This window comes from Monodelphis domestica, chromosome 4 (assembly GCF_027887165.1).
Source record: "Monodelphis domestica isolate mMonDom1 chromosome 4, mMonDom1.pri, whole genome shotgun sequence".
NCBI classification, from domain to species: domain Eukaryota; kingdom Metazoa; phylum Chordata; class Mammalia; order Didelphimorphia; family Didelphidae; genus Monodelphis; species Monodelphis domestica.
The window spans coordinates 137758630-137830718 of NC_077230.1; positions in this window are offsets into that span (position 1 = coordinate 137758630).

The following is a 72089-nucleotide window of genomic DNA, read 5'->3' on the forward strand; positions in this document are numbered from 1 at the left end:
AATATTCTTGTACAAGTCTTTTTCCTTATTATCTCTTTGGGGTACAAACCCAGCAGTGCTATAGCTGGATCAAAGGGCAGACAATCTTTTATCGCCCTTTGGGCATAGTTCCAAATTGTCCTCCAGAATGGTTGGATCAGTTCATAACTCTACCAGCAATGAATTAATGTCCCCACTTTGCCACATCCCCTCCAGCATTCATTACTTTCCATAGCTGTCATGTTAGCCAATCTGCTAGGTGTGAGGTGATACCTCAGAGTTGTTTTGATTTGCATCTCTCTGATTATAAGAGATGTAGAGCACATTTTCATGTGCTTATTAATAGATTTGATTTCTTTGGCTGAGAACTGCCTGTTCATGTCCCTTGTCCATTTATCAATTGGAGAACGGCTTGATTTTTTGTACAGTTGATTTAGCTCTTTGTAAATTTGAGTAATTAACCCTTTGTCAGAGGTTTTTATGAAGATTGTTTCTCAATTTGTTGCTTCCCTTCTGATTTTAGATACATTGGTTTTGTTTGTACAAAACCTTTTTAATTTGATGTAGTCGAAATTATTTATTTTACATTTTGTGACTCTTTCTAAGTCTTGCTTTGTTTTAAAGTCTTTCCCTTCCCAAAGGTCTGACATGTATACTATTCTGTGTTCGCCTAATTTACTTATAGTTTCCTTCTTTATGTTCAAGTCATTCACCCATTCTGAATTTATCTTGGTGTAGGGTGTGAGGTGTTGATCCAAACCTAATTTCTCCCACACTGTCTTCCAATTTTCCCAGCAGTTTTTGTCAAATAGTGGGTTTTTGCCCCAGAAGCTGGGCTTGTTGGGTTTGTGATATACTGTCTTACTGGCGTCATTTACCCCAAGTCTATTCCACTGATCCTCCTTTCTGTCTCTTAGCCAGTACCAAATTGTTTTGATGACCTCTGTTTTATAATAGAGTTTGAGATCTGGGACAACAAGGCCACCTTCCTTTGAATTTTCTTTTCATTATTTCCCTGGATATCCTTGACCCTTTGTTCTTCCAAATGGACTTTGTTATGTTTTTTTTTCTCTCAGTAAAATTTTTTTTTGTAAGTTCAATGGGTATAGCACTAAATAGAAAAATAAGCTTGGGTAGGATGGTCATTTTTTATTATACTGGCTCATTCTACCCATGAGCAGTTAATATTTTTCCAATTGCTCAAGTCTAGTTTTTGTTGCATGGAGAGTGTTTTGTAGTGGTGTTCATATAGTTCCTGTGTTTGTCTCAGGAGATAGATTCCTAAGTATTTTATTTTGTCTAAGGTGATTTTGAGTGGGATTTCTCTTTCTAATTCTTGCCGCTGAGCTGTGTTGGAAATATATAGAAATGCTGATGACTTATGCGGGTTTATTTTGTAACCTGCAACTTTGCTAAAGTTGTTGATTATTTCCACTAGCTTTTTGGTTGATTCTCTAGAATTCTTTAAGTAGACCATCATATCATCCACAAAGAGTGATAGCTTGGTCTCCTCCTTGCCTATTTTTATGCATTCAATTTCTTTTTCTTCTATAATTGCTAGTGCTAGTGTTTCTAGTACAATGTTAAATAATAGAGGTGATAATAGGCATTATTGTTTCACTCCTGATCTTATTGGGAATGCATCTAGTTTATCCCCATTGCAGATGATGTTAGTTGATTGTCTTAGATATATACTGTTTATTATTTTTAGGAACAACCCTTCTATTCCTATGCTTTCTAGTGTTTTTTAATAGGAATGGGTATTGTATTTTATCAAAGGCTTTTTCTGCATCAATTGAAATAATCATGTGATTTTTGTCTTTTTGTTTGTTGATATTGTCAATTATGTGGATGGTTTTCCTAATATTGAACCAGCCCTGCATTCCTGGTATAAATCCTACTTGATCATAGTGAGTAATCCTCCTGATCACTTGCTGGAGTCTTTTTGCTAGTATCCTATTTAAATTTTTGCATCTATATTCATTAGGGAGATTGGTCTATAGTTTTCTTTCTCCGTTTTTTACCTGCCTGGCTTTGGGATCAGTACCATGTTTGTATCATAAAAGGAATTTGGTAGGACTCCCTCTTTGCTTATTATGTCAAATAGTTTGTATAATATTGGGATTAGCTGTTCTTTGAATGTCTGATATTATTCACTTGTGAATCCATCAGGCCCTGGGGAATTTTTTTTTAGGGAGTTCTTTGATGGCCTCTTGGATTTCTTTTTCCAATATGAGATTATTTAAGAAATTTATTTCTTCTTCTGTTAGTCTAGGCAATTTATATTTTTGTAAACATTCATCCATATCACCTAGGTTGGTATATTTATTGCCATATAGTTGGGCAAAGTAATTTTTAATGATTGCCTTAATTTCCTCTTCATTGGAGGTGAGGTCCCACTTTTCATCTTTGATGCTGTTAATTTGCCTTTCTTCTTTCCTTTTTTTAATTAGATTGACCAGTACTTTGTCTATTTTGTCTGTTTTTTCAAAGTATCAGCTTCTAGTCTTGTTTATTAGTTCAATAGTTCTATCACTTTCAATTTTATTAATTTCTCCCTCAATTTTTAGGATCTCTAGTTTGGTTTTCTTCTGGGGGTTTTTAATTTGTTTGCTTTCAAGTTTTTTGATTTGCATTTCCAATTCATTGATCTCTGTCCTCCCTAATTTGTTAATATATGCACTCAGGGATATGAATTTTCCTCTAAGTACTGGCTTGGCTGCATCCCATAAGGTTTGAAAGGATGTCTCGCCATTGTCATTTTCCTCAATGCAATTATTAATTGTTTCTATGATTTCTTCCCTAACTATCCAATTTTGGAGTATCATATTATTTAATTTCCAATTAATTTTTGATTTTGTTCTCCATGTACCTTTACTGATCATTATTTTTATTGCCTTATGATCTGAAAAGGTTGCATTTATTATTTCTGCTTTTCTGCACTTGTATGCCATATTTCTGTGACCTAGTGTATGATCTATCTTTGTGAATGTGCCATGTGGTGCTGAGAAGAAGTTGTATTCCTTTTTGTCCCAATTTATTTTTCTCCATATGCCTATTAACTCTAATTTTTCTAAGATTTCATTCACCTCTTTTACCTCTTTCTTATTTATTTTTTGGTTTGATTTATCTAAATTTGATAGTAGTTGGTTCAAGTTTCCCACTAATGTGGTTTTACTGTCTATTTCCTCCTATTTTCCTAGTTTTTCCATTAGAAATTTGGGTGCTATACCATTTGGTGCATGCATGTTGATTAGTGACAATTCCTCATTGTCTATACTTCCTTTTAACAGAATATATTTACCTTCCCTATCCCTTTTGATCTGGTCTATTTTTGCTTTGGCTTTGTCAGATATCATGATTGTAACTCCTGCCTTCTTTCCATCAGTTGAGGCCCAGAAGTTCTAATTCCATCCTTTAATTCTAACCTTGTGAGTATCAACCTGCCTCATATGTGTTTCTTGAAGAAGGTTTTGGATTCTAATCCATTCTGCTATTCATCTACGTTTTATGGGTGAGTTCATCCCATTCACGTTCAAAGGTGTGATTGTCACTTGTGGATTCCCTGGCATTTTGATATTCTCCCCTAATTCTGACCTTTCTTGTTTAGCTATAACCTTTTAAACCATTGATTTACTTTAGATTAGTCCCCCTAGTCCCCTCCCTCAATATGCTTCCCTTTATGGCCCCTCCCTTTTTATTCCCTTCCCCTCCCCCTCTCCTTCCCTCCCTTTTTATACTTTCTCCTCCCACCCCTTCTTAATTTCCCCTTCTGTCTTGCCCTGTTGGATAAGATAAAGTTCAAGATCCCAATGGATCTAGATTTTCTAAGCTCTCAGAGTTGATTTCACTGAGAGTAAGGTTTAAGTAATACCAACTAGCACTTTATTCCTCTCCTCCCTATAGGAAATTTCTTCCCCTCCCCTTCCCATGTGTATCTTTGTGTGAGAAAGATTATTCTATTTAGTTTTTTTCTATTTCTTGAAGTATATCTTATTACTATTGACAATTCCCCCCTCCCTTTTTATTTCTTTCCCCCATTTCTCCATATTGTCTTAATGCCCTAACCATTCCCTATGTGTGATTCTTCTAATTACTCTAATGATGCATACAATTTTTGAGAGTTACACATTACATTTTCCCCACATATTAATATATATAATTTGATATAAATGTATTCTTTATAGAAGAGAGTTTGAATAAAAGAAAAAGATGATATTTTTCTCCTTTTCCTTTCCTTCATATTCAACTTTTCATGTTTTCCTTGCTCTTTGTGTTTGGATCTCGAACTTTCCACAGAACTCTGGTCTTTTCATTACAAAAAATTGGAAATGTCCTATTGTGTTGAATGCCCATACTTTCCCCTGGAAGTATATAGTCAGTTTTGATGGATAGTTGATTCTTGGTTGAAGACCCAGCTCTCTTGCCTTTCTGAAAATCATGTTACTTGCCTTTTGGTTATTCAGAGTGGAAATTGCAAGGTCTTGTGTGACCCTGATTGGCATTCCTTTATATCTAAAATATCTTTTCATGACTTCTTGTAAGTTTTTTTTCTTTTGCTTGAAACTTTGGAATTTGGCAATTACATTCCTCAGAGTTGTCTTTTGGGGATTTAGTGTAGAGGGTGTTCTGTGAACTCTTTCCATGCCTGTATTGCCCCCTTGTTCTAGAATCTCTGGGCAATTTTCTTTGATGATAGCTTGCATTATGATGTCGAGATTACTATTTATTTCTGGATTTTCTGGCAGGCCAATTATTCTCAGATTATTTCTCCTTCCTCTATTTTCCAGGTCTGTCACTTTGTCAGTGAGCTATTTTATGTTATCTTCTAATTTCTTAGTCTTTTGGCTTTGCTTTATCGATTTTTGCTCTTTTGCAAGATTGCTGTCTTCAAGTTGCCTGATTCTGACCTTTAAAGCCTGGTTTTCCTTTTCAGTTTGGTCTATCCTGCTATTTGAGGCTTCAAGCTGTTTCTGTAGTTGCATTTTTTCATGCTTCAGATTGCTGAGTTCCTTTTGCATTGTTTCCCATTTTTCCTGCTAGAAGGCTCCCATCTTCTTGATAACTTCCAATTTAAATTCTTTAAGAGTTTGTGGACAATTTCATTTCTTTTGGAAAGTTTTGGAGCATTTTTTTTTGCGCTTCCTCTTCTGCTATTTCCTCTGTTTTTTGTGTTTTCCCTCCATAAAATGTACCCAAAGTCACCCCATTCTTCTTGCTTTTCTTGGTTTTGGGATGTTGGGGTTCTTGGGTACAGTTTGCCATCTCTGTTTTGCTTTTTTTTTTCTTCCTCCCCTTTCCAGTCAGAAATCTGAATGAGTAGTACTTGCTCTCAGTATAAGGGTCTAATGATCAAGGCTTTAGTCTCAGGCTAATTCTAGGTTCTCTGCAACTGCGCTACCTTCCTGGGGAGGCCCAGGGACTGTCTTCCCCTGCTTGCCTGTGTTTTGGGAGTTAGTGCTCTCAGGTGAAAGTCTTTGGTGATCTTAGCTAACTCCAAAGACCTGTAGGTGCCCCTTGCTCATGTCAGGGGATCCCTTCATGTACTTGGTGATTATAGTGCGCTAGTTCTGGGCACCCGAGATCTGTGTTCCCCTAGCCCACCTTCCAGGGTTTTGGGGTGTTAGTACTCTCAGGAGAAGGACCTTATCTCATTCAGGTCCCAAGACCTGGGACTGCCCGTTGTTCAGTCCTGGGGTGCCCCTCCCTCACTTGGTGAATCTGGCCAGTGCTAACTTTAACTCTGGCTCTGGCTGTTTGGTGGGGGAAGGGGGGTGGGTCAGCTTTTCGTTCCCTTATATTGTGGAGATGCTGGAATCCCACCTACCTTCAGAGCTTCACCTCCTTGTGGGGTCTTCCCGTTCTTATGGGATGTTTGTTTTTTATTTTGGGAGGGTCTTTTGATGTCGTCTGCATCATTGGGTTTGAGGAGAGGAAGCAAGCCGCATCTACTCTGCAGCCATGCTTACCTGGAAGACCCCCATTCTAGAAATCTTAATACAGTTCTCTATATTGAGTGAAAGTACAATGGACAAGATGACAGAGATATGGGTTCTAATCTCAGTCCTGACACTAAATACTTACATGTGCCCTTGGATAAATACTTTCATTTTCTAGATCTTGGTCCTTTTATGTAATAAAAAAACATTTTGGACTATATAAATCTGAAATTCCATCTTAACTTCAAGACGCAGCTTGGTAGTAGACGGAGAGTTGCTTTAGAGATAGGAATATTGGGATTCCATTTCAGCACTTGACACATGGGGTTCTAAGTGACCAGGAAGGACACTGACCCTCTTAATGTTTCATGTAACTTTCTATGGCTAAGAGAAAGCAAAACTATATTGTAAGAGAGTGTTTCTGTGTCCAAAGTCTTCTACAAGGAAACCATGATTTTAGTCCCTTTCTGACTTATAAAAAAAGGTAAGTAACATGTGAAAAAGGACAGGAAAAATGGCATTTTTAGGGAAAGAGTTTTGGGAATTACTTATAGTTATTTTAATTTCATTGACAATACAGCATTTCAGTTTTCATATAACACTCCATAGTTAATGGGCACTTTCTCATCTATTGTCCCATTTGATTTTTACAATAACCCCATATAAAGGCAGCCTAACTTAGTGGACAGAAAACGAGTCTTAAAAGCAACCTCAAAGACCTGGGTTCAAGTCCCATCTCTGGCACATGTTGGTGACCCAGGGCAAGTCACTTAACCACTCAGTGTTCTAGGCAATTCTTTAAGACAATAAGATGCGCTGAAGGTGTCAACTTTCATTGACAGAGGGAATTCCCTCATCTAGGAGCAAAGGATGTACTGGAGCCAACTAGTAATGGTTGGCAAGAGCTGAATATTTAAATGTTACTCTAAGCATTTATGCCTTTGAACCCACTATAAATCAGGGACTAATTTAATGTTTTGTTGATTATCTAAACCAGAAGTATTAAACATGGGGCAATGTGGCCCACAAGACACCCCAGGGTAGCCTGATCCAGGTGAAAATTTTGTTCCTATCTGATTTGAATGTGTTAATGTGCTAATAAAAAAGGAAACATATAAAAGTGTAGTCTTTTTAAGTTAATATCTAGCCAGCAGGGATCGTTATGGTTGTTTTAGTGGTCGCCGTACATATTTAAGTTTGACAGCACTGGTCTAGACTTTAAAAAGGACTAGAGAAAACTGTAATAATGCAGATTAAATTTAACATTGTGCCCTGGTACATTTTTTTTTCCTTGACATACAAATGTTAAACATTCACCAGTACTTTCCTGACTAGAAATTTCTTTTACCAATGAAATCATAGGTCCAGTCCTCATACTATTACAATTCTGAGTAATGTTAATAATTTCTAAATTGGGGGACAACTAGGTGGTTTTAGAGCCTGGCCCAAAGATGGAGGGTCCTGGATTCAAATCTGGTCTTAGAGACTTCCTAGTTGTATGACCCTGGACAAGTCACTTAACCCCATTGCCTAGATCTACTCCTTTTCTCTTCTTCCTTGGAACCAATAAACAATATTGATTTTAAGATAGAAGGTAAGGGTTTAAAAATAATATCAATCTCTGACTCTGCAACAAAATCTGGAGACTGGAATGACTTTTTTATTATTGTTACATTTAGCTTGGAGAAAAAGTTGTCAAGTTGATTTTTCAAATGCCTCTTAAAATATTTTGGTTGGCATGTGTTAAAGTTAAAATTATATATGTACTTACACATTCAAACACATATATGGGTAAAAGTGGGCAAGCATACTATGAAAAATGCCTCTTAAGAGCCATTCTGTTTATGCAGTTACCTACTCTGCAAAGAAAGAAAATGTTCACCATCAGGTGAGAAATGATCCAAAGTCCTCTTTTCCAAAAAATCCCTTCAGTCCAATAAATGAAAGTATTTGGCAGAGAAGGAATGACCCCGTTACTAGAGATATAAGGGAGGGGAAGAGGAATGGGAAATCTACTGTATGACATCAAGTCCAATAATAGGAATTTACATTCGATAGCTCTTGGAGGCAAGCAGCCTACCCTTTTGAACCTCTTTCCTTGGCTTCAATCCAGGCAGGTCAGTAATTTCAATACTCAGTTCTTCCAACTCACACCATTAACATTATCCTGGCATATAGGGCATCAATAAATTATTATTTAACTCTGCAAGGGGAATACATACTTGGTTCCATTTAAATTGCTGTGCTACTCCTGACAAACTCAGCTCTTGGCCTTTGTTGGTCTCTGAAACTACATTATATTAATTGTCTCACTTATCCCTACTTGGTATCATATTCACAAAGGAAAGTGTGTGGTTTCATGCAAATGAAGTCAAAGTTTGCATTCCACTTTTCCACTTGGCATCTCTGCCTCACTACTCTCTTTCCTGTCCTTAAATGTGACTCCTTTTCCAACCCTCACAAGACATACTTTAACATTTGTTGATGCTAACCTGATTAGTTATTCCTCATTTCCCTTCCCTTGCCTCAAAGGAGGGGCTCCAAATTCAAAAGAGCAAACAAAAATGTTAGTGGATCTCACTGGGAAGCTAAATAAATGATCAGATACTCAGACAATAAACTAAATAAGCACAAATTCTCACAGGTCCAAACCTGACTTGGCAAATCCTCCTTCCACCTCCCATTCTCACTGAATGCTTCCGAAACTGGAAATTGGGTTCATCCCATTTTAAAGTCTTCTCTGATGCCAGTTAAATTGAATGCAGATTGTCATTATGAGCCACACTTCTGAGTTAGACTAGGATGTGTCCATTCGCATTTATCTCTCGATTGCAACATGCTTTAGGGAACTTCCAACTCTTTAGACTTGGCGAATGTTCACACATTTGAAGTGATGCTGATGGACTTGTCATATCTGAGATGACTTCTGATGACTATTTGGATAAGTTAAAAAGGAAGCAAAGTTTTCAAAGCAATTGTCTTAGAAAACCGTGCAAAAAATCTTTACATGTTATACAATTTTACCCTTTTGGGATTGGGGGAAAAATAGCAATATATCTTAAAGCATCTGGGCCTCATTTGCTTCTAAAGGCTGATGAGAATGCAGATAAGAAAATAGGCTTGGTGAAAAATCAAGTTGCAATTGGAACAGTAAATGAATTCTGAGGAGGAATAATCCAAAAGAAAATAATCTATATAAATCCCCAATGGGGTTTCTTTAAGAAAAAAAATGTATTTACCTAAACTAATAGGGAACAATTTGTTCTAGCACCCCCAATCTTACCCCTCCCCCATTAGAACTAAAGCAATAATAAAATCTTTCTTTACCAGGAGAATGAGCTTTAATTTGACTCGCTATCTAAATGAGCAGACTTCTACTAAATGGAAAAGCTGCTCCTATCTAACATGGTAGCTGAAGAAACAAATTCATCTGTGAAGGAAATTTCTGAGGACTGATGAATGAAGACCAATTTATTATCTCTTGCATCACTCAAGCTGGCACTTCATCTTTTTCATGTAATTGACCACAATAACCCAGACTACTGGTCGCCTCCAGTGAACTACTTGAATTTTAAAAATAACATGTGCACATATATTTTACATAGAGCAAACAAAATTTCTCTGCAGTAGAAAATAATCAAAGAATAGTTGTAGGATGTACAATTCTAAATAAAAAAAAATCTTTTTAATTTGGCTTGGAAGGAGGAAAAAAAGTACAGCAAATGGAGTTTGTGTGCTTTGCAAGCAGTTTCTGAAAATGACAATGCTGAGCCTATTTAGCTCTCATAATTACCTGTCATCATGTTTCCAGGGCTGGGCTGGTGATGAGGGAAGAACTCATGGCCCTGCAGCCCTGACTGGGAGATAGGGATTTAGGAGATGCCTACGGCTCTCTTTCTGCACTTCACAGGGTAGGGAAGCTTGCCCAACTGACACTTTTCAGTGTCTGAATGAAGACGGAAAGTGGCCCCAAGCAATATCACCTCCCCTAGAGGGTCAAAAGAAAATGTCATGAGAACCTTGCAAACACTGCCAGAACCCAAAACTGCAGAGACACTCCTATTTTTAGGCAGACACATTTCTTTTGCAATCACTTAAGACTCCATATAAAACACTAGGATGACTTGATGGATTAAATTCCCAGTTTTACTCTGCTGAATTCCTGTAAGGATGAGTTTTATTTCAGACTATGGAATGGTGGGCCAGTCTACATTTCTCCTCTGATTGCTTTGCTAGTTTTGCTTGTAAGGAGGAGGCTACATGGGTCCCTTGGAATGTAGAATCTTAAACTTGAAAAAGATCTGACTGCTCCATTTGCTTTCTCCCCCCTTATGTTCAGGTTTGCTTCCACCAACTTTCATCTTCACATCAATAATATTAATGGGCAAGAAGGCAGTATCTGGGAAGTGCTTAGAACAGGGGAGAGGCTTTCAAAATATCGTTGAACTCACCTTCTATCTTTCTGCCAAGGACATAGGGATAAATACTGCAATTCAAAAAAAAAAAAAAAGCTTAAGATGAATGGGAGTGATAGAGGAACCTTTGGTAGTTGTGATTTGAGAGTTCCTGTCATTTGAATTTAAGGATTTGTTGTTCATTTCAGAGAAGTTGAAGGAGAATGGGATTCTGTGTAGTAATTAACTAGGAATCTGACTAGTGCACTGATTAATGAAAAAGTAGAATACTGAATCCTGTTCCTGTGTCCTTCAGTTAGCTGGAAGGCACATTGTGCTGCCAATTCATAATAAAGCTCAGAACTAAATGAAAGATCCATGGAGCAATGGACTAATCCCTCCTGAAAAACAAATGTAGGATTTGTCTTCCCTTTTGGGGTCCTTTTAGACTGCTTGAGAAGACTTAAAGAATTCATTAGAATACAGGCTCCCTTGAGGTCAAGGGCTATTTCACTTTTGTACCTGTTAGCACTTTAGTAACAAGGCCTTAATAAATACTTAGAGTTTCTGTTGAGGGAAGAAAAGAATGAAGTGATTTAAAAAAATCATTATAAATTTTTTTTCTTTTTAATTCAAACCTTGTTCATGTCTCACTTTAATGATTTAAATAATAATAGTTGGCATTGATATAGGACACCAATCTGTGTATTAGACACTATGCTAAAAGTTTTACGAAGCTTAACAAATTTTATTCCTACAACAATCCTGAGAGGTAGATGATCCTATTTTATTCCCATCTTAGAGTTAATTGAAGCAAACAGAGGTAGAATTGTGCAAAATCATACAGCTAATAAGGGTCTCAAAACGAATTTGAACTCAGATCTTCTTGACTCTATGCCCAGAACTCTAACCAGTTCACCACTTATGTATTTATTCCTAATTGTTTCTGTCATCTTCCTGGAGTTTATACTAAATTTTGGTCATAGAAAGACAAAAGTAACAATAACCCCTGCCATTATCCTATAGAAATACTATAACATGTATGTACATGTATGTAAATATAAACTAATTTAAGGGAAAATATTAAAAACTGGAGCGGGCAATAAGAAAATACAATATATAGAATATAACATAATGTATATAAAATTAATATTGGATAGTAACTTGTCTAAAACATTTACATGTCATCTTTTTCCCCTAAATCCTTAACTTTGGCCTTAGAATCAATACTCTATTTTTTTCTATGCATAAGAGCAGTAAGTACTAGGCAATTGTGTTTAAACAGGGTCATGCAACTAAAAAGTCTGAGGTCAGATTTGAAACAGAATCTTCTGTCACTAGACCTGGCTTTCACTTACTGCCCTCCCCTCCAGTATGTCATCTTAACTCTCAAAAAAACCCAGTGTAATCAGTACTAGAGGCAGTATTATCTTTATTTTATAGAATAGAAAGCTCAGGCCAAAAAAGGTGTACTCATAGTCACAGCAATGGTATATAGTAGAGGCCAGCTCTAAATCCAGTTCCAATGGCCCAGAATCCAGAGCTGTTGCCACTGTGACTATTATAAATCCCAGCCATGTTGTGCAGTAGATAAGAGTGCTGAGTGTGGAATCAGGAAGACTTGACGAAATATAGACTCAGATACGAACTGTTGTGACTCTAGGGAAGTGATTTAATCTTTGTTTACCTCAGTTTCTTTAACTATAAAATAAGGATAATAATAGCACTTACCTTCCAGGGTTGTTGTGAGGATTAAGTAAGTTAATGTTTGTGAAGTACTTAGAAGCATGCCTAGCACATAGCAGATTCTATATGAATGTTAACTGTCATCATTATATTATTTTACATCTGTTGTCCTCTTTTAATCCATGAGAAAAGTATTTTATATATAGGCTTGAATTTTATGCTGAGTTATTTTCATTTTCACAAGGAAGAGTACTAGGGTACTTTTATATGGATAAAGAAAATGCTGTAGATTTAGTGTATCTTGATATTGGTAAGGCATTTGAGAGAGAGTTTCATCATAACCTTTATAAAGAATAGAGATGGAGACTGATTGTACAGATAGATGACTTCAGAAAAAAGTTGTTTGACTAGACCCAAAGCATATTCATTATGTAAATTAATGTAAATCTGGAGTTGATCAATGCTGCAGTGCTCTGTCCTTGGCCTCAATCAACATTTGATCAATGACTTAGGGGAAGGCATAGATGACATATTTGCCAAATTAGCAGATATCAACAAGAAGAGAATGTATGGGAGATAGAATCAGGATCCAAAAGATCTTAGCTAGTTAGAACAGAGGAATAAAGCTAAGACAGAATTTGCAGGTGATAAATGTAATATCTTACCCTTGGTTAAATATTCTCAACTACACAAATATAAAATGAAGGAAAAATGACTGAAAAAAGCTATTTTGATTTTAGTAGAACAAAATCACATTAAGAGTACAAATGGAAAGAAAGAACCAAAAAAAATCAATGGAATCTTGAGTTGTATTAACAGAAATATGCTGTCCAAAGTGAGGGATTCCTATTCCCATAATCATTATTGTAGTTGTTATCATGTGTTGGTCAGACCACTATTGAGCTGAAAGCAATTTTGCTCACCAAATATTAAAAAAAAGACACTGACAATCTAAAGTTGTGTTGGCACATGTACCCCGGCAGCATAGAGAAGGTTTCCCCATGTTGCATGTTAAGTTCCTCTGTCCAGGCACCCAAAGCAAGCATTTTCTCCATCCACTATCTGGGCTGATGTGAGGGATACACAGGCAGATGAAAGTTGCAGTTTGGGCACATTATCTTGAAAAAGTTTGCCAACACTGATCTGAAGCATGTGCAGAGAAGAGTGACCAGACAATGAAGAGATAGAATCTATGCAATGTTGTTTGAATTAACTGAGTATATCAGCCACAAGAAGAGAAGACTTAGATAATAAATGATAACAGTCTTCAAATATTTGAAATATTTTCACACTAAGGAGGGATTAGATAGATCTGAATTTAAAATAAGTGGGGGATAGGCAGGGTAACTCCCAGTATTAGAAATATTCTAGCATATACTGGTCAATTTTAGAGGAAATAATAAATCAGCTCTTATTGGAGGTCTTTAAGTGAATACCATTGAACCTTTTTAAAATTTTAATTTAACTTCTCTCCCAAATACATGTAGAAATTTCTAAATTTTGCATTATGTCTCCATGATATTTGAAATGTTTCCTTTTGGATGCTTACAATATTTTCTTCTTTATGGGAGAGTTCTAAAATTTGGCTATAATATTCTTGGTAGTTACCTTTTGGGAATATATTTCAGGAAATGACCAGTGGATTCTTTGAATTTTTATTTTACCCTCTGGTTCTAGAATATCAAGAACGTTTAACTTGATTGAAAGATGATGTCTAAGCTTTTTATTGGTCATGGTTTTCAGATAGTCCAGTGATTCTTAGATTATCTCTCCTGTATTTATTTTCCATGTCAGTTGTTTTCCCATTGAGATGTTTCACATCTTCTTCTATTTGTTTATTCTTTTGACTATTTTTTCTTCTTCTTGATGTCTCAGGGAGCTATTAGCTTACACTTGCCCAATTCTATTTTTAATGAATTATTTTCTTCTTTGAGCTTTGTTCCATGTGGCCAATTCTACTTTTGAAAGAGTTGTTTTTCTCCTCAAATTTTTGTACCTCTTTATCCAGCTGGCCAATTCTGCCTTTTACAAAATTCTTCTCATCAGTAAATTTTTGTATGTATTTTCCCATTTGGTCAATTCTGCTTTTTAAAGAGTTCTGCAGTGGATTTTTGAACCTCTTTTGTCAATTGACCTATTCTTTTTTTGAAGGTATAATTTAAAAAATATTTTTTTGAATCTCTTTTATCAGGTTGTTGACTCTTTTCCATGATTTTTCTGTATCACTCATTTCTTTTCTCAATTTTTCTTTTACCATTCTTATTTGATTTTTAAAATCCCTTTTGAGCCCTTTTGAGCAATTAGTTCTTTTTGAACTGAGACAAATTCATATTGTTCTTGGATGTTTTGGCCATAACAGTATTGGCTTTTATTGTCTTCCTCTGAGTTTTTGTTTTGATCTTCCCTGTTACCAAAACAACTTTCTATGTTGAGTTTCTTTTTTTTGACACTTGCTTATTTTCTAATCTTTTTCTTTTGTTTTAGATGAAAAAAAAAATCAAACAAATGTATAGGTGGACACTCTGTTTTTGTGGTAAAGGGAGCACTGATCCAAGCTTCAAGTTCTTGTGTCATTGACTTCATATATAGCTTTGGGTATCAATAAATTTTTTTCTTTTCCAAGGTGGTATGATTCAAGCAAAAGTGTGTTTAATACTCTTCTGGTCTGTGCTCTAGTCTATGAGTAACTCCACGTACTCTTTTCCATTTTGGAATTGTGACAAAGGTCCTATGCACCCCTATAGCCACATGTGATGGTACCTGCTAGTGTTCTACCCCATCCTGAAACTATAACCCAGGAATGCAACCTGGATTTATGGAAGGATAATATAATAAGAAACTTGAACCCAGAACCAACAAAAAGACCCCGCTATCTGAGCAGTTGTCTGACCTTCCCCTCCTTTACTCTTATTGGTAGCTGAGAACTGTGGGACCTTCTGGTACTGATTCAGCCCCCCCCCCAACTCCCACACCCTGCCCCCCCCAAGAAAACCTGTTGCCATATGAGGCCTGCTTTAGTGTGTTTCTTTGTGCTCCACTTCCCTACCCAGGGTAATAGATTTTTTATGCTAGGCTTCTAAGTTGTTTTGGGCCAAAAAAATATTTTAACCTATCTTTTCATGGGTTATGCTACTACAGAATTTGTTTTGAGCATTATATCCGAGTTGTTTGGAAGATAATTTGGTAGAGATGAGATAAGTCATGTACCTTCTCTGCCATGTTGTCTTTGCCATAATCATTGAAAATTTGTAAGGGATGTTGTTGATAGTACTTGTAACACCTTTATTAAGAGAATATACTTTTGAGTGAACAATCCCGACTCATATTTTGCTATATGCTAAATGACACAATCTAACTGAATTGCCTCACCTCCTGCTAAAACTAAATATATGTGAAACTATGTTGTACATGACACTATTTAGTTGCAGAAGGACCCACCAATGTTGCACTCAACACATAACTGGGAACTTTCTATTCCAAATTCCATAAATGGCATAGAGTACTGCATTCCACTGGTTCACTAAAATGTCAAGAATGTTAGTTGACGGTGTATTCTCAGTAGGACTAAAAAAGCAATATAAATCATGATTTGTGCTCTAGGAACCTGAAGTTGCTATCAGCAAGCAAGCCTCCTTAGCATGCTAATCAACCAGTTTTACTATTAATTTTATTAGACCCCAAGTTACACAGATCTACTGAGCTCTTGAGGAACTCGGGCTGAGAAATTTCCCTGAAGATTCATCATTTGGGGAGACTTGTACTAAATGATCTCTAAGAGGTCTTCCAATTTTTAATATTTTTATGATTTTATGAACATACTTTAATGTATAAGTCAAATGATACATGTTTTTCTTTTGAAACCTAATTTATTAAAATCACATTTTACAAATATTTATTAACATGAAAGACAAATCTAAAAAAGGAAAACTAGAATAACAGAACCAATGGGTGTCTTTGTGCTCATTAAGGTTAACCCCAATCAAAATACAATTGTAAAAAAAAGAGTAAATATAGCAAAATAAAGGAGAAACTTTAGTAGATTCTTCTTTCAGAGGAAAAAAAGCTTATTTAAAATAATCTCTAGGAGCTTTTAGGATTCTTTCAAAATGCATGTGGAATTTGGTGATCATTGAGTCAGTCTTTCCCTTTTAGTCAGTGAGTAAGATAATCAACTAGAATTTCTAAAGCAACCATTGGTGCCAGGTACTGTGCTAATTACTGGGTTGAAAAATCAAATTGTCCCAGATAGAAATTCATTTAATGTATCTTCCTGAAACATATAGCAGTGATCCAAAAATGGTCCAAACACATCAACTTGCTAGGTGAAGTAGGTTATAAAAATAAATCACAGAGACTAAGAAAATCCTCAAAGATGTGTAGGGTTGCCCAAGAGTATATTTGGGGGTTTTAGGCCATTAGATGAACCTAATCTTGTGAAACTACTCTACAAAATGATCTTAGAAGGTAGTCTGGATGTTAGCCACCATAAATCAAGAAATATCCCCATTACTTGGTAAAGTAGTTGACACATAGCAAATTCTTATTGATTGATTGCTCAAAACTGGAAATAAAATTTAAATATATTTTAAATTATCAAGGATAAGCACCTTCTGCATGTTCTGGGTGCATGGTTAGGCAATGGTAGTCTAAAGATTTAAAATTAATTCTGCTCATACTAGTTATCATATTCATAATAGACATAATAATGCAATAGATTGAACTCCTTAAGCATTCAATCATGTAAAAGTTTTTTCCAGAACAAATGGTACTATTTATAAAGGAAATAAACTAGAAAATTAGATATTTAATTTTTATTCCCCCAAATAGTATAGAAAGAAAAATAAATGCTAATTTTTCCCTATACCATTCTTCTCTGAAGTACTCAAAATGAATCCTAGAAAAGTCTTCACAGGCTATGTATGCCCTAATGAATAGTTCCTCATATCTCCAGTTTCAACTTTAGGTTTGAAATATTTTTAATGGATTTTAATTTGGTTTCTTGAATTTATCTAATTGAACATATATTTTAATATCATGTAAATATTATCACTCTAAAGATATGATTGACTATGTAACTATAAGATAAAAGTAGATAGATATAGCAGTTAATTTTCCATAATTTTCCATGCTTACTAAAGAAGTCCTAGAACTCAACTTAGAATTAGTACTTTGGCTCTTCCAATTTCCCTTTAGTTACCCATTTAACTGGGCTTTGTTGGATATATATATATATATATATATATATATATATACACACACACATATATATATAATTCACTGTCTAAACTTTATATATACATATATAAAGTTTAGACAGTGAATTTTCAAATTTTGAGTATAGTTTTGCTAGGAATGGGAACAATTTCACATGTATCATGATTTTTCAGTTCTCTAACATGTGACAGAATGTCATACTTAATAAGTAATGATGCTTCAGCTAAACATTTACAATGACTATGGCACTTCTGTTTAAAACTTGGGAGTTGCATATAGTAGAATGAAAGGATTTGCTAATCTTCCTTATATTTGTGAGGTGCTTTCTGGGTAATACATTTTTAAATCGGTGATCTCTTGTGATCTTCCAAATAATCCTGTGGTGTTAATATTATTATAATATACATTTTACTCATACTGCCTGAACTCAGTGTAACTCAGATTAATGAATGAAGGTGACAAAGGCAGAGCAGGGATTGTAATTGCAGTAGTTCTGATACCAAAACCAATGTTCTTTCCACCCCAATTATTACCTATCACTACCACCATCTGCCAGTCAAGAATCATTCATTAGGCACTTAGTACTGTGCATATGGGGGACTGTCCTATGTGCTGAGAAATACAAAGACTGAAAGACACATTTTTCCCTCGAGAAGCTTTCATTCCATTTGTTGAGCACTTCCTGTATGCAAGGAAATAGAATAAGTGCTGAGATTATAAAGAAATGCAAGACTAAGTCTTGCATATGCCCTTAAAGTGCTTGGAGTTTAAGTGGTCAGACATAGCAAGGGAATAAGCAGTTAAACATTGACTTACGTTGCAGAAATACAGGGCAATGTCTCAAGTTTGAACCCTTTTGCCTCTAGCATGGCTAATTGAAATTTCAAGTCAGTTTTCAAGGCTTGGATGTTAATTACTAAGGATATTGTAGGAGATGAAAAAATTCATGTCCCCTGTTTAGCTGGTGATCTAGTGAGGGCTGCCACCTGTCCTTTTAGGTTACTGCAGGCAGAAAAGGAAAGGGAAAAATGCTTCAACTTTTGGTATCTTAGATATGGTGAAATGAATCTAAGTAAAGACCTGGGATTGTGCTGAAATGTCTTCAAGACACACAGATCAAGGGCAGTTTCACAAATCCTTTACCCCACCCAACCCTGCCATCATAGAAGGAAGAATCCTTGGTCACACAGAAGAGCTCCACCAGAGGGCAGCAGCTATTGGGCAAAGGGGCATCAAACAATAGCTTTAGAGTAAGAGGATGATAGGAGAGGGCAGAGATACAGGAGATGATGGTTATGAAAGCAGAATTGAGTATCAGTGCTATGGAGAAAAATCAAGTTATTTATTAGAATCTATTGTTTGACTGAATTATCCTCTTTACTTCTGCAGACATAATACACAAAATTCGACTGAATTGCCCTGCTCCTCCCCATTCTACTGTAGACTGAATTCACACACACACACACACACACACACACACACACACACACACACACACACACACACACAAACCTTAGTTGCCTCTATCCTGCTTAGGTTGAATACACAAAACCCTGATGAATATGACAATTTTTAGCTGCACTTGACACTGCAAATGTTGTGCCCTAGACAAAAACAAATTTTTTTCCCCCTAGGTGAATATTCTTATATGTTAAAACAGCAATTTGCTATTCCATGTAAATGTCTCCAACATGATGCTGAGTTTCTTTGTACTCTAAGTAGTCACGAAAAAACAAACCATGTGAATTAAAATCCAGAGTCAAAGAAGCTAAAAGGCTGCTCCCACTAAGAAGCTTCCTTAACACACTAATAAATTTCCTTTTCTTTCAGTTTGGCTGCTCACTTGATTTGACCTGTAGCCTTCGGGTACAATAGTAGGCAAGTTTCTTGCCCTGCCCTTCAGGAACCCAGGCTGGGCAATTCCCCAACAGAACCAGCATGAGCTCAAGGAGCATGCCAAAGGAGTCATAAGAGTCAAAATTGAGGTTTCGGGGAGACAGATTCATTGCAGGTATCCAAGCCATAAAGAAATTATCTGAGGGTATAAATTCTCCAACGAGAATTCCATTCCCTCCCCAGCATAGGCAAGAAATGTACCTCTTCATATATGGGGAGAATTGAAGGATGCTTTTTACTCCATAAACTTCTCTGTTATTTATCGAGCTATTCTGTCCCAGTGAAATGTTTTTCTATTTTATTTCTTGCCTAGGCTTTTGGTAGACACTGTATTGGAGTGGGGTTCAAGGAATATTTGTATGACTATTTACTCAAAAGATGCCACATGTTGACCTTGAGGTTAATAAGAAGTTGCAGGGTAGATTTGATCAAATGAATCATAGAGACTTTGAGTACAATGCATAGTTGTATATTGATGTATAGACAGATCTATAGCTTTCCACATATATATTTATATTCTCATTTATATATGTATATGTTACCTCTATATTACATACACATTCCCTTCACATAGATCCATATATATATGTGTGTGTGTGTGTGTATATATATATATATATATATATATATATATATATATATATAATTTTTTCCCCTTTCTGAAATGCTTGCAGTGTATAATTAATGTATGGAACCTCTGGGTGGTCTTTGAAAGTCTCTTTGGTCCTGCTCTGAGGTCTTTGTTTTTCCAACCATTTCCTCTGTTCCTTTGTTGTGCAAGATTTTCTGTTTGGCTAGGCCTGGAATCCATTGCTTCAGTGAATATCTATTACTTTATTTATTAAAGATTCTTTGCTATAGGTATGAGGCTGGGGAGAGAACAAAGAGAAGAAATAAAGTATCTTCCAAATGCATTCTTTTTCTTCCTTTGGTTGACTTTGCAGCATCTGTACTTTTCTCATGACCTTTCATCAAAACATGTTTTTCTAGTTCTTTATTGATTGAGCCACTGCCACTATTACCTGCTGCATCTAGTTTACCTTTCTGTGACCAAGGAAGATAGTAAACAACAACAAAAAAATGGAACAGAATTACACTGCAGCAGCATGCAAATTGTCAAAGGCAAGGCCATGGCCAAACAATAACCATTTACTCTGCTGACTATTGATAGCCTGGTGAAGGAAATCAAATTCTTGATTGGATTAAACCTGCCTACTGAGCACACACAAAAGGCCCAAATTAAACAAAGCCAGCACCTGAAACAAAGGACTAGCTTCTGAAAATAGCAAGCAGGAGGAACTCTTTCAACAAGGCCTACAGCAAAGTGAAGAATAGCTTGTAACAGAGTTTGCAAAGCTATTTGCATGGAATTTGATAATAGGATTTTGCCTTGCCATGGCCAAGGTTAAATGAACAGTGAAGAAGTTGAACAGAATGAATAGTGGGATTAATGAATACTGTCCTATGAAAAATGAATAATGAATCAATAAAATGAATGAATGAATGGAAAAGCATCTATTAAATGCTCATCTTATGCTGGGAATATGAATACTAATTAGTAAAAGAGTCTTTGATCTCAAGGGGCTTATGCTCTAATAAGGAAAAGACAATAAATATAAAGAAGTTCGATTTGGAAGCTGGTTAGGGGAGCAAAATGGACAGAAATTTGGTTTGGAGATTAGAGAAAAATCGGAACCCAGAGTCCAAAGATAAGGAAATGTTGATTAGACTGAAATATAAATTAATTCTTTTTTCTGAAAGCATCACACATTCATAAACCTAGAACTAGAAGACACCTCAGAGGCTATGTAGTCCAAGTATCTTAGACACAAGTGTAGGCACAAAGGTAGAGCAGATGAACATTTACCTCCAAAGAATGCTTTAAACCATTCCCAATAGTAGATAATGGGAGACAATAGGGCTTGATTCATAATTGCTGTTACAGTATAGGGGTCAATAAATATATGCTCTGGGGCAGTTAGGTGGTTCAGTAGAAAAAGAACCAGGTCTAGAGATGGGAGATTCAAATCTGACCTCAGATACTTCCTAGATGTATGATGCTAGGCAATAACTTTAGTCCTAGTTACCTAACTCTTACCACTCTTCTGCCTTGCAACCAATACTTAGTATTGATTCTATGATGCAGGTAAGGGTTTAATGGGAAAAAAAGGAACTTGTAAGGCTTGTGGACTCTGAGAAACTTGGATGTGTTATATTTGTATGTATGGTAATCCTTTAATTTAGAGGGTGAGCTTCTTGAGAACAGAGACTCTCTTCCTTTTCTATTTTTATCCATAGTGCTTAGCATAGTGTTTTATACACATTAATGCTTCATAAGTGCTTCATTCATTCATTATTCATATTTTCAAAGGTTCTGATAATTCAATAAGGGATATCTCCAAATTCCCTGAGCCCATCAGGATCTATAAACTACTGCATTTATATACAAACATTCACTTCAACAAAACCTTTTATATTTGTCAAAGATCCCTACTTCCTGAGGATAAATTCTTCCCCTGAGTAGGGGGTCATTCCTTGGATATACATGCATCAGTGTAAAAGGAAATGAAACTGAAGTTCAAATCAGAAATAGCCTTTTATCAGCTACTTCCTTTGTCTTCTCTCATAAAATATATGAGTTAGTATAAGAAGACATAAAGTCATTGAGAAGATTGTTTTGGACCAGATAGGAACATGCCTTTCTCATTCTGAGAGCTCATACTACCTAGGGAAGTGAATTGATACAGTGGAGAGAATATTGGATCTGGTGTCTATAAAAATCATCTTAAAAAACCCAAATTGAGTCATGAAAAGTCAGATACAACTGAAAAACTACTGAACAATAATAACAGTATGTAAGCATCTCCTATTTTCCAGCAATTTCTTATATAATTAACTCAAGGTAAGATATCTATTCTGCTATTTCAAATTTTCAAATTTATTTTGGTGAACCACCATTTCTAGGCAAGTCTCTCAGTGTAAGTTATGCTACTGAGTGGGTATCTCATATAGTGTTTGCTTTTGACTTTCAATAAATTAGCATTAAGTTAGAACAGAGGTTCTTAAACTTGTATCTATGAACATTTAAAAATATTTTGAAAACGTTTTTTATTTGCAATCTTATGCATTTTGTTTCAAAACATTTCTTTCAAAACTTACTCTGATGATTTCATAGATTTAATAAGAATCTAAGGGGTGTCCATGATACCCCAAAAGGTAAAGAACCTATATCCTAAAGCCATAGTTTAGATTGTAGTCAATAGAAATTGAGTTCTTTATGAAGAGGGACTTTTTTTTTCATTTTTGTCTTTGTATTCCAATTGTCTACATAGTAATACTCTAATAAATGCTTGTTGATTTGAATTAAAGTCCTAACACTGGTGTTGTTTCTCTTTACATTTTTCACAGAAAATAATATAATCATTACTCAATAGATTTGAAAAGGACCACAGAAGACTGTGTGGATGGGTGACTGTTCTGTTATTACTGGCTTTCAGAAGTGCAGCATTTAATATTCTACCTTCTGCAACAAATATTGCCAGTACTGCTCAGGTTCTTTACTCTTCAAGATTCAATTTCTGCCATTGGCCTTGCATGGACCTTCCCTTGTGAACTCATCACAGATTTAATTTGTTTCAAATGCAAGTCTTGCTTTCTTTTAGTTTTTAATAGCCAGATAGGGAAAAACAAAACAAAACAAAACAAAACAAAACAAACAAACAAACCCCCCTTCCCAAGAGTTTCAATATCCAGAATGTGACTTTTGTTTCTCTTGTATTCCTTTATAACATAACATTTGGCAGAATAGATGCTGAGTGAATGTTGGTTACTTTTGCCCTGTCTTAGTTGGACAACATGTTATAAAATCTTCACCACACATAGCCATATAGAATCATTTGATTCAAGTTCCAGAGCCTAGTTTTGACTTGCTGTTCCACAATCCTTTAAGAGTTTACATTTTGGCGAACCTAGAACTAGTTCCTCCCTGTGAAATCACTGAACAATTGGGATTAGTTGCATCATATCTTGTAATGACTCCCAGATTTACTCTAGGAAATGAGAGGCAATGCATTTTATAGAAAAACTTTGAGTCCTTGCCAGTAAAATCCAACTGGGTCTAATCTGTGGAAGTTTGGGGTGTGGTATAAGACCCATTGTTTTAAAATGGCCTATCCCAATGAGGCAATATTCTGAAGGATGTCATCCACTTTTCCCCCATTATGTTAATTGTGTTATTTTTAATGCTGCTGAAAGTTTTTTTTTTTAATATTGATATTCATTGGATCTTTGCACCTACTGTTCTTGCACCTGGAGGCTACTTAGAAAAGGGTTCCATTTAAAAGACACACATGCACAATAGCACACACATAATAACAAACCATCAAAATAAAAATATATAATCATAACATAGGAAAGGGGAATGCTGTGACAGAAATGACTTTTACTAAATTATATTGCTTGGAGACAATCTTCCCCAATGCACATGTTCACATTTGCAAATCAGTTTGCCTCCTGCTTTCAGGCACAGAACATCCTTGTGCTATCTCAAAGGGGAAAAGCAGTCAAAAAATTCCCAACTCACAGACAGCATGGTGTAAACATGCTGATTTCACAAGGTGGCATTTTAGTAGGACTTTTTAATTCTACTCCAGCCATACAATTTAATAAGAAAATTTTAACATCATTACCATTGGCATCACTATCATCATAACAACAACAATACAACCCCCCCCCCAAAAAAAAGAGCATACCACATATGCAGGAACTGATGCATGTAACTGATTTTCTTCCATTGCATTTGTTTTTCTAAGACAGTGGCCATTGGGGTTTCCATTGCTTTGAGTTTACTGATTCAGAAGCACATCTGTTAACAAATCTATCAGTTCAGGAACTCTCACTAAGCAATTATATTTAGAAAATACCTGGATGTAATGATTAACTTTAATCCTGGGTCATAAGAAGGCCAAGATTCTCTTTCAATACTCCCCTGCCCCCTCAGTTATCAGAAATAAGGAAATATACAAATTTATCACACATATAGCATGGAAATAAAGCAGAGTAGATATTAAAAGAATGGAAGGGGAGCTAGAGTTCATGTGCAAATGAGCTTCTAGATTAACGATATTCTAAAATGAACTACTTCTGAGAGAACAGTCCTTAAATAATTAAAGTTCTTAAATAATTATGGTATCACTGATCAATTTCTCCTAATACACAATGTGTATATATTTTTGCTTTCTTTCTCCACTTAGTTTCATTTTCCTCCCCCATTTGCCCAAGATTTAGTCATTCACCAAGTCATAGCCATTATTCCTACATAGTATTTCTCAAATTCATGACTTCTTGGATTATAACATAATAGAATTGCAGAATTAGAAGATATTAGAACTTACTAGAGTCAATTCAATTTGGTTTCTGCATGACAACATTTCGAGTATATAAAGATAGTTATTAAATTTAACTTGGGACTTTTCTTCTCCTTGCTAAACATGTCCAGTTGCTTCATTCAGTCTCCTATGGCATGGTTTTAGGTTCCCTTGTTGGAAGGAGCAGAGAAATATAGGTAAACAAAGGCTTTAAGATAGCAAAATAATAGAGAAAGGAGCTGGTATGCAGCAGCCTCTAATGAACTTCCCAGGTCAGTAGTGGATTTTCATGCCTCATCAGCTTCAATGTTTATAGCGGGCAGTCAGCAACAGTTCCCTTCTCTACAGTCATTCTCTCTTGCAGAATGTTTTTTGAGCAGTGGAGTCCAAACTGAAGACCCTTTTCTGATGTTATTAATCACAAAGTTCCATTTCATTTTTGCCTTCACAGATTAGGAAGCATTAATTGGCTAGAATACATGAGCTTGAATTCATAAAGTCTTTTCTGCACTTTTAATTGGTGCTGCAGACAACTCAGACTCCATACTTATCCAAGATCTTGGTAATTTGAAAAGCATGTGTCTGCTATTATTATCTTAGAAGACAATGGGCTACCATGGGCAAATTTTCAAAAGTGGACTAAAGATGACACATATTCAGTGCTCTTTGTTGCCCATTTATTATCTTATGGTGGAATGACTTTCGGTTTCTAAAGTCTTATCTAATGTCACACAAATAAGAATTAGCAATTAGATTTGAACTCAAGCCTCCAAATATGTCTCCAAATCTTGTGCTTATTTTAGTATCATGTCATCTCATCAATTACATCTATCTTCCATTCTAGTTCTTTTCTCTCTTGTATGCCCCCTTCCTATTATGTGCTAATTCTCATTCTGAATCTCTAAATCTCTGTGTCCTTCATCTCCTTTTAGAATATTTTTTGTAATCCTCTCTTCTGACCCATGAACTTCAGCATTCTGAAAATCTGTCTTTAAATAGCACTCTTTCCAAAAGCCTCTGCTCTCCCTTTCCATACCCCTCCTCCTTCTCCATTCAGAGACCTCAGCATTTATGTGCTTGGTTTGCTACTACAGAAGAAAGACTTTCTTTTTCAGATAATGCATTTATTATTTCATCTCCCCAACTCCCTATCTTTTAATAGCTCCTACAACACCAAACAGTATTCTGCATCAAGTGGGTACAATATCACTGGATATCATTTGACCGATCAAATTCTGAATCCTTGGTGCAATTGCAACTAAATTGAAAGGGATTCCTTTAATAACTAGCATTTTTCCACAGGCAAAAATGAGTGAAATATATATTTTTTTCCTTCCAAGTGATTGAAAAATCAAATACCACAAGGGTGAGAGTGGAGAAACAGAAAAAAAATAAGATGATTTTCTCCAATCTCATCCTCTACTATCATTGCTAATGTGTGCAGTATATATCTGGTTATTGATGTTAGCTCTTTGGGGCCCTGTATTTTTGTAGCTACAGCTTTGGGCTATGTGATGAAATGACCATTCCCTTACCGTCAGTGGAAATTGTATGTTATTAACACCTTGAGTATTTGTGAGATCGTAAAAATCCTGAGGTGGGATTTGGAAAGTCATTTGCAAGATTTCAGGAACAATATTACAAGTTACTGGAATCTTGAGAACAAGGAGAAGGAGGTGGAGCTAGCAGATGGTCTGGTAGAAATGTGAAAAGTTAAATGGACCCAGTGGGGGTCATTTTCTATCCTGTCTGCAAATAGGCTGAGAACTGAAGTCTGTGAAAAAACCTAAAAGGCAAAACTTTATGGAAAGTACAACAGATGGTTCCAGATTTGGAGTTGAAAGTGGAAAGTAATTGTTTCAGATTCAAGGAGACATTGTCCAAGGAAAACATTGAAGTTGTGCAAGAGGAAGAGTCAAGGACTATTTACTAGCTGAGCAAGATTGAAGTTAGTTATTCTTGGAATTGGTGCCAAGTAACTTTTGTTGTTGTTGTTGCTAGATTGAGGTTATATATTAGTATCATGGGATCCCAGAAGCATAGTTTTAGAGTAAGAGAGCTCTTCAGAGTTGATCTAGTCCAAACCTCCAAGGTCCACCTCATCCACCACCTTCAACTTACAGATGACAAGGTTAAACAACTTATCTATGGTCAGTTAGGTAATAAACATATGAAGTGGAATCTAAATCTAGGTTCTGAATTCACAGCCAATGCTCTTTCCACTATATCAGGCTACCTTCCTGAGGCATTGTTTTTATAATTTTTGTGTTTTATAATTTTATCAGTTCTCTCCTATGTGACTTGTTATAGTTTATACTTCCAGATATTAATAAAGCTCTTTTTTAAAAAAGGGAATCTGGATTTTAGTGTAAGACAAGTATTATGTGCTGCTGATGGGACCTGTTCTCACTAATGTTGGGCCAAGAGAAGTGACAGAATTAAATCATAGAAGGAACCACTATCATAGATAGATCTGTAGTTTGGACTTATTAAAGAAGTAGAGAAAACATCAATTTCTATTATTTGGGAGGCAGCACAACTACTCTTCCTAATTCAGTCCTTTTTTCAGAATTCATTGATTGGAAATAAAAATGATGTGGACTGTTCATACGGGAATATCTAAAATGGAAAGAGTTGTGCTGGGGACGTAACTGGAGTGATAAAGCAAGATGATGCTTTGTGGTTTTGAGGGAGGAGTGAGAAATACTTCCAGCTGCCTTCAGGAGTTCTATCTCAAGATGTTATACTGACTAACTTTCATACAAAAATGTTTGGGACATCACCAAATAGCACAATACATATTAAGATTCTGCTACCTAAATTCTTCCTAATTTCTGAGATTCTATAAAATTCATTTCTCAGTCAGAGAAATTTCCTCCTTTTTTTCCTTCCTACTCCTTCCCCATGAGATTTGGCTCCACTTTCCATTATACAGTATAGATGAGTCAAATCACTGTCTTTATCTTAAGTATCATCTCCCTCAGGTATTGCAAGACTACTGGATCCATTTTCAACCTCTCCTTCACAACCATTATCAATAAGATTGATGGCTATAGAAAAGGGATCTACTGTCCTTGCTATTACCAACATCAACTGCTGACCATTCACTATCTCTGAGCAACAGCCAGCTATTGAAGATACAGAAAAATGAATTCTCAACATTAAAGTCGTTGGTACTGTCAAATGGCTCAACATCAGAAATAAGTAATGTTTCATCAGTGAAAATAATGTCAAAGATGCATTGCTCGTTTCTTTGCTGCTTTACCCTAAGGATCATGGAGCCTTTTCCATCTGGCTTGTAGTTTAAACCTCATACATATTATATGTATGTATATGATCACCCTCATTAGAATATCATCTCCTCAAAAGCATAGGTTGTCTTTTATATTTATATTCTTAGCACTTGACATAGTACTTTGCATATTATAAAAAAATTTAAAAATTTTAATTCATATATTCAGAAAGATGAAATCGAACAAGGGATCATTTCACAACATGGTGTTAGTGGAAGAGAAGATATAATAAAAGACAAAAAAGGCAAGAGTTTCACAAGTGAGATAAAGCCCTTCCTGCTAAAAACTGAATATATCTTTAAATTTAAATCTGGTTCCCAATCTCCCTCTCTACTGATCTTTTCCTAACCTTCCTAACTTTATTCTTCCCAAGTTTAACCTTGATAATATTACTCAATTTCTATATCCTATGCCTTGGAAATAGCCAATCCTGCTGTTTCTCAGGCTTTCAGAATCTATTTTTCTTGCCCTCAGGGGTGAAGGATCTAAGACTGAGACAAATCCTGTCCTATGCCTTCAAATTTCCAAGATTTCTCATACTGGTCTATGACTATGGCAGAAGGAATTTTTTTCTCCCCTCTCTCTGAAGCTCCATTTGAGAGAGGACTTTTTTTATATTGAGTACCAAAGCTATCTCCTAAGATGAGTCAGATAGGGAACTAGTACTTATTCAGCACCTTCTACACTCCAGTCACTTTACTAAGTGCTAGATAAAAAAAAAAAGACAAAAGAAAAACAAAATCCTCAAACAACCAAATCCTACTCTTATGAAGCTGCAGTCTACTGGTGGAGACAACATGGAAACAACTATTTACAAAAAATAAATATATAGGATGAAGAGAAACTAGTTTCAGAAAAAAAGCACTAAGATTGAAGAGGAGGGTAAGGTTTCTTATGAGACTTTACTTGAAGCTTGAAGGAAATCAACAAAGCCAAAAGGCAAAGGGAAAGAGAATGAACATTCCAGAATGAGGTTCAGGGTAGGCCAAGAAGTCTAGCACTTCTTGATTGTATTCCAGTCTGTGTAGCAGTTCTACAACATTATGTACTCATTGTGCTTGGGTCCAGGATACAGAGAAGTCCCTCTTGATACCCCCCTCCATCTGATTCTTCTCTGAAGGGTAGGGTTATTTGTAGAAAGTTATATTATCTCTCACCTTGCATGATGTTTTTCTTTCTACTGGCTAATCCCCTGGTGTAAATTGTGCTGCTCAGATTTGTTTTTGTTTTTTGTTTTTCATTTAGTCATTGATTGCCAAGTTCTCTACCATTTATGCCTGGTGTGATATGTCACATGACTTGGGCAAATGCCTCTCCATGTTTAGGTCTACATAAGTGCTGACTGCATGACTCTTCAACCTAGTCTAATTTGCTATAGATTCTTAATTTGAATTCCAACACCAGTCCATCCCGATTTCTCCACAATTAGTAGAAATAACTTTCCTGAAACCCCTAAGGTACAATATAGACTAGATAAGTTTTTCTTGTCTTTAGCTTAAAATGAATGCATTTTCCCACCTGAGGTTTAAAAGTCACTGTCTCTACTTTGTCTCCTTGGGTTTCTTCCATTGAGAGGAATTCTTAAATCATCTCAAGAAAACCAAATGAGCATGTAGCAATCTAAATGTTTTCTCACTATCTCCTAACTTTGTACAGGGTCATAACACAGTAGGCTATCATTTAATGAAGGAGGGAGCTCATCTCTTCAATTCCCCTGCCTTAGCTCAGACCATGGTCTTATGGAAGCATTATGTTTCTAATAATGTAAAAATAAGGGGGAGCAATATCAATTTCTAATTTTGGGAAAGGAATGATGAAATGCTAGGTTACCATGTTTTTTTTTTTCTATTTGGGTTCTGATGCATCATTAGCTACAAACCTACCCTGACAGTAACTACCCCTTCCCCACAAAAGATTAATGTGGCCCACCTGTAATTCACCACCCGCTATTCCATATAACTCTGGTAAGCATCTCTGCTGACTCTCAGAAATTATCCCAGCAAGCAATAAATCACAGAAGTAATTAAAAATGCCCCCTTAGTCTGTAGACAAATACTTATACTCAGCTCAGATCTAGACCCAATTGTCTGGGAAACCTTCTTGACATTGATTTAAGAACAGAAATAGAGAAGAAAAAACAATCCCACCCACATAAAGCTTTGTGAGATGTATTCCCTTTCCATTTCTCCCCCATTCTCTTTTTCATTCTTCATGTCCAAATGTAGTCCTGACCTCAGTATTGAATCTGGAATGACTAAGAAGGTATTCTTTTTTGATGTTATATTTAAATTAAGTTTAACTAGAATGGCAGTATCAATATTGTCCCATAGACATCTTACTATCAGAGACATTATTGAAGAAAAGACATACATAAATGATGGGAAGGCTTCCATATGGTAAACTAAGCTCTATTATATATTAAGCCAAGTCACTAGGAAGTTATGTAAAGGGAGAAATTTCTAGATTACTAGAATATCAAGCCAATTCTCTTTCCCTTTTCTCTCCTATCAAGGGGGAAGGGAGGGAGTTAAGAAGTAGGGTAAGTAGGTAATCTCAGACATTACTGGTCCAAGGGTGATTTGCCTTGTGGTAATATCTAAACTGACTAAAAAGCAAATGACAGAGGTGTTTGTTGTTTGTTTTTTGCCAATACACTAAACTGAGAAGGCAATTAGGTCTTATCTAAACCCTATCTTATCTTGAATGGACTCCTTACCTTAGCATCCAAAAGATGGTTAATATATATTTGTCCAAGCATGAGGGACAAATTGTGAAAATTGAAATTAAAATGAAACTGAAAGCCTTTGTAAATTCCTTTCTTTCCCAGAACCTCAGTTTTTCAGGTTTAAAAATTCTGAAATCAATTCTTATCTTTATAGTAAGAACTTATATTGCTTGGAAGTCAAGAAATAATAATTCTAGCAATTATTATTGGCATTTATATAATATTTTGGAGTTTATGTAGCCCACATGTCACTCAGCTCTGGGATCACAGAGATTACTGACTTCCCTGTAAGGTAGCTGGATGATAACTGCAGCTTATTTAGCATCAGCACAGGTAGGTACTTCCAAGGTCATCTCAATTCTGTTTGCATCAGGCTAGCAGACAAAGCAAGAAAAAAAAAAAACACTTTATTTTTTTTTAAAAGAATTTATTTAGTCAATTTAGAACATTATTCCTTGGTTACAAGAATCATATTCTTTACCTCCCTTCCCTCCCCCCACCCTTCCCATAGCCAATGCACAATTCAACTGGATATTACCTGTGTCCTTGATCAGAACGTATTTCCATGTTGTTGTTTACACTAGGATGTTCATTTAGAGTCTACATCCCCAACCATATCCCCTCAACCCATGTGATCAAGCAGCTGTTTTTCTTGCGTGTTTCTGCTCCCACAGTAAAAAAAATAAAACACTTAAAAAGATAAACAGATAGAAGGATAGATAGAAGACAGTCAGTCAGTGAATATTTTTATTAAGCCTCTACTTAATGTACCAGGCACTCTCCTAGGCAATAGGAATGCAAAGGAGATAAAAGACAATTATTGTTCTCAAGGAGCTTACAGACTTAATAGGGAAGACAACATGTAAACAACTATGTATCAACACATAATGTGTAAGATGAATTGGAGATGGCCCATAGAAAGAAGGCCCTAGAATTAAGAGGAGTTAGTGAAAAATTCCTGTGGAATGTGAGATTTTGTCTGAGACTCAAAGGAAGCCAGAGAAGCCAGTTAATGAGTATGGGGGCTGGGGTAGCATTCCAAACATGAGGGACAAACTGTGAAAATGCCCAGTTGGAAGAAATAACTTGTTCGAAGAATAGCAGAGGCCAATGTCTTTGGATCAGAGTATGTATGGGAGTAATACCTAAAGGTATAAGCAGACCAGGAAGGTGGCAATGGGCCAGATGATGATAGATGATTAAATGCCATACACTGTGCTAAGTACCACTGATGGAGATATAAGCAAAATAGTCCAGGCCCTCAAATAACTGAATTCTAATGAAGGTGATTATTCTTGAAGGGGAACCAGAAAGGAGACTGAGGAGTGGAGACATAATATGGAGATGACTGGAAAATGGCATAGATTTCTGGCTCCAGGCAAGAAAAGGAAACACTCTTTTATCACAGTTTAGGATGGATACAGGGGAAGAGTCCAAGATGATGCAGAATTAATAATGAAATAACTTGTTGATGAGGAAGGAAAAAATCCAATGAGCATTAAAACAATTAGTAAAGGAAAAGGGAGAACAATCCTAGCACACATGCCCTGGGGATGGAGGTCTCATCCCAGAACAAATAATGGTAGAAACAATAGCAAGACAAAAACAATTATGAGGAGTGGGACTGGGAGGATTCAATTTTGTAGGATGGTGATAAATGCACATCCACTACTTTGCACTATTTCTGCTCAATGAAGCATTATATACTTTCCCCCAGCTCTCTTCAAGTCAGTCTTGGCCACTGGCAAGCAGTCTCTGACCCTGCTGACCTCTTTCTATGACCAGATAGATCTTCAGAGGTAGGTAGCTATTTCTTCCTCAGAAAGTCTCCCCTGTCTTCCAAATGCAATCAGCCAGTACACTGAATCTCATAAAAATTAACATTCTGGAAACTTCAATTGAAACCATTCTTAAGGATCAAGAGCCCTATGGGAAATAGAGCCATTTCCCTCTAATATACTCTATTACATCTCAAAAATATTTCACATAAGTTTTTTCACTTTGTTCTTTACAAGAATTCAGTGAAGTAGATATCAGAAAAAATATTATACAAAAATAATAGATTTGGAGTCCTAGGCCTTAAGTTTAAATCCACCTGCTAATTACAACTTGGGTACCTTGTGTAAGTTAAATAATCAATGTATATCTCAATTTCCTTCTCTGTAAAATGAAGCAATTGAAATAGATGATCTCTAATGTCCCTCCAACTCTAAATTCTAAGACCTATGATCTATAATCTCTACTTTGCCGCCGAGGAAGAGAAAGAGGGAAAGAGGGAAAGAAGGAAGGAGGGAAGGAAGGAAGGAAGGACAGAAAAAAAGGAAAGAAGGAAGGAAGGGAAGGAGAGAAGAAGTATTATCAAGCATCCATCATATTCCAGGTACTGTGTTAAGTACAAATATTTCATTTGATCCTAAGAACAAACTTGGAAGCTAGATGATTTTATTATCCCAATTTTACAGTGATAGAAACCAAGACAACAGTTAAATGACTTGTATGAAATTCTATAGCTTGTAAGTGGCAGAGTTAGGATTTGAATCCAAGATTTCTGACACCCAAATAAAAACTCTGTCAATTACAAAGAAGATTGTTTGGGTATTTCCCTTGCTCCCCTCTAGCTCAGTGGTAAACAGAAGCATAAAGCAGGAAATATCACAGATTCTTGAAACTGAAAGAGACCTCAAAGGTCATTTAAATCATTTGGTGGTATATAAAGGATTCCATGCTTAAGGAATTCTGGGAGACATGAGATATGGTGAGTGGAAACCTTCTGAGCCCCAATTCTTTTCTCAGCTATTCCCTCCGTTGTGGGGCATTAACTTCATTTCTGAACATGGCCATGGTATTATGGAGCCATTTAGAGATGGGAATCTTCCTTCCCTGGAAGTAATTGTTCCATCTTACATTTATAGTCACCTACTCTCTTGCTGTCCTGTTTCTCTCCCTGTAAGAAACTTAGGTGACAAATGAGTAAAATTAGTCTTTTTTTGGTTCCACCTTCCAATAGCAACTCATAACCTACAATGAATCTATGAGAAATAGTAACTGAAAACAGAAAAGCTCTTAGAGACATTGAAGAAAAAGTACTTTATTTATAGAATATTTTGTGTCATGATTATTCCACAGAGCAAATTCTATTGCCATGGAACTTCCCAAGGTTTTAAAATGAAGATATTTGTAATTTCTGAATACCTATTTGGAATTATTTTTAAAACTTTAGGATCTTTTTATTCTTTTATCCCCAATTCACCTATTTTGGTTCCTTTTTAAAGAATAATCCCTAGAATAATTGCTGCCCATTTTGCATTTTAATGGAATAACCAGAGCAATCTATCTAGTAAGTGAATTTGTGTTTGTTTTAGAAGTTATTTATGAATACCCATACTGATACAGAAATGAAATGAAAGGCTTTAGAAACAATTGCTTCAAAGTATTCTTAAGAAATGAAGAGCAAATTTCAGAAATGAATCCACTGGCGTTACTGATTCTTGAAAGCAAGGGGTAGGATATTGGCTTCTATCCCCAGAAATAATTACTACTCTTGGAGACCCATCTGCCATCTCTGAGTCTGTCTTCATTCCAGTTTCTAAAGGGAAGTTCAAATCTTGAGTCAGGGTGAATAAAGGGCTCTCAGGGAGTGAGCTGCTCACCTTATTAATGTGAGCAAAAGTGCTCAGGGGGTGTCATGCTACCATCAAGTGTACTGGAAGAGGTAATTTGCTAAATGATTCCCTGAAGCTGTGCTAATTTGTCTTACCCAGATGAGCTATTTATTCTCAAAGAGGAGTTTATTCCCCTAGTTTATCAAGGAATCAGAATAGTCAAACTGGCCAGGCATAATGAAACACACCCTTTTAGCTTCCAATGGAAAAGGAAGAGTTATAACTGGAATTTGAGGAAGTGTTATTTAACCTTTCTTTACTTTTTACCATTCATTTAAATCAGTCTCCTTTTTTGGTCAATTGCTAGAAGCTCAGCTTTACTCTCAGTCCACTCTAAGCTCAGGTTCAAAGTGAACCTACATTTTAAAAAATTAATTTTTTAAAATTTAGAATATTTTCCCATGCTTACATGATTCATGATCCTTCCTTAACTCCTCCCTCCCAGAACTGACAAGCAATTCCACTGGGTTATACATGTGTCATTGTTAGAAACCCATTTCCATGTTATTTACATTTGTAGTACAGTGACCTGTTAATGTCAAAATCCTAATAATATCCCCATTGAACCACTTGATCTATCATATTTTTTTTTCTCCATTTCTCCTCCCACAGTACTTTCTCTGGATGTGGATAGTGTTCTTTCTCTTAAATTATTCTGGATTGTCCTGGATCATTGCATTGCCACTAATACAAAAGTCTATTACAGTAGATTGTGCCATAATGTATCAGTCTGTGTATAATGTTCTCCTGGTTCTGCTCCTTTCACTCTGCATCAATTCCTGGAGATCGTTCCAGTTCACATGGAATTCCTCCAGTTCATTATTCTTTTCAGCACAATAGTATTCCATCACCAACAGATACCACAATTTATTCAGCCATTCTATAATCAAAATACATCCCCCCATTTTCCAGTTTTTTGCCACTACAAAGAGTATGGCTATGAATATTTTTGTACAAGTATTTTCACTATTATCTCTTTAGGGTACAAACCCAGCAGTGATATGGCTGAATCAAAGGGCAGGCAGTCATTTAAAGCCCTTTGGCCATAGGTGAACCTATTTTTGAAAGCAACAGTTTTTTAACATTCAATTCAAGGTGGGTTCCCACCTCATCACCACCCTTTCTCCCTTTGATTAAAGAATATGGCTATGAACACCAAAATCTCAGTTCAGAATGTTTCCTCATGTCTCGTCTGGCTGCACTACTTAGAACTTTACTGATTTTTTTTTAAATCACCTCTGCCTTAGATACCCTTTCTTAGCTCATCCACAACATTTTTCAGCCTCTTTTGTATGTTGTCTTCCCTCATTAGATTGTTAGTTCCTTGAGGGCAACAGCAAGGCCAAAGTGGTATTTATTTTCTCTTGATGTTATCCTAATCTCCATATGGAAAAAAACAACAAGGCAAGGTAATATTATTCCTTTGGGCTAGATACTGTGGTAGAGGCATGGCATGCGCGCCCGTGAGAGAGAGAGAGAGACAGAGAGAGAGAGAGAGAGAGAGAGAGAGAGAGAGAGAGGACTTGTAAGCCAAGATGCAAGAACCAAGTCCTCTCTCTCTCTCCCTCTCCATGCCTCTACCATAATACCATGTGGTTTTTTAATACTGTTAAGTGAGAAATATATCCTTTCTGAGTTCAGGTGGTAGATTACTGCTACCCAATGTATAGTCAACATGCAGAAATTATGGAAGGAAAAATCTATGTTTTATTGCTATGCTCAAATATACTTTTTAGCTTCAGAGAAAAATCTAAACAACTATGAGGATTCTGACAAGGCTTCTTATAGGAAAAATTACATCAGGGTGACAGATAAGTGATTCATTTACCTATTACAATCTTATATAGGCCTTTTAAGCCATTAAAATTAAAGAGAAGCTAGATCCATAATCCTATATTTCCTTCAATGTTAAAAAAGTTGAATAAACAATTCAACTGAGCCATAATCTCATACATCCCCTAAGGAAATAAATTTCATCAAGCAAATAATTCTATTGGTGAAATAAATCAATCTACAGATTAAATCATATTTAGAGGGTTCACAAATTTATTGATTCAAAAGGATAATTTACATCTTGCCAAGGAATCAAGTACAATTGAGATTCTTCCTCTAACTTCATATCTTAGAAAAGTTTAAATCTAAGTACTTTTTTTATGTCTCATGGGACAGGTTTTGGTCACATGAGATTTATTGCAGGAGGAATGGTCACGAGTTCCAAATAATAAAAGGTAATATAAAAATCCCTATAACAATACGTTTTTGAAGGCCAGGAAGCTTTATCAAACAGGCTGACACCAATCAAGTTCCAGGAATAGCTTTGTCCAAGGTCTACTTCATGTTAGCTTGGAAAAAGAAAATTCACCAGGAAAGCTGGGACCAATTCCACAGACTCATTTCCCACAGATAATTATTTGAAACTCTTAATCTCAGAGATAAAAGAATGTTGGCTCAAAGAAAGTGTTTAGGTTGCCCAATGTCACAAAGGTAGTAAGAAAAGATAGGACTTGAATCTACATCTTCTTACTCCAGAGCCATGATGCTCTTTCCACTAAACTCTACTGCCTAATGAAGATTGTTTGTGGAGTCAGAAAATGATTTCATGAGGGAAGTAATGTGATGTAATGGAAAGATTGTTTGGAAGGCAAAAGTTAATATAATTGGAACTGGGAGGAATTTGAGATTAATATCTTTTATTACTTCATTTTAGAGATGGGAAGACTGAAGTCTCATATAGAGTAAAGAACTTTCTCAAGGTGCTATTTTTGGTAAGAGGGAAGTTATGTGGTACAGTGGATAAAACCTCTGACCTGAAGTCAGGAAGACCTATCTTTTCTAAGTTCAAATGTGATCTAAGCTACTTAGTTGCTATGTGATCCTGAGCAAATCATTTAATCCTATTTGCCTTTCTTTCTCATCTACAAAATGAGCTGAAGGAAAAGGCAAAATACTCCAGTATCTTTACCAAAAACAAACAAACAAACAAACAACAACTCAAATGAGCTTACAGAGTTGAACACAGCCTAAATGATTGAACAACAAAAAATTGTTGTTAATTAGAAGAACCAGATTTCAAACCTAAATCCTTTGACTCCAAATCCAACATACTTTCCCATGGTATCTTGCTACATGTAGAGTTAGGGAAAATGCTTAAACTGTTTGGGGCTCTTTTTTCTAAACCATAAAACAGAAGCAAATGGAATTAGTAATTAGTTATGCACACAAAGGAATTAAAAGGTATAGAGTAGTGATGCTGAATCTTTTAGAGACATAGTGCCAGCCCCCTCAACCAATCCCCCCCCCCCCTTTACTTCAGACAGGAGAAGGAGGAAGCAATTTCATTGGGCTACAGGACAAAAGACATGTGTGTAGAGCAGGAGGAGAGTGGCCCCAACATTCTGCTATCCTCTAGCTGGTCCCCTCCAGCTATGTGCCAAGTTATGCTCCCTTCAAACCTAGCTTCTTTCCAACCTTATCATGGAAATAACCTTTGCCACATACTCACCAATCTGCCATCTCTGCTTCTTCCTCAGGCAGCATATGAGACCCCCAGCTCCTTACCCCAGACAGGGGAGGGAGGAAGTTTTCCCATTGAACTGATGGGCAGAAGGATGGTTGAAATAAGGAATAGCCTCAGTTGAATTGAGAGGGGGAGGGTAACAGCTCTCCCCTGAGTCTCTCTGGCTTTCTAGTAATGAACTCTAGTGGACAACTGCAGGTGTGCCCACAGAGAGGGTTCTGTGTGCCTCACTATCACTGGGATAGAGGAATAAAAAAATGATGAAAAGTTTTTGAACTTTATAAGTATAGGAGTTGAGAAATCAGGAAGAGGAGAAACTTTGGAGGTAAAGGATAATTTTTTTTTTTACCATGTTTAGTTGAGAGACTTGTATGACAATAAAGTAGAAATATCCAGCTGACACTTTGAAATTCTGGTCTTAAAACTGGTTATGATAATATGTTGTAGAAAAATATTTAGGAGTCCTGTGCCTAGAGGGGATGGCATAAGCCCAGATAGTTTAAGTTCATGAGCACATCACCTCAGTAAGGGAAATAATGGGAAGATAATACAAGAGTCAAGAAAAGATCTATGGAGACCAACAAAATTTAGGGGAGGAAACATGAAAGAGGAAAAATATTAGTGAGTAGGTAGAGAATTAACAACCATCAATCTTTATATCTAACATTTATATACTGGCAATTTTCACTTTATCTGCATTATGGAAATTTGACTTTATGTGAAGGATTGTGAAATCTTTCCAAAGAAACAAGCAATGCCCCCCACCCCAAAAAAATCCCCACCCATGCTACCTTTCCTGTATAATACTTGCTCTCTCACTCTCACTGCTCTTGCCCACCCCAATGTGCATATAAAAGAAAATTAAAAACAACAACAACAACAACAATTTACTATGTAAAAGCAGAAGAAAGAGTGTAAGAGAGAACTTGGAAGTGGCCACTATAGGATAGGAGATTGGCTTGAAATTTCTGGCACTGAGAGAGGATACCTTTGTCCTATTCAGCTTCCATCCTTCCATGTCTATTTCTATCTTCCCCCAGGTACTTCTGTTTGTCCTTAAACCCCATTGTGGCTATCCTCTCATGTCTATCCATGGCCAATCACCAAAGTGTCTGCCCCACTTCTTCCTCTGGTTCTGGCCAGGCCCTTCACATGACTAACCTCACTTCCCTGTGTCTTCCTTTTTTCTTACTTCTTTTACTTTGGCCCCCTTTTGTCCTTGAACAGTGTATCAACTCTCTCCTTTGTTATGGTGTCCTTCTGGAGTCCTCTCTCTTCCCTATGTAAAAATGTATTTATGTACCACTTAAGTAAAACAAGAACTTTATGTAGGGGTTATAATAGAGTGCCAGCCACTGTGCTAAGTGCCTTATAAATATTGAATTCACCCTCACAACACAAGAAAGGTACTATTGTTATTCCCATTTTACAGATGAAGAAAATAGGACTAGTGAATTGCCCACTAAGAACATTTTGTCAAATTTGAAATGAGGTCTTCCTGGCTTCAGGCTTAGCACTTTATCTATTCCATGCCCCCTTAAGACTTCAGTAAATCAAGAGAAAAGAGAGTTTTAAGAAAGGGATCAGAGATAGGAGAGGATGAGTTTTGAAGTATAAATGTTGTTTAGTTCAGTCTAGTCTGACTCTTCAAAGTCCCTTTTGGGTTTTTCTTGACAAAGACACTGGAGTGGTGCCTGGAGCCATCAAAGATCATGCTGTTTGACATAGTCACATGTGGAAACCAGGGATTGCAAAGAAGCACCCAGGAAGAATGGAGACATCCACTGAAACCTTCCCTAAGTGACTTTCCTTATTTACATCTCCTTGTTATTGGAATTGCTATGATTATTATTCTTACTTAGTCCTAGGAAAAATAGATTAGAGCAACATGCTTGTGGTGTTAATACAGATGTCCCACTCTGTCCCCCCCCCCCCATCAGGATATTACCAGGAGATCCCACATACAAAATTAAACCTAAGGATTCTTATATGCCCACTTAGATAGGACTCTCTTTTCTAGGCATAAAAACTTCTGACAAATCTGTGCTCTGAATTCCCCAACGTATATCTGGGTTATGTTGATTCTACTCTCTGACTCTGCACTTAGCAACAATGTTTCATTGACTGTCTCCCTAGGCTTCCTGTCTGTTGTTAGGTTTTATGGAAACATATATGTTGAGAATGAAACTATGTGACAAATAGATGTATGATCATGAGGGTATAAAATACTGCCAGGCCTCAGCCAAGGCGGAGCAGTTTATCCTGTGAAACCTGTGCTGCAGGTTAAATGCGAAAGCTGTGTCCCATCCATCATCCTGCTGACACTGTCCCACCCCCAAGACCCCATTCCCTTCTGGGAGGCTGGTCCACCCCACAGCAAAGTGGTTTGTCATTTCTTTCTCCAGCTCATTTTGCAGATGAGGAAAATGAGATCAATAAGGTTGAGTCAGGGAAAATGTTCAAACTGTCTGGGACTCTGTTTTCTAAACCATAAAACAAGGTTACAATAGATCAGTGATAATCAACAAAAAAATTTGAGTCCTTTATATAAGACACTGTCCCAGGGCTAGAAAGAGCTATTAAACACATTATGATAAAGACAAGGGAGTGAAAAAATTAAAGATATGTTCAGGGGATTTGGAGTAGGATAGCTTGACTAGATGATCAGTAAAGTTAAGGTAAGTAGGGTTGATGTTTAAAAATGTAGATATATAAAAAATTGTGGCCAACATTTATGCTAAATGAAGGAATTTCAATTTTATACAATAGAAAAAGAATATGATTAGTATTTTTATGGATCATATCTGTATGTTAATAAAAATTCCTCAAATACCTGTACATCAGATGGATGAATGAAAAGCGCTAAGAACCAAGAGGCAGCTTAAGGACCCATTTTAGTGATTCAAATGAGAGATAATAAGAATCTAAATCCCATAGACTGAGGATCTTCAAACAAAAGCTAGATGACCACTTGTCAAAAAGTTTGAATTCAGGTTGAGATATATATTGAACTAGAAAGTCTGGAAGGTCCTGTCTGACTGAAATTCTATCAGCCTAAAATCAGTGTTGTGGTAGTTGGAAGGTAGGGAAGGAATAGTTGGGAGAAGTACTACAGAGTTTTCCTGATTCCAGGTCCAGTACTCAATGCACTGATACATGTGGCTGCCCAGTGTAATGTAGGAGGTCATAAAGGATGAGGACTAATGAGTGCTTTGGTCAAGCAAGGCTTGGAGGCCCTGTCTCCCAAGGACTCCCAACTGATATAGTTTTCTAGCACCTATTATTTCTGTGGCCTCCAGCAAACCTGAAGGGAAAAGAGAAGGAAGAATAAGGAGGATTAGTGGGCTCGAGCATGAGAGAGGATATTAGGGCAGATGTGTGAGGAGTACAAGCTTAAAGCTATGGGGAGAACCTCTTGCTTCATGAAAGAGTGAATTGTCTGTCTCTGTTAGAATAGAGGCTAGTTATATCTTTAGTTGTCCAAGATGTTATAGATAGGATACCAGCAGTGGATGAAAGCTTCAGACTGGAATCCTCCTAAATTCCCTTGAACCTAGAAGTTTCTGTGATTTGGTGACAAAATCACTGCTGGTCTTTAATAAAATAATAACATTAAGTTGAGCAGAAATTAGATTGTAAGGAGTTGAGGAATGCTGAGGAAATAGAGGCAGGATGCTTTGAGAAGTCTTTTGGGGAAGTTTGCCAGTAAAATAAAGGGGAATTAAAAAAATTAGCCAAATGTATTTTTAGGCTTTGAGTAAAGTTAAAAAAAAAAGTAAAAAACTAAAAAGGTTGATAGGCCAAGATAAAGGAGCTTTAAGAGAGTGAAATTTCAAAGTTGCAAAGGAGGGAGAGTATAAATAACGAAGCAAGGATCTTGAAGAAGGTGGTAAGGGTGGGATTGAGGATACAAGAAGTGCATTTAATGCAGTGGTTAGGCCTGACTAGAAGGATAGTGATTTCTAAGTGACAAAAGGAAAGATAGAATAGATCTAGGTATACATACATGATGAGAACAGATTCGAGGAGGTGGCAGGGTATTCACATCAAATAGTCAATCTCCTAACAGTAGAATTTCAAGTCATTTAATAAGAAAAAAAGGTGAAAGTGAGGTACGTGATTTGAGAAGTTGAAAACTTGAAATGATGGAAATTTGCTAGAGTTAACTAATAAAGGGGTTAACAAATAGCAACCTTTAAGGGATCTCCTAGATCTGCATCATCTCTTCAAAGAGCTCTCAAGCTCAGTGACTACCAGTCACAATTGAGTACAGTGAATGAAAATACGGGCTTTCTTTGGAGAAAATTCAGAAAGCCTAATTGAGTCAGTGTTCCCAGCAGTCACCAGAATCAACAACCCCTGGGCCATGCTGCTTTGTGGCATCCCTTCTGAGCACTTTTCTTCTATCAAGTCAGGTGATCAACAGCAGTTTCATAAAAAAAAAAAAATAAAAACAAATAAAAACAAAAAAGCTCCAAGAGTGCAGAAAACAAGTTGTATCTGGGGATTGGGAAGGCAAACATCCTCAGCTCTTTGAAAGAAGCCTAAATAGAAAGAAAGGAGCTTGAGCCAGCAGTAGCAGTTAGATGACACAGAGCAATATCCCTTTAAGCCTGCTGTCATTATGAATTGTTTTGCTAGAGGTTTTTATTGTTCAGGGTGGCAATACTCAGAGCTGGGAACAGGGATTTCCTAATAGGCCTAAGCCTCAAAACCAAGAATTCCAATAGATGTTTGTTTTTTCCCCTTCTGGCCTGCTCATATCAAGATGGTTTGTAAGTGTCTTATTTGAACTGCGAAAATAACAATTCCTCAGCTGTAAAAGGAAGAAAAAACCAACTTTCTGGATAGGGCAGTTTTTTTTTTTTTCAGAAGGTTTATTGATGTTGGTATACTTTTCTCCCTCCTATCTTCTTCATTTCTTCCCTCTCCTGTCTTCTTTTCCTTTCACTTCCCTTATAATCCCTCTCCTCCTTCCCTTTCTCCCTCTTCCTCTGGTGCTTCTAATTCTCTTTCTCTTCTTATTTTTCATTTATGTATGCAGTATATTAAATGGATATATTACATAGGCATATATTAAGTAGATAGATAAATTAAGTACGTATACATTAGTTGAAAAGAACTATGTGTGTAGATATACATATAGATCTTGTAGAAATCACTTCTTGTTAGATGCTTATGTAAATAGAGGCTATTTGACTTCGCCTTGGAGTTTCTCTGCTATTCAGTGAACTTCTCAGCTCAGATCCTGAAATGCCTACTTGGGCCATTGATAATGCTACAAGAAAAAAAAGACAAAAAACCTATGTTAGATAAGGAGGTTCACGTTTGTCTTAGAGAAAACAATGAATCTAAGTGGAGAAGATTTGTGGAGTTTTTAAAATTCGTTTTTTATTGTTATGTTTTGTTTTCACACTACCTAGATTCCCCCCTTGCCAAATTCTGTCCTTCTAATCCTCTCAGCATTTGTCCTATATATCAAGTTTCATCCTCTGACACACCCACTACCCTGGCACAGTCTCTTGGGTGTGAAATATTCCAATTTTCTGCTTTTTGGTTTGTCTACCACAAGACTCTTCCCTCAACCATTTCAGTCCATCTACTCAGCTGTCAAGTTGATTTTTCATTAGATTGTGAACTTGAAGGTATAAACTATATATGTTTTTTTTTTCTCTTTTTAACCATAGGAATTAGCACAGTGTCTGGCATATAATAAATCTTTATTGACTGACTGACAGATTGACTGACTCCTATGGAGTGGGGATCTGCAAAGGACCTGAGAGATGCCCTTTCATTGTTCTTTGGGAACAAAATTATTCTAACTTCCAGGGTTTTTTGGGAGGGTTAAATGACTTTTTTCAGACATTAAAGTTGTATATAAACACTACCATCAACATAGGGATAACTATTTCACAAGGCTAGGTTTTTCCATAGTTGTGGTTTTTATCTATTCACATAGTAATCATTATGAACATTGTTTTCTCAGCCTTGATTATGCCATTTTGTACCAGTTTATAGAAGTTTTTTCATGTTTCTCTCTATTCACACATTATCATTTAGTATACTATGACAATATTCTTTACACTCAAGTAACACAATTCACTTAGTAATTCCCCAATCAATGAGCATATATTTTGCTCCCAAGGTAGCCCTAGGTAATGCTGTATTTGCCCCATTCTTATTAAATTTCCTTCCAGCTTGATAGTCTTTTACTTAAGAAAATGGTAGATTGATAATTTAAGGACTGTGATCAACATTCCAGGGTGCTATATTCTCAGGTCTTTGGTACTTCAGAAAGTGCTTATATATATATATATATATATATAAACCCTTACCTTCCATCTTAGAATCAACACTGCGTATTAGTTCCAAGGCAGAAGGGTGGTAAGGGCTAGGCAATGGGGGTCAAGTGACTTGCCCAGGGTCACACAGCTGGGAAGTGTCTGAGGTCAGATTTGAACCTAGGACCTCCCATCTCTAGGCCTGGCTCTCCATCCACTGAGATACCCAGCTGCCCCCTACAATAAATATTTTGATGTATATAGAGCCTAACTTTTTTATTAATGAGCTCATTAAGGTATATGCCTAGCAGTGGAATCTCTGTATTGAAGAGACCTTTTAGCTATATTACTTGGATGATTACAAATTATATTTCAGAATGATTTTTATTAATTCATAGCTCTTTAATTTATTAATGAGCCTATTTTTCTATAACTCCTCTGACATTAACTATTCCCACTTTTTGTTAACTTTGCCAATTTATTTGATATGATCTGAATCTTTAGGATTGTTTTGATGTATATTTCTCTAATTTATTTGAAGCATTTTTTTATGTCATTGTTAATATTTTGCAATGTTTTTGAGATTTGTTTGTTCATATCCTTTGCCAACTTTTCTCTAGATGAATAGCTTTTAATCTCCTGCATTTCCCTTAGTTGTTTATCTATCTTGAATAAATCCTTGTTGGAGTAGTTTAATACAATGGCATGTTTCCCTTTTTATCCCACATACATTAATTATGTTCATGCAAAAACTTTTTAATTTTATGTAACCAAAATAATTTTATCTTTTATAATTTCCCCTATTTACTATTTGTTTATGAATCTATTTCTTACTGATATATGTGAAAAGTATATGATCTACTTCTCTTTAATTTTTTATATTATCTCTAATATTCAGATTTTATTCCTAGGTCTGCTGCTTAATCTCTCTGGACCTCAGTTTCCTGAAAATAAAGGGATTGGTCTACATTTCCTAAGATCTGAGGTTATGATTAGCATTATTTTTGTGTGTGGTCTGGGGCATCACAAAAATATATCCTTAAGTAGGGACACTGGCTTTCCGTGGGAGATTGCTGGATACCATAGAGAAACTGCTGTGTAGTGGAGAGAACAAATGAAGAAAGCCGAGGACAGGACCCTCTAGCTTTTTTAATTTCTGTCTCCAGTGCTTAGCATAGTGACTAGCACATACATAGTAAGCATTTATTAAATGCATTTTCATCCACTCATTCATCTGATAGCTTACGATTTGAAGTTCTTCTAATAAAGATGTTAAATTAAATAGTTTATTCTGAAGAACTCCAAGTGTTTTGTTCTCCCTAAATTTGGTAGCTTGAGGGAAAACCATATTTGCTTCTCTTCCAGCTTGGTAGTCACGTAAGAGAGTGGTAGTTTGGTTTTTTTAAAGGATTGTGATCAACCTTCCAGGATGCTATTTTAATTTCATTTTCTCTCAATAAATATAGAAGAAAATAATTAGCAGTCATTGCCAAAACAGGCTGTACAACTCAATCTAAATACAATTAAATACTGAGATGTGATCCCAGCAAAATTATCTCATGCCCCGAACATTTACTTGACACAATTGTATTCTCCCTGACATATTGTAGCAGAGTGAGAGCAGGGCATTGGAAATGGAATGCTCTGTTTTCTGCAAAGAGGTGGCTGACTTATAAGGCATATTAGGAAAAAGAATACTTAAATTTAATCTAATCTAAACAGTCTACTTTTCAAGCATTGTAAGGAAATCAAAGCTTTTGGATAAAAGAAAATGTACTAAGAGAATGAAGAAAATTGCGTGATAACCCCAAAGGACAAGTCTAATTTTCCTGAAATGCTGCTGCTACTGTTGCTGCTGTTACTGCTGCTACTCCTCCTCCTCCTTTTTCTTCTCCTCCTACTACCACTACCACCACTACTACTACCACTTATCTATCTGGTATTTATATAGTGTTTACTAAGTATACGAATAATTTTACAATTTTTACCTCATTTGAGCGTCACAACACACCTGGTAGAAATAGGCACTTTTATTATCCTCATTTGACAGTTGAAGAAACTGAGGCAAAAAGAGGTTGAGAGACTTGCCTAGGATTATATAGGTGCTAAATAAGTGAAGACACTGAGGCTGTTATCTGAGTCACCTAATTGTTCAATGCAATAAAGATTCATTTCTTAATCCTGGCTACTCCTCTATCATGTTGAGGCTTGGTGGCCCCTGATAACAGTACAGAAAGCTCTTTATAAGAATAATATCTTTGGATTTATCATTAATAACTGTATCATCTTGAACCAGTCATTTACTCTCCCTTGGTGTCAATTTTCACACCTCTAAAATGAAAAGGTAAGATTAGATGACCGTAAGGCTCTTCTATGTCTAATGTTTTATTTTGTAAAAACTGAAAAATCATATTATGATATTGAGATTTGGAAGAATAAAATAATTTATTTTGCTCTCAATCTTCCTTGTCCTCTTTTTTATATATCATTGATTGTGCAAGAGGCTATTGAACATGATAATAGCATGAATATGATAATAGTATGACCCAAATGTTTCCCTTGATATACACTATTTGTATATGGTACTGAATTGAAAGTTAGCTATCATTAAAATTTTCTGAATAGCATAAGTAAATAGCTACAGTGACCATTTCAGTTAGATGTGTATAGGAGGTCTTTAACTTAATCTTATAAAATTATTAGCCAAAAATGTGGTTTCTAAAAATATCTAGGAAGCCTCTGAAAAAGAAGATATAAACTTGGAGAAAATGGAATATTTTATCTTTGAGGAAAACTCAAAGTATCAAAATGTCACTTGTTAATAAGATTATTCACATTTTCAAGGATATCAACTACTCTCTGGAAGTGATACTTAATTTCTCAATTTCAACCAGCCCAGTAGACCACAATGTTTCTTAGAATGAGCAGAAAATCATAGAATCACATTTGGAAGGCATGTAGAGGCTATCTAGTCCAATCTGTATCAGACCAAGAATTCCTTTATAATAAACCCATTAATCAGTGAACTAGTCTTTGTTCAAAGATTTCTAGGAAATGGAAACATCACTAATGGTTGTTCATCCATTTCACTTTTATATAGCCTTAATCACAAAGATATTTTTTCTCATCAAGACTAAATTTACTTTTCTGCAATAGCCAGAAATTATTTTTTCCTAGTTATGCCTTCTGGGGTCAAGTGAAAAAATTAATTTCTCTTTCATATAAAAACATAACCTAGTTTTGAGTCCTACATCTTTATTTTAGCAGCTGTGTAACCTTGGGCAAGACTTTTCATTTCTCTGGGCCTTCATTTCCTCATCTTTAAAATGAGAAGTTGAGACTAAATGATCTCTAAAGGACCTTCTAACTCTTTATTGATCTAAATCTCTACTTTTTAAGAGTGCTTTAGATTCATTTATTCTTATCAATGTTCTCACAATGTGATACCCAGCCCAGAACATGATATTCATAGATGTAATCTGATGAAGGCTAAGTACAGCTGAAATATCACAAGCATGTTCTGTATACATATATAACCATTTTTTTTGGTTATTAAGTCAAAGTATGGCTAGATCTCCATGTCTCTTTCAAATTTGTAAATTTTTCTTCTGCCTCTGATATTAAGGGAGAGTTAAGTCTCTGAATCCTATTTAATCATAATTTCTTTCAACATTTACTACTTCTATATAGAAATAAATTATATATCCCTATATCCAATTCATATTTTGTTTTGGGTAACTTTACCTGCTTTGGAGAATTTTCTTGGACTTGTGAGCCATATCTTTTATAATTATTAGCATTATCCCTTTCATGTTTAAGTAGGGGTTTGATAGTAATCCAATGAATGTGAAAATTGGGAATCAAATACCCATCATTATAGGTCAGGCTTCCCCAGAACTGAACTCAGCACCAGCTCTGATGGCTGGGTAAAATACAATGAAAAGTATAATACTCAGAGTCTCCATAGATTTAGCTAACCTATTCCTCTATGCTAGTTATCAGAGTAAAAATCATAATAACAATACTCAAATTCATATGAGACTTTACAGTTAATGAAATATTTTATAAGAATGATCTTTTTGTCCATGAAGAACACAGGAGGCAAAATGAGCATTAGTAATTATTTTATTGTGATAAAGAAGTAGAGATATAGAAGTAAACTGATTTCCCTATCTATGTCACAAGTTTGTTACTCTTTTTAATGTCATCCAGAAATTGGAAGTCTGGATTGGTCTTGCATAAAAGCATCATGCCATTGTGGGAAGATTAATGGATTTGGTGCCAAGGACCTGGGTTTGAAATCTGACTCTGACACTTCCTTTTTATGACTTGTGTGACCTTGCACAAATCACAAAATTTCTTCAAACCTCAGTTTCTTCATATATATATAATGAAAGAGTTGGATGAGATGATTGTGCTTGTCCCTCCCTTCAAGTTCCAGACCTCTGATCATATGACTAGTTTGTTTCCTACTACTACTAGGCTGGATTTCCTTCAGTGACCAATAGAAGGAAGAATAAGTTACAATTCTGAATTCTAGTGTTCACCTCCAGACTTTTTAAGAATTATTGGAAATTTTAAATAAAATCATAGTATATACATAAGTTCATAAGATTTAGAGCTAGCAGTGACTTTAGACAGACATATGATATGTTCATAGGTAAGCATGACATAAGCCAGAATATGATGGTGGCAAAGGTCAGAGCTAGGCAACACAAGCTGTGAAAATTTAGGAGGAGAGAACAATTTCAGCTACAAGGAATGATCATGGAGGTGACACTTAGGCTGAGACTAGAAATGAGAAAAGGTTTCTGAAGAGCAGAAATGAGAGAATTTGTTCAGTTAGCCAATCTACACACATTTATTGATATTTAGTAGATGGCAGGTATTGTGCTGGGGAGGCAAAAGAAAACAAATTAAAAGCATTCCCAAGCCTCAGAAAGGTGACATTTTAATAGAAGATAAAATATGTCTATAATAAATAGGTGAATGCAAAATAAAGACTAGATAGAAAGTAACTTAAAATCAGGAGCTAGATATACTGTGAAAAGCTACTGCAGAAGGCAGCATTTTGTCTGGGTTCTGATGGAAGTGAGGGATTCTAAGCAGTAGACTTGGGCAATGCCATTTTTTTTTATTTTGTAAAGGAAGAAAATAGAATTTTAAGTTTAGAGAACAAATAGTTAGAACTGTTCACAACTGAATATAGTGTGTTTGCCACAGAAAACAGATCAGTTCTCTTGGAAAGCAGATTATTGTTGTTCATCCTTTATTTCAAAGAGGACCAATGACATCCCACAGTGATGTCTTCACACTGGAATGAATTGAATTTAAGTAATGTATAATTGCAGTTATTAGCATTACTGTCTCTTCCAGAGTCATTCAAGTCCAGTGGAAAGACAAAAGTCTGGATGACTGATGATGCTCCAAGTTGTAGTGGATGACCTTAGAATCTTTGATGTCTGACCAAGCTAGAAGTCCTCCACAGGACCTGCTTCAGCCTCATTCTTGGCTGCTAGAATAAATTGTTGTCATCTGCCCATTCCTCTAGGAGAAATCTTTACATGCTTAGGGTAGACACCACTACTTCCCACTCAGTGATGGATTTAAGTCCTGCCAGTTAACCTCCACCTGGTTTAATCCACCTGCTGAGATGATTTTACCTGGATATGGTTGTTACACATGTTATATCTTCTTAGAGTCACAGGTAAGAGCTGGGTGAAAGGTAGACACTGAAGATATTAAAGATAATAATAAAGCATTAAAGGATTTTGAGCAGAACAGTAGTACAGGGTGCTATGTAAAGATTATTTGAGCATCTTTGTGAAGGATGTATTGGAAAAGTCAAGATTTGGAGTCTGTATAACCTCTGGAGTCTGGAAGTTACTTGCATAGAGAAAACCTTTAGGAGTGTGAGAAGAAAGGAGATCCATGTAAAACATGCAGAAATGACTTTAGCAGCTGTTTGTATATGGTAGTGAAGGAGAAAGGAAAAGGTCAGAGATAATTGAATTTTCAAGAGACCCAGACCATTCAAACTAGGTTTTAAAATTATTGAATTCACTCAAACAACTGGTGTTTTGAAAAAAAAATGATGACTTAGTAATAAGTTACTAATCAGTTGTTGAAGTGTAAATGCTAATTTTAAATAACTAGTTATAATTTTTTGCTATGAGGAAGAAGATTTTTAAAAAACATATTTAGTATCTGACTAAGAAAATGTATTTTATGAATTATTAAAATATATGATTTGAGTTCCAAAGATGTCTAAGGGGTGAGAGAGATTGAGAATGGAGAGCAAGTGACATAGAACAGACATGTAGACCCTAGAGTATAGAAAGACAGTTGGAATCTTTGAAGCAATAAGATGAGTTTTGTTATAAATATTTGTAATAGATTTTATTCATTTTTTCCCTTTGAGCTTGTTTCACCCAGGGAATTGTCAGGCTTAAAGTTAAATACTGACTATTTGCAAATAATCTTGTAATGAGCACCTTAAGATAGTAAGTCTCCAGTGAGTCATAAAAGTCTCAAAAACAGAGCACAAACATTTAAATAGAAATTAGGTTATACCAATCATTTTTGATGAATAAATCCAAAGGATTTGACTCAAAGAAAATCACCAGTATCTTCCCCATACAGTTTACTTAAAAAGGATGTTTTGAAAAATAATGAAATAATGTTTTTTAATTATTAGGGGAAATAGTTATCTTTACATTCATCCATTTATTGTTTCATTATATATCCAAGGTTGTGCTAGACAATGGGAGCTGTAAAGGTATAGCACCTTGGTCCACACCACAACTCAAAGAAGGGCTCTTTTGAAGAAGACCACCCAAGCTTCTACTCTGTCTGCATCCAATGATATAATACGTCATGAATTCACACATCTGTTTACCTTTAATTGTTAACCAGAGGATGTAATTAATTTAAAGCAAAAGTATATAATGAAATGACAGAGTAAGAAAATAGTAACAAAACCTTCTCTTCCTTCCTTGCTTCCTTCCTTGCTTCCTTCCTTCCTTGCTTCCTTCCTTCCTTCCTTCCTTCCTTGCTTCCTTGCTTCCTTGCTTCCTTCCTTCCTTGCTTCCTTGCTTCCTTCCTTGCTTCCTTCCTTCCTTGCTTCCTTCCTTGCTTCCTTCCTTCCTTGCTTCCTTCCTTGCTTCCTTCCTTGCTTCCTTGCTTCCTTCCTTGCTTCCTTCTTTGCTTCCTTCCTTCTTTGCTTCCTTCCTTCCTTCCTTCCTTCCTTCCTTCCTTCCTTCCTTCCTTCCTTCCTTGCTTCCTTCCTTGCTTCCTTCCTTCCTTCCTTCCTTCCTTCCTTCCTTCCTTCCTTCCTTCCTTCCTTCCTTCCTTCCTTCCTTCCTTCCTTCCTTCCCTCTTAAGTCTCTGAACTCTTCTTGCTTCCAGCTTCCAAAAAGAATATGGACATTGCCAATCACACTTCAGGTTGCTGAAGGAAATGGTTATGCAAAGAAGCTGACAGGAGAGGAGCTAGCAATCTTCATCACATCTTTATCTTAGCTTGCTACATTAGAGATATTGAGGAATTTCTCTTTGAATGATAACTGGGAATCTTTTTGTTTGAACTCTCTCCCAATACAAAAGCTCCTTTACACTGTAGTATCTGTTATATGTGCTCCTATGTGTACTTTCCTTGATTTTCGTTTTTTGATCAACTTGGATAAATAGCTATTTCATCAAATTGCTATTCGTGTTCATTGTGGAAATAGTATTTAGTGGGAAGTCTAGACTTGATTATAAAGCTTGGGTCCTGCTCCCTTCAATAATGAAATAATGATCTGAAATACATTAAACCTGAAAATCACATCTCCCAGACCAATAATATTTAAGGGAGAAGACAGATATAATTCTTTCCTAGCTCCCCACCTCTCCTTGAGGAAGCTGAGTGGCTAAAACTCTGACCCCAATTCCTTTGTTTTCTAGCAGAAATTAATGAAATAATCCTGTTCCTTGGAGGAGGAGAAGGTTAGAAGAGGCTAAAGATGCCTGTTCTTTTCTCCCTTCAAGTCATGCAAAGAAATTTCCATGCTACATGGAGAAACAGCTCTCACTATACTGTGATTTTTATCACAGCAGGAATTTCCCCAGGTAGGAACACTCTTATCATTTCATGTTGCAAACAAGTTATGACTTATTATATGTGTATTAGTGTGGCATTTTTCAAAGATTTACCCTTGAAACTCCTTTATATTCTGGTATATTCTTGAGAATTCCAAAGACCTTTTTAGTATGTGGACTTTGTGTGTTAATATTTACTATATTGGATATTAAAATGGATTATTTAAAATATTTATTAATTCATTAAAATAATACTATACCTATTATATGATAATATAACATTTTTATGAAAAATAATTATATTTTCCAAGACCAAAAATAGTGAGGAAAATGCATTGTTGCTTCCATTTTTTAAACCCTTACCTTCCAACTTAGAATCAATATGTATTGATTCTAAGGCAGAAGAGTGGTAAGGGCTAGGAAATGGAAGTCAAGTGACTTGCCCAGGGTTACAGAGCTAGGAAGCTTCTGAGGTCAGATTTGAACCCAGGACTTCTTGTCTCTGTGCCTGGTTCTCCACAGAGCTACCCAGTTGCCCCCTGTTACTCATATTTTTGCAAATTTTCTTTGATGTTTGGCTCAATGTAACATAACTGTATTTTCATATCTGTTTCTGCATTTAATCTGTTATAATGTGCTGTTTTGGTTGAAATCTATGTGAAAAATCTGGTCTCAACAGAAATATACAGATGAAAATAGGAAGAGTAGTTAATAAGCAAATATGTTTTAGCATTTTTATAAAAATGGTTTTGTATTTGAGAATTGAAAGAAAACCCACAAATTTAATTTGATTTTTGGCACAAAATTGGTTTAGTGAATAATTACTTATTAATTTGCCTTGACAAAAAGTTGAAGTGACTTACTCAGGGCTATGAAACTATTAAATATCAGTCTGGATTTGAATCTAGGACTTCTTGATTGCTAGTCTTATACGATTACTGACCACTACAGCTGGGCATTGTGAATTTTAAATAAATGATTCTTAAATTAATGCATTTCTTGACTCACAGGAAGATCAATTTAATTCGATTGTATTTTTGTATATCAGTTCTTTGCAATCATCACAATCATAACTAGCTTACATCCTTACTAACAATACTTAAGTAAGTAATAAAACAAGGCCTTCCTTGAATCTTACCCATATCACAAAAAGGGTTAATGTACTCCTTTTAAAAAGTTCACCAGTCTGTCAAGTTCTTGACATCATTTCCCAGCACAAATTTTATCTTTAAAATATTCAAACCATTCAGTGGCAGAGCTAAAATGATATTATTTTCCCCTGTCAAGGGCAACCTGATATTTAAATTAGAAGGCAGGATTGCAGTAATGAAACTATAATGTATGTTTCAGTATTCAACTAATATAGAGTTTGAAGGCTATATTTTTTCTGATGTTACATATATTGAGACTGCTTTATATTGTACTCAAACATGAATCTTAATAGCCTGGCAATGTGTTATTTCTGAATTCCCCAAATTAACATTATTGCATTTACCAGCACAACTTTGAATTTTACCAGCATTATTGTAAATAAGGCCTTTCTACCACAAGTGTTTTTCCATTTCAAATGCTGATATTGAAGTGCATATTTTTACATAATGCAAATCTGCTTTTGGAAAAGTGTCTTGAAAAATAGTTTAGTCAGTTTATTACCTTAAATATGTTATGATTCAAGTTCCCAACTCTCATTAATCACAATTTCATGTGAATCATAAAAGAAAGACGCATTTTTCCTTACCATTATCATTTGCAGAAAATGGAAATATTAGATGAGGGAAAGGGGATAAATAGAGTTAAATATACAATAAATTTCACCTGTATATAAACATGTAGGCCACCACCTACAATGCTACAGACACAGCTGTTTGATGAATAGACACTTTTCTACATGTGGTTACGTAGTATGGTTAATTTAAAGGCAACTTAGACCTATGGATCAGTTAACATTTCTATTTTCCATTGTTATATCACTATTTGACAAATGTGGACTTTAAGTGAAAAGATAAGGCACAATGAGTGTACCAATAAATTAAAAAGGACTTCTTAAACCTTTACTATACACCAGGCACTTTGAGATGGACTGGCATTACAAAGAAAAAGTCAAAATGATTTTTGTACTCACGGATCTTACATTGTAATAGAAGAGATAACGTACATATATAGGTGTATAAATGAGACATAAAGTAGTTACACAGAGAGAGAGAGAGGGAGGGAGAGAGAGCTCAGAGGGGTAGAGGGAGAGAGACAGACAGACAGACAGAAGGAGATCATTCCAGGAAAGATCAAACCCAGCATAAAGGCAGATAGACTGCCATTCATGAGGAACAGCAAATAGACAGTATGTCTAAATTGTAGCATGGATGTAGGAATAAGGCATAAGAAAATTGGTAAGCCAGAAAGGCATCTGATAGTAGAATGCTTTAAATGTCAGAGGAATTTATTTTCAATCCTGGGAGTAATTGGGATCTGCTAGGGTGTATTGAGTAGGAAGGTCATGTGGTCAGCACTGTACTTTAGAAAATTCTTGTTGGCAGCTGTGTGGAGGGTTAGAGTGGGTAGAAACTTGAGATATATAGGCCAAATTGAAAGCTATTGCAATAATTCAGCTGAGATGTGAGGGAAAAGGGTGATGGCTATGTGAATAAAGAGAAGCAGATACAAACTAAGAAAGTTGTGGAAACAAAAATGGCAATTTTTGACAATTCATTATGTATTTGGGGCAAGTGGGAGAAGGAATTAAGTGTTACACTAAGGTTATGAACCTGAGTAAGGTTCATAGTCAGGGTACCCTTGACAGCATAAGGGAGGTTCAGAAGAATCATGATTTTGGGAAGAAAGAAGATAATGAGTTCTATCTTGGAACTGGTGAGTTTGAGATACTTTTGTGACACCTAGTTCTAAACTATGGAGTTGGGAATGCAGGGCCAGAGGTCAGGGGTGACACTAGGGCTAGGATTATAGTTGTGGGAGTTTCCTGCCTAGAGAAAATTTTTGAGCCAATGGGAATTAATAAGATGTCCAAATGAGAGAGTATAGAAAGAAATGAGATCATGATAGTATCCTGGAATCCAAGCATAGTATAAATGACAGTAAAGGAGACTGAGAAGGAATGGTATGACAAATAGGAAAAGAACCAAAAGAGAGCAGAGTAATGAAAACCCTGGGGAGTATCAAGAAGCTCACCCAGCCTCAGGGCAAGTGAGATAAAAGACTGGCAGAGTTACATATCAGGGCATCAAGAAACCTGGCTTCTTAGTGGGAAAAATTATATTCTATTGGGGTTTGGAAGCTTGCCTTCCTGAAATTTCAGAATGATGAAAAAAGTATTGCTGTATCTTCATAGCAGACTAAAATGCAGTATAAGGGCAAACAGGGCCTGGTGATATCCTGCTGTGAGGGCCTCTGAAACACTGTTCAAGATATGGGAAATGTTACTATGTCCCAGGGATTTCAAGAAACCCAATTCCATAGCAAGTTCAAGCCTGGCTTGATGGTGTCAGATATACAAACTGTTTTTGTTTTCCCAATGACAACTGAAAGTAGTCAACTACCTTTCTTTCTTTCTTTCTTTCTTTCTTTCTTTCTTTCTTTCTTTCTTTCTTTCTTTCTTTCTTTCTTTCTTTCTTTCTTTCTTTCTTTCTTTCTTTCTTTCTTTCTTTCTTTCTTTCTTTCTTTCTTTCTTTCTTTCTTTCTTTCTTTCTTTCTTTCTTTCTTTCTTCCTTCCTTCCTTCCTTCCTTCCTTCCTTCCTTCCTTCCTTCCTTCCTTCCTTCCTTCCTTCCTTCCTTCCTTCCTTCCTTCCTTCTTTCTTTCTTTCTTTCTTTCTTTCTTTCTTTCTTTCTTTCTTTCTTTCTTTCTTTCTTTCTTTCTTTCTTTCTTTCTTTCTTTCTTTCTTTCTTTCTTTCTTTCTTTCTTTCTTTCTTTCTTTCTTTCTTTCTTTCTTCCTTCCTTCCTTCCTTCCTTCCTTCCTTCCTTCCTTCCTTCCTTCCTTCCTTCCTTCCTTCCTTTCTTTCTTTCTTTCTTTCTTTCTTTCTTTCTTTCTTTCTTTCTTTCTTTCTTTCTTTCTTTCTTTCTTTCTTTCTTTCTTTCTTCCTTCCTTCCTTCCTTCCTTCCTTCCTTCTTTCTTTCTTTCTTTCTTTCTTTCTTTCTTTCTTCCTTCCTTCCTTCCTTCCTTCCTTCCTTCTTTCTTTCTTTCTTTCCCTTAAAAGATTCAAAAGTCCTACTACTAGTCTTCTTTGTTATATTGTTGCCTCCCTTGGAGGTTGTAGTCCTAATGCCTAATATCCAGTTTTGCAGAATTAAATGATTTTTTTTTTTGCAATGAAAAATCCAATAAACAGAGACGGATGTAGTGGTCTCTACAACTTCGTCAATTATGTGACTGTAAAGATATAATCTGTTGCAGAAAACTGTTCATGGAAACTTAATTCTTCCCTTCCTACATCTTCATTAACATAGCCTCAAGATATGTTTAGATCATTTTCATAAAAGATTTTACATAAAGAAAAAAATTAGCATACAGATAATGTCCCTTTCATCACCTTTTGGAAAGCAGCAAAGGCATTTGTGATTTCAATCTCCTCCAAATTCTATTCTCTCTAACACATAAAAACTGTTAATAAATGCTTTTTTTTGTATGATTTTTTTTACATTCTTGCAAAGTTCTACCACTTCTAGCACAGGCAACTTGTTAGTCTGATCCAGCTATCCATAATGCTTTTTTATATCCATAATATTTTTTTCTAACTTTGATATAATTTTCAGGTAATTTGATTGGTGTGGCACTGAATAAGTAGACTGATTTAGGAAGAACTGTCATTTTTATCTTATTGGCTCAACTTACCCATAAGCAAATAATATTTCTTTTCCTGTTGTTTAGATGTGACTTTATTTATGTGAAAAGTGTTTTATATTGATCATATAGTTCTAGGGTTTATCTTGTCAGGTAAATTCCCAGGTATTTTATATTGCCTACAGTTTTTTTTAATGGTGTTTCTCTTTCTATCTCTTGTTACTTTATTGGTAGTTTTAAAAATGCTAATGATTTTTGGGGTTCATATTATATACTGTAACTTTGCTAAGTTGTTAATTGATTTGATTAGTTTTTGGTTGATTCTCTAGGATTCTGTACATATATACCATATCTAAAAAGAGTGATAGCTTCATTTCTTAATTGCCTATTTTAATTCCTTCTATTTCTTCTTCTCTTGTTACTATTGAATAATGGTAGCAAAAATGGGTATCTTTTATTCCTGATCTGATTGGAAAGACCTAGTTTATCTTTTTTACATATAATTTGATGATGATTTCAGATAGATAACTTTTTACCATTTTGAGGAATGTTCCATTTATTTATTTAGTTTTTTAAATTTTAAACATTATTTTATTTGGTCATTTCCAAACTTTATTCACTGGAAACAAAGATCATTTTCTTTTCCTCCCCTTCCCCCCCCCACCTTTCGCTCTCCCATAGCCGACGCACGATTCCACTGGTTATCATATGTGTTCTTGACTTAAACCCATTTCCCTGTTGTTGGTATTTGCATTAGAGTGTTCATTTAGAGTCTCTCCTCAGTCATATTCCCTCAACCCCTGTAGTCAAGCAGTTGCTTGTTTTGATGACCACTGCTTTATAATATAGTCTGAGATCTGGGACTGCAAGTCCCCCTTCCTTTGTATTTTTTTTCATTATTTCCCTGGATATCCTTGATCTTTTGTTCTTCCAAATGAACTTTGTTATAGTTTTTTCTAAATTAGTAAAAAAATTTTTTTGGAAGTTCCATGGGTATGGCACTAAATTGATAGATGAGTTTGGGTAGGATGGTCATTTTTATTATATTGGCTCATCCTACCCATCAGCAGTTTATGTTCTGCCAATTGTTCAAGTCTAGTTTTAGTTGTGTGGAAAGTGTTTTGTAGTTGTGTTCATATAGATCCTGTGTTTGTCTCGGGAGATAGATTCCTAAGTATTTTATTTTGTCTAAGGTAATTTTGAATGGAATTTCTCTTTCTAGTTCTTGCTACTGAGCTGTGTTGGAATTATATAGAAATGCTGATGACTTATGTGGGTTTATTTTGTATCCTGCAACTTTGCTAAAGTTGTTGATTACTTCGATTAGCTTTTTGGTTGAATCTCTAGGATTCTTTAAGTAGACCATCATGTCATCTGCAAAGAGCGATAATTTGGTCTCCTCCTTGCCTATTTTAATGCCTTCAATTTCTTTTTCTTCTCTAATTGCTACTGCTAGTGTTTCTAATACAATGTCAAATAATAGAGGTGATAATGGGCATCCTTGTTTCACTCCTGATCTTAAAGGGAATGGATTTAGTTTATCCCCATTGCAGATGATATTAGTTGATGGTTTTAGATATATACTGTTCATTATTTTTAGGAGCAACCCTTCTATTCCTATGCTTTCTAGTGTTTTTGGTAGGAATGGGTGTTGTATTTTATCAAAGGCTTTTTCTGCATCTATTGAGATAATCATGTGGTTCTTGTTGGTTTGCTTGTTGATGTGGTCAATTATGTGGATAGTTTTCCTAATATTGAACCAGCCCTGCATCCCTGGTATGAATCCAACTTGATCATGGTGGATGGCCCTTCTGATCACTTGCTGGAGTCTTTTTGCTAATATCCTATTTAGATTTTTGCATCTATATTCATTAGGGAGATTGGTCTATAATTTTCTTTCTCTGTTTTTGGCCTGCCTGGTTTTGGAATTAGTACCATGTTGGTGTTATAAAAGGAGTTTGGTAGAACTCCCTCTTTGCTTATTATGTGAAATAGTTTTTATAGTATTGGAGTTAGCTGTTCTTTGAATGTTTGATAGAATTCACTGGTGAATCTATCAGGCCCTGGGGATTTTTTCTTAGGAAGTTCTTTGATGGCCTGTTGGATTTTGTTTTCTGATATGGGATTATTTAAGAAATCTATTTCTTCTTCTGTTAGTCTAGGCAATTTGTATTTTTGTAAATATTCATCCATATCACCTAGGTTGGTATATTTATTGCTATATAATTGGGCAAAGTAGTTTTTAATGATTGCCTTAATTTCTTCTTCATTGCAGGTGAGATCCACTTTTCATCCTTGATGCTGTTAATTTGCCTTTCTTCTTTCCTTCTTTAAATTAGATTAACCAGTACTTTGTCTATTTTGTCTGTTTTTTCAAAGTACCAGCTTCTAGTCTTGTTTATTAACTCAATAGTTCTGTCACTTTAGATTTTATTAATTTCTCCCTTAATTTTTAGGATTTCTAGTTTGTTTTCTTCTGGGGGTTTTTAATTTGTTCTTTCCCAAGTTTTTTAATTTGCATTTCTAATTCCTTGATCTCTGTCCTCCCTAATTTGTTAATATATGCCCTCAGGGATATGAATTTTCCTCTAAGTACTGTCTTGGCTGCTTCCCATAAGGTTTGAAAGGATGTCTCGCCGTTGTCATTTTCTTCAAGGAAATTATTAATTGTTTCTATGATTTCTTCTCTAACTATCCGATTTTGGAGTATCATATAATTTAATTTCCAATTCATTTTTGGTTTGGCTCTCCATGTACCCTTACCGATCAATATTTTTATTGCCTTGTGATCTGAAAAGGATGCATTTATTATTTCTGCTTTTCTGCATTTGAATGCCATGTTTCTGTGACCTAGTGTATGATCTATTTTTGTGAATGTGCCATGTGGTGCTGAGAAGAAGGTGTATTCCTTTTTGTCCCTATTTATTTTTCTCCATATGTCTATTAACTCTAATTTTTCTAAAATTTGATTCACCTCTTTTACCTCTTTCTTATTTATTTTTTGGTTTGATTTATCTAAATTTGATAGTGGTTGGTTCAAGTCTCCCACTAATATGGTTTTACTGTCTATTTCCTCCTTCAATTCTCCTAGTTTCTGCATTAAAAATTTGGATGCTATACCATTTGGGGCATACATGTTGATTAGTGATATTTCCTCATTGTCTATACTCCCTTTTAGCAGAATATATTTGGCTTCCCTATCCCTTTTGATCAGGTCTATTTTTGCTTTGGATTTGTCAGATATCATGATTGCAACTCCTGCCTTCTTTCTATCAGTTGAGGCCCAAAAGGTCTTACTCCAACCTTTAATTCTAACCTTGTGAGTGTCAACCCATCTCATATGTGTTTCTTGAAGACAACAAATGGTAGTGTTTTGAGTTCTAATCCAATCTGCTATTTGTCTATGTTTTATGGGTGAGTTCATCCCATTCCTGTTCAAAGTTATGATTGTCATTTGTGGATTAGTTGGCATTTTGATACCTTCCCCTAGTTCTGACCTTTCTTCTTTAGCTATCTCCTTTTGAACTAGTGATTTGCTTTAGGTCAGTCCCCCTAGTCCCCTTCCTTGAGATGCTTTCCTTTCTAGTCCCTCCCTTTTTGTGCTCCCTTCTCCTCCCCCTCCATTTCCCTCCCTTTTTATTCTCCCTCCCCCCTCCTCTTCCCTCCCTTTTTATGCTCCCTCCCCCCTCCTTAATTTTCCTTTCTTTCTTGCCCTAATGGATAAGATAGAATTCAGGATCCCACTGGATCTAGATGTTCTTCCTTCTCAGATTTAATTTCACTGAGAGTAAGGTTTAAGTAATTCCACTTCATGCTCTCTTCCTCTCCTTCCCATATGAGAGTTCTTCCCCTCCCCTTCCCATGTGTATCTTTATATGGGAAAGATTATTCTATTAAGTCCCCCCCTATTTCTTGAAGTAAGTCTTAGTATTATCGACAGTTCCTCCCTCCCTTTTCCTTTCTTTGTTCCCACTTTCCCCAAATCTTCTTAATGCCCCCAATCTTTCCCTATGCATGTTTCTTCTAACTACTCTTATGATGCTACAATTTTTGAGAGTTACACAAAACATTTTCCCCACATATTTATATATATAATTTGATGTAAATGTAGTCCTTATAAAAGAGAGTTTGACTTAAAGAAAAAAATAAGATTTATCTCCTTTTCCCTTTCTTTCATATTTACCTTTTCATATTTCTCTTGCTTTCTGTGCTTGGATATTGAACTTTCCACAGAGCTCTGGTCTTTTCTTAGCAAATGCTTGGAAATCTTCTATTTTGTTGAATGCCCATACTTTCCCCTGGAAGTATATAGTCAGTTTTGCTGGGTAGTTGATTCTTGGTTGGAGACCCAGCTCTCTTGCCTTTCTAAATATCGTGTTCCATGCTTTGTGGTCTCTTAGTGTGTTAGCAGCTAAGTCGTGTGTGATCCTTATGGGAACCCCCTTATATCTGAAGCTCCTCTTCTTGGCTTCTTGTATGATTTTCTCCTTTTCTTGGAAGCTCTTGAATTTGGCAATTACATTCCTAGGGGTTGTCTTTTGGGGATTTAGTATAGAAGGTGTTCTATGAACCCTTTCTATTTCTATTTTGCACCCTTGCTCCAGAACCTGTGGGCAATTTTCTTTCATAATCTCCTGTAGAATAATATCAAGTTTGTTGTTTATCTCTGGTTTTTCTGGGAGACCGATAATTCTGAGGTTGTCTCTTCTCCCTCTGTTTTCCAGATCTGTGATCTTCTCAGTGAGATATTTTATGTTTTCTTCTAATTCATTAATTTTTTGTGTTTGCTTTATTGATTCTTGCTGTTTTATGATCTCACTTTCCTAGAGTTGCTTAATTCTGGTCGTTAGGGACTGGTTTTGCTTTTCAGCTTTGTCTGCCCTTTTATTGGATGCTTCCAGCTCTTTTTCCAATTGAGCATTCTTATCTGTCAGACTGCTGATCTCTTTCTCCCATTTTTCTTTCCAGGTTTCTATCTTTTGGATAAGTTCCAGTTTGAGATCTTCCAGAGCTTGTTGATAGTTTCCATTTTGGGAGGCTTGTTCTAATTTTTTTTTGGATTTCCTCCTCATTCTCCTCTTTTCTTTGGGTACTTCCACCATAAAAGTTTTCAATAGTCACCTTTTCCCCTTTTTTTCCTGGAGGCTTGATTTTGGGCCATGTGAGACATCCCTTTGGTGGTTTTATTCCCCTTTCCTTTTTCCTCTGGGGTCTGGGTGGTATGGGCAGGTTTTCTGTGAATTTAGGTTGCCTCAGACTAGTTCTTCCCAGTCTCCAAGGTTTCTTAGAGTGCTGGGCCCCTTATCACATCCAAACTGCCCATGTGTTCAGCTCCACCCAGATCATCAGCTCATGGTCTGCCCCTGGTGTTTAGCTCCGCCCAGATGTTCTGCGCAACCGCCCCAAGTACAGCTTCGCGGACCCCCTTGCTCAGCGCCGGGTTCTCCCATGAAACCACCCTGAGATGTTTTTTCCTGGCAGTCCCCAGATCCCAAGGACTCTGGAGTGCTCCCCCAGACAGAGATGTTCCCCACTCATTCGCTGTCCCAGTGAGTGCTCAGGTAGCTCACTCTGGTTTGGTGGGGGACATGGGGGGGGAAGGGTGGCTCAGTTCATGTTTCTGTGCAAGCTTTACCTCCTTCTTATTATAGTGTGGAAATGTTCAAACCCCACGTACCTTCGCCTCTATGGAGTACTGGGGAGTACTGGGGTGTCCTTCTGTTCCTCCAAAGGTGATTTTTATGCTCCTTTGACGTAGTCTATTTTGTTCGGTGCTGGGGAGAGGAAGCGTGTGGTGTCTAGATTGAAGCCATGATTACCCGGAAGTCCTGTTCCATTTATTTTTAACATTCTCTAGTGTTATTTGTTGGAATGAGGGTTACATTTTTTAAAAGCTGTTTCTTGTCTATTGAAATAGGCAGATGGTTTTTGTTAGTTTTGTTATTGAGATTGTCAGTTGTGCTGATGGTTTTCTAATATTGAACCATCTCTGTATTTCTGGTATAAAGCCTACCTGGTCATGGTGTATGATCCTCCTGATATATTGCTATAATTCTCTTGGTAGTATACATAATAAAGTAATAATAACTATTATTTATATGCTTTAAGTTTTGCAAAGCATTTTACACATGTTATTTCATTTGATATTCATAAAATACCTCATAACGTGATGTGTCCCTTCCATACCACATGCTGGGTACTCTGCTCCCCTTACCCTACATAGGGATGGGGAAAACACTCCCATTGGCCTGCAGGATGGAGGGGTGGGTTGAAGTGAAAAATGTCCTCAGGGAGTATAGAGAGGGGGGAGGAGAGTGGCTCAAGTACTCTGCTCTGCTCTCCTTCAGCTCTGTTGCCTGTGAGCCACCCACCTTCCTTATTGTGTGCTCCCATTAGGCTGCTAGACAGAAGGGAGAGGGGAGTTACAGTTGAAAGGGTGAAGGGAGGAGTTCTGCCTGAGTCCCTCTGACTTCCTAGTAATGAAATCTAGGGGTGGAAATGAGGAGGGAAAGTGGCTGAGTGCTCACAAGAGTGTGCTCTGCATGCCATCTTTGGCATCCATGTCATAGGTTCGCTATCATTTTTCTAGAAAGTCTAAGAGGATTCTATGGATGTCAAGGTCATTGGGAAAGCTAATTGTAATGTGGAACAAAACAAAATATTGTATATACTTGTTCTCTACATAACAATAGTTACTGACAATCAGCATTACCTAATTTCATGTGATTTGTCACAATATCTATAGCTGACCCTAAGAATTCCCTGTTTGAGAAATTCTATCCAATCCTTAGAACTTGATCTCTCACTTGTAATGGATAGGAGTCTAGCCATAGTCTACCATAATAAGAGCTGCCCTGAGTTGCCATATTATTCCTGCTTAGCTTTAGAAAAAAGTGTTTACTATTTGAAATAATTTCCGAACTCTTTTAGACACCCTGCAATGCTGTTATTGCTTTATTTCCATTTTATTTCTATAAGAAATAGTCATACTTAGAGTCATTGTCTTAATTTTTACCCATTTTACATCTTTTACAGTCAAGAGCTATTTTATGGAGATCAAATTGAAGTTGCTATAATCTTAAGAAATGTCTTTTCAATTTTATCTTAAATTGGTGTTGAATTTTAACTCTAACTAGTCAGTGTTTTGACATTACATGGGTGGTTAATTCTAAAATCACTTTTATAGCAGAGATAAATAATTTCTAACCATTAAGACAGATTTAATTTTTTAATTTTTCAATTTCAAATCTTTGAGGCCCTCCTTATGAAGAATTTATTTGTGATATGTGGGCAAAAACTTCAGAGAGCCTTTGGTCATTTTAATTTATTAAACCTCATCTGTATTTTCAAACTTAGTATAACAGGTTACTGGTAGGCATAGGGGAAAAAGATGCTACAAGCACTAGGTTGGTACAGGTTGAGAGACTATTTTTGGAAGGGCCTTATGATATAAAGGAAGTACCATTGAGAAATTCTGAGCATGTGCACTCTTTCTGGTTATAATCTGCTAGCTGTAAAATAAAAGTGAAACATTTTGATTAGCTTCATCATCAAAACTAGGGGTCAACCCCATCTTGTCTGACTTTTTTATTCTTATATGTGCCAGCGAGAGAAGAGAGGCAATATTCTGAGAAAAGAGGCTTTTAGTTCTCCTTATGTAAGGCTGACGTGTGATTGGGAACAAAAGCTTTTGTTCTTTGCTTCTTTCTGCTTATTCTTTACTATTTTAGGTAAAATAAATCAGAGATGTCTGTGAACTGTGAATTTCTTGGAGGTTCAGGAGTAGAACTGATATTACATTGGTTGTCCAGGTATCAATGCCCCAAAGAAAAGGTCTTAAAATCTAACTCAGAAATAGCTAAGATGTGTACTCATACAGTGATTGTAGTTTGGGAATGAATTTGGTGGCATAACTGCTATTGTGAAACTATGTTAAGTATGAGCCCATTCTTTCTAGGGAATAAGATGATATTGGAGAAAATAGATCCTCCAGGCATGGAGTGGTCGGGTTTGTATTTCTATTTTTGCTATGTCTGCCAAGTAAATTCCCCTTTTGAAAGCTAATTGACATTAATTGATTAAATGGAAGTTGACAGTTAAGTGTTAGCAGTTAAGTGAAGCACAACAGAATCAGGCATAAAGCCAAGACTTAGAGAAAGACATGCACTACCTTCTCAGGAATTCCTTCTAGAACCCTAAGGGTGTCAGATATAGCCAGTTTTAGTAAAAAAAATAATAATTGCTCAATAGTTGAAGCTATTCTTTCTCCCCAACCTACTTTTCTAGACTCAATGCTTGTCATCACAATGAAATTAGCAAATATCAATGTATATGTACTTGCTTTGGGGAAACCTATCATGTTCTTCACATGATAGCACGACTTCATCTCATAAAGTGGATGTTGATACTTAAGCTTTATTCATTTTTGACTATTTGATTTTGGAATGAATAAATGGTGAGCAGTGCAAACGGGTTCTTCAAATACCTTAGGAAAATCAATTTTTGTTACTATTGGACACATAATAAAATAAACCTTGTTAACTTCTCTATTCATCTCTCTGTGAAGAATCTGTGAGCTATCTTTCAAATTAGTTGTAACTTCTTTATGTCTTTACCCTTTTCTCAAGACTGTAAATATGGACATGGTTTAGTTCAGCTCTCTTGTCACTGGACAAAGACAATATGTTAATAAAACCAAGAGTTAAATCAAATTAGTGGTTATGAACCTTGATTCTTGGTGTTCTCTGAGCCATTCCCAACAATTTGTCACTGTTACTATGCACACACCTTTTGAACAGTCAATCAGCAACAGAATTCTTGACCCAGAGTTAGGAAGATATGAATATCAGACACTTACTAGCTGTTCAATTTACTTAATTGAGATTCTTTGAAACTTAATTTTCTTATCAACAGAAGGATTCACTTGATGTCCCCTAAACTCCCTTCTAGCTTTTTATATGACTCTACAATCCTGTGGACATAAATTGATAGAAAATTTACTACTTTGTCAGTACAATTCAAAGTGTTTTAGGGGGAGCATATGAAATCTAGTCATAGTCTTGGACCTGAAATACCTTACAATGTTTTCGAGGAGGAAACAAATACAGCACCAAATCAGTGAGAGAAAAAGACAATCCATGTTCAAGTATCAAAAGGAATTGGAAAGAATAAGGGCTTTCAAAATTCAGAGAAATGAGAAGCTAATGAGGGCTAACACAAGTGAGTGAGGGTTCGTGGAAGAAGGAGGAGAAGGATTAAGTTAAGCTCTGAAAGATGAGATGGAATTCAAAAAGGTAATAAGAGGGGAAAAATTTAGGGTGATATATGCTGAGTGTAGAGAGTAAGCCTGGGAAGAACCTGAACACTGACACAAAGCTAGGAATGATCATGGCAGATGCTCAGATTTATAGTTGTTCTTGGGTAACTTTGAATAGATTAGATTGGAGTGTTTTATGTGTCTTAGGGATCAGTGAAAAATAAAGTTGAATAGGTTAAGATGAAATTAGAATGAATTCTAATGTTGTTTTTTTCTCAATGCAGAAAACAATAGAGATCCACAGAAAGTTTTTTTTTCTTTTTAAACAGTGGTCTTATATGAAAGCAATGTCTTAGGAAGATATTGCCAATTTTATGGAAAATGGAATGAAGAGATTTTATTTAGGGAGTCCATCAATGGAAGCTATAACAAAGAACCAACATGAAAATCATGTATCCATGTGAGGCTTAGAATTAAAATAAAAGTAGATGGAGTTCTTTAGGAGGGAGGAAACAATGACTTGATTACTAGCTAGATATTGGAGAATAAAGGAGAGGAGTCAAAGAAAACTCATATTTTATGGTAGAATTATTGGAATTGTTATTGACAGAGAACAGAACATTGGGATGGGAGACAAATTTGGGAGGCAAGTAAATTCCATTTTAGTTGTGCTGAATTTTAGTTAGCAGTGACATTCCAATGAAATATCCATTGGATTGATATGTAGACCTGAGCTTAAGGAGAGAAGAAAGTTTGAAGTGATATTTAAATGCTCAACAATGGATAAACTAATGAAATGAAATGAAAACTAATGAAAATTTCAGAGAGAGAAAAAGAAAGAGTCAAAGATATTAAAAAGTTTGGAGATGAGAGGCAAAAAGAACCAATGAAAGAAACAGAAGATATTGCAAAGTTGAGAAGAGATTAGTACAAGAACTTATTCCTTAAGCTGAAATAAGAATTTTAAAGAAATTTAAGGAGATTTCACTTTTTTCTTAGTTCAAGTGATGGCTTTGTGGACATTTATTATGTATTCTATGGACTCCTTTTATCAATTAGGTCTAAAGTGTATGCTTTGCTCAAAAGATAGCTTATTAAATGAGTGGCTTTTCAATATTTTTAATTTTTGTACTCTGTTCTTTAGAGATGATCTTCAAGGAGGACCTATTCTTTTCAATGCTTTGTATATAAAGAAAATGAGTTAATGTAATAATTTTCCCCCTTGATTTTTAGATTATTGGAGAAAGATATTTATTTTTTTCTTAATAGATCATTTCCCTATAATTAGTGATTTGCTATTAATGGTATGTTGCCAAATATATCAAAATGATATGGTGTCAATGTTAAATACATTCTTTACTTCATTAATAAATCAAACAAGTACAACATTGATGTCACATATCAAAGTTTTAAAAATCCAATTAAATATTTGCTGTTATTTTATTAATGACAACTTATGGCAGTCTACATATTATTAACTAATGTTGATAGTATATATTAACTTATTTTAGAAGAAAATCACATATCACAGACTTTAAGATGATATAACTGATGTTAGATACAATAAGAGCATAAATATAATATCAATATCAAGAACATTATGCTGAACTAAAATGGTTGAGTAATTGTGCTAGTTTATTTAAAGAGAGAAAGCTTCATTTTAGAAAGACGGATATTTCTCCTACAGAAAAGCTATCTCTTCCTTAGCCAAATTTACTCCATTTGCCCAGCAGCTCTTCTGTTCTTCCATTTTCTCTAGCATGCTCTATATCTAGAAACTTTCTTGATAGATACTTTCATCTCCCATTTGGCTTCATTTTCATTTATTTATCTTTCTGAAATTCATGTAAGAGAAATCAATCTGATGGACTTCAGTGAAACTACATTACTTTCCATAAAATATCTACTTACTTTCAGCTTTCCTGAGCTACCCTCATTCATTGAATAAATAGTAATCCTGTGTATAAGTACATTTGTGATGGAAGAATTAACAAAATCTTGGGAGCAGTTCCATCCCCCCGCAACTTCCTCACTACCAAAAAAGTCCATTATGGACTTTTTATCTTGCCATTTCCTAAAGAACATCATAGGAGAGGTTTCAACATTTCTGGTTCTATTCCTTTCTTGCCTTTCATCTTAATTTTTTGGTAATATTGGAGTCAACCTCAACATGGAATATGGACAGGCAACACTAATTTGCAGATGACAGTTGCTATCCCATTTGCGTGATGTCTTTCTATTTTAACCTTTTTATTGCCTTACATACATAGTCCTTTGGACCTTTCTTCAATTGTGCCAAATAAAAGGGTTCATTGCTTTCAGACTTTAATGATTTATTTGATTGTTCTGTGAAATCTTTCCAAAACAAAAAAAAAACCAAAATGCTACTAAAAAAAGACACATTTTTCAATGTTCAATATTGTATAATGAAAAGTGGGGAGATAAGGAAGTAAAATGTTTAATTAAAAATCATGAATTGTATTCTTGCATATATCATAACGTTTTCACAAAAAGAATTCTGTAAACTACTATAATAATTTTATAATAATAATATTTTTGGTTATTATTATTAGAAGAAGAGGAGGAGGAAGAGGAAGAAGATTTATTTACTTTGATGAAGTAGTAGCAGCAGCAACAGTAGTAGATGCTTTATCTTGGTATTCATGTAAGCCTGAATTCTTGAAGGAGTGTGTAAACTATGCTAAGACTTAGCATACTGAAAAGGTCATGAGTGATAGAATATGTGTTTAAAAGCTAGGATTGTTATTAGAAAGCTGGTAGTGGGACAATTAATATATTGTTTTTTGTTGCAAGTTGTGAAGATTGTCTACTAAACTATTAAAAGCTAATGAACTGTCAATGAAGACATTCTTATTCTGAAGAATTCCTTTGAAATATTTAAATAGTTTTATTAGAGTACTAGTAATAATAGTTTCAGCAATACTAGCAGCAACATAAGAATACAACCCGCCCATGCAATATACTGAAGAACAGGAATATTTTAAATTTTTATTTATTTTTTAATCTAAATTAATTTATTTAGTAAATTTATAACATTATTCCTTAGTTACAAGAATCATATTATTTCCCTCCCTCTCCAAACTCTACCCTTCCTGTAGCTGACATGCAATTTCACTGGGTATTACATGTGTCCTTGATTAAACCTATTTCCACATTGTTGATGTTTGCACATTTAGAGTCTACATCCCCAACCATATCCCCTCAGCCCATGAATTCAAGCAGTTGTTTTTCTTCTGTGTTTCTACTGCCACAGGTTTTCCTCTGAATATGGTTAGTGTTTTTTCTCATATATCCTTCCAAGTTGTTCAGGATCACTGCATTGCCATTAATGGAGAAGTCCATTACATTCAATTGAACCAGTGTATCAGTCTCTATGTACAATGTTCTCTGGGTTCTGCTCCTTTGGCTCTGCATCAATTCCTGGAGGTCTTTCCAGTTCCCATTGAAGTCCTTCAGTTTATTATTCCTTTGAGCACAATAGTATTCCATCACCAACATATACCACAATTTTTTCAGCCATTCCCCAGTTGGAAGGCATCCCCTCATTTTCTAATTTTTTGCCTCTACAAAGAGAGAAGTTATGAATATTTTTGTACAAGTCATTTTCCTTATCTCTTTGGGGTACAAACCCAGCAGTGCTATGGCTGGATCAAAGGGTAGACAGTCTTTTTGCGCCCTTTGGGCATAATTCCAAATTGCACTCCAGAAGAGTTGCATTAATTCACAACTCCACCAGCAATGCATTAATGTCCTGACTTATGAATAGTTTTGATTTCTTTAACTGAAAATTGCCTATTCATGTCCCTTGTCCATTTACCAATTGGAGAATGTCTTGCTTTTTTGTACAATAGCTTTAGTTCTTTATAAATTTGAGTAATTAGACCTTTGTCAGAGGTTTTTGTTATGAAGATTGTTTCCCAATTTGTTGCTTCCCTTCTAAATTGGGTTGTATTGATTTTGTTTGTACAAAAACTTTTTAATTTTATGTAATCAAAATAATTTATTTTAAATTTGGTGATTTTTTCTAGTTCTTGCTTGACATTAAAGTCTTTCCTTTCTCAAAGATCTGACATACATACTATTCTGTGTTCACCTAATTTGCTTATAGTTTCCTTATTTATATTCAAGTCATTCATCTATTCTGAGTTTATCTTGGTGTAGGGTGTGAGATGTTGATACAAACCTAATCTCTCTCATGCCATCTTCCAATTTTCCCAGCAGTTTTTATCAAATAGTAGGTTTTTGTCCCAAAAGCTGGGTTCTTTGGGTTTGTCATAGACTGTCTTGCTGAGGTCACTTACCCCAAGTCTATTCCCCTGATCCTCCTTTCTGTCTCTTAGCCAGTACCAAATTGTTTTGATGACCACTGCTTTATAGTATAGTTTGAGACCTGGGACTGAAAGGCCTCCTTCCTATGCATTTTTTTTTTCATGATTTCCCTGGATATGTTTGATCTTTTGTTCTTCCAAATGAACTTTGTTATGTTTTTCTAATTCAGTTAAAAAGGTTTTTGGTAGTTTGATGGGTATGGCAATAAATAAGTAAATTAATTTGGGTAGGATTATAATTTTTATTATGTTATCTAGTCTACTCATGAGCAATCAATATTTTTCCAATTGTTAAGATCTAGTTTTAATTGTGCGGAGAGTGTTTTGTAGTTGTGTTCATATAGTTCCAGTGTTTGTCTCAGTAGATGGATTCCAAAGTATTTTATATTGTCTAGCATGATTTTTAATGGAATTTCACTTTCTAATTCTTGCTGCTGAGATGGATTGGAGATATGTAGAAATGCTGATGACTTATGTGTGCTTATTTTGTATCGTGCAACTTTGCTAAAGTTGTTGATTATTTCGACTAGCTTTTTGGTTGATTCTCTAGGATTCTTTAAGTAGACCATCATATCATCTGCAAATAGTGATAGCTTGGTCTCCTCATTGCCAATTTTAATACCTTCAATTTCTTTTTCTTATCTAATTGCTACAGCTAGTATTTCTAGTACAATGTTAGATAATAGAGGTGATAATGGGCATCCTTGTTTCACTTCTGATCTTACTGGGAAGACTTCCAGTTTATCCCCATTTCAGATGATGTTTACTGATGGTTTTAGATATATACTATTTATTATTTTTAGGAAAGGTCCTTCTATTCCTATGCTTTCTAGTGTTTTCAATAGGAATGAGTATTGTATTTTGTCAAAGGCTTTTTCTGTATCTATTGAGATAATTATGTGAATTTTTGTTGGTTTGCTTGTTGATATGGTCAATTATGTGGATGGTTTTTCTAATATTGAACCATCCTTGCATTCCTGGTATGAATCCTACCTGGTCATAGTGAATAACCCTTATGATGACTTGCTGCAGTCTTTTTGCTAGTATTCTATTTAAGATTTTTGCATCTACATTCATTAAGGAGATTGGTCTATAGTTTTCTTTCTCTGTTTTTTACCTTCCTGGATTTGGAAGGAATACCATATTTGTGTCATGAAAGGAATTTGGTAGAACCCCTTCTTTGCTTATTTTGTCAAATAGTTTGTATAATATTGGGATTAGTTGTTCTTTGCATGTTTGATAGAATTCATTTGTGAATCCATCTGGATCTGGGAATTTTTTCTTAGGGAGTTCTTTGATGGCTTCTTCAATTTCTTTTTATGATATGGGGTTGTTTAGGTAGTCTATTTCTTTCTCTGTTAGTCTAGGCAATTTATATTTTTGTAAATATTCATACATATCACCCAGATTGCCATATTTATTGACATGTAATTGGGCATAATAATTTTTAATGATTGCCTTAATTTCCTCTTCATTAGAGGTGAGGTCTCCCTTTTCATCTTGGATACTGTCAATTTGGTTTTCTTCTTTAATTTTATTTATTAGATTGACCAGTACTTTGTCTATTTTATTTGCTTTTTGAAAGTACCATTTCTAGTCTTATTTATTAAATCAATAGATCTTTGACTTTCAATTTTATTAATTTTTCCCTTAATTTTTAGGA